The sequence below is a fragment of the Centroberyx affinis genome, unplaced genomic scaffold (genome assembly GCF_046629955.1).
Source record: "Centroberyx affinis isolate AG114_WGS23_722 - 3 ecotype Tasmania unplaced genomic scaffold, CSIRO-AGI_Caff_v1 ptg004545l_1, whole genome shotgun sequence".
NCBI lineage: Eukaryota > Metazoa > Chordata > Actinopteri > Beryciformes > Berycidae > Centroberyx > Centroberyx affinis.
In genome coordinates this window covers 172,528-234,179 of record NW_027282178.1, presented here as the reverse complement: position 1 = coordinate 234,179, position 61,652 = coordinate 172,528, and the positions used below count along the sequence as shown (strand labels likewise).

The following is a 61,652-nucleotide window of genomic DNA, read 5'->3' as shown; positions in this document are numbered from 1 at the left end:
AACATGTCATGGTGATCTACTTCTGTAAGAGTGCAAGATGCCCACAGTTTACACAGTTACACACAAAATGTAGTTGTGGAGGAATAGGAAGCAGAGCTTTTGTGTTACCCACCCTTGTGGAGTAAGTGGAGTAAAGGTGGCTGCAACAAGACCAGTCAGCTTTTTACCAACAGCAGGAGCCATGACTAAGAGAGAGAGAGAGAAAGAGAGAGTGAGAGAGAGAGGGAGAGAGAGAGAGAGAGAGAGAGACAAAATCAGATGAGATGTTGTAGCTCAGTGGGAACTTTTAACTTCAGTTGGATTGCCATTTCTGCTTCAATAAAAAGTTTCAATTTGTATTCTGCACTTGTACAATATATCACTATATTATTACAATTAAAGAAACATGACTTCTCTATGGAAAAATACACTTCAATCTTATATATAAACATACAATAAAGTATTTATCTACAGTATGAGCCTAATGTAGGCTAGTATACATTGTATATAAACAATATAGTCAATAAATAATAGCTAAAATAATAATAATCAAATAATAAGCTAAAATAGCTTACCCCAATTTATTAACTTTTTTATTAATATTTTATTTGCGCACATTGAGACACAATCCATGAAAAAACATGTGAAATAGAAAATAAATATAATGAAATCGAAAATAAATATAATGAAATAGAAAATAAATATAATGAAATAGAAAATAAATATAAGTGTGCAGGTGGGGTGAGAAACCCACTCAAGGCTTACTGAGACCTCGCCGAAACAACAAGATTATACACTATAATAAAGCTTATATAGGCTATAACATCAACACAGCAAACGATAAACAATGAACCAGAGCAGGAGAGAGGCTATCAAGAGACAAAAGGCTACATTGAGCGTAAATTCATCTGCATTTCATCAGTATTTCATTGTAAAAGGGTGAAACACAAACAAAGTCTAGGCTTCTGTACCTGCAAGAGCTTGTCCCTTCTCCAAGTTGCGGTAGTCAAGTAGTTTGTGATAGGAAGTCGCCTGCTGAAACCTGACTTATTGTGTACTACCAGGGATTTGTTGATGAACTTATCATGTGAGACCATTCCAGTGTCAAGTGACAAAGCAAAGCAGCATGGGAAATGGAGTGAATACTGAAAAAGGGAAGATAAACGTGGGTTTCCTAAACGTTTGATGGAATTAGGAAATATTCATCTCATAGAGCATATAAACTGATGGGGTGCGATTCCGATTTCCTTGTATCTTACTCGGAGATTTAAATGTAGTTATTCTTATGATAAACATAACGTAAATGCTGCCTTAACATGCTGTTGTAAAAATCGTAATTATGCAAGACCCAACAAAGTGGTAAATACACTTTGAAGCCATACTGGCTTCCCAACCACTACTGATGGTAAAACTGCTGCATTCAAGGGTTACATGCTATTGTTTGGCATTCTACGCCAATATATTGCATTGTTGTATCTTGTTTTGTAATTAAATAAAACAACAGACGTCTGTCTGACTGGCTGACGAAAGGGAACTGTCCAAAAAAGGTTTCCCTACTACATATTTTATTATTAAGTAAAACAACATCCACTTAGTTTTGTTACAGAGTCCATTTCCGTGTTAGCGCTTGAGATTTGTATTTAGGACTTTAGACAGTTTACGAGCAGCACTTGAAGGCATCTTGAGATGGGCAGGGTAAGGGGCGGGACCTCAGCAGACGTCCAGGAAGCGGATGTTGTTGACTCTTTATTCCTAACAGCATCCGCTTGAAGGCTAGCTAGGGGAAGTAGCAGCATACCTTGAGGCTCCAGATCAAGTCAGACCAGATGGGGGGCGAAATTATCCACTTCACAATCTGAAAGACGAGGCAGTCTGGCCGAGGTGCGCTGGTCAATAATGGAAGCGGTTATTTTCGGTTTGTTTTGTTTTCAGGCTGTTTACATTGTAACCGGTTCAGTTGGCTAGCACGGCTGGCTAACTGGCTAAATCCTAACAAGTGCTTTCCTGCCTGACTGGCTGGCTGGCGAAAGAGAACTGTCAAAAGGAGGAAATATTTACATCTGAAAAAGATTTCCCAACCACATATCTACGTGATACCAGGGAATCTGATATGAGCAAGAGCAAGACGTCTTTGTAGGGCTGCTGATTGAATTGGCTTTGTTGACTGTGTGGAGTAGGTAAACGATTTGAGGAAGGGGGATATAGCTAAGTTAGATTTACAGATAAGCCGGGAAGACTTACTCTAGTCGGCGGTACCTGCTTTGGTTTCTAGTGAGTGTGTGTGGAATATTCAAACGGCTAGAAGTAACTTGATGAAGACTCGGATATGAAAATATGTGGAAGCTGGCATCATTATCATCTTTAGATCCCTGGATTCTCCTAAGTTAAGTGTTTGTGGCCTTGCTTTGAGATATTCATTTTTGATAATGTGCATGCCAACGTGTCACACGTCTCCATGAAAGTAGGTCCGGGTGACAGCTTGGAAAGTAAACAGTGACAAGTGTGACAGATCAACCCGCTCCCAGCAACCTGCAGCGACTTTGCACTACAACGCATGCGTGCTCCGTGGTTCATATGCCGGGGTACATCATAGATCTGGTGTATTACTTGAAATAACAGCATTCCTGCAAACTACTGAACAGGAGTTTTGGCCGTAGATACACACTTATGCCATGTCCAGTCGCTCTCTCACTCACAAATCCAACAATCCCTTGGATGTACTGTGTGATTTTGTTTTTTCTGAGAGTCATAGATGAAGTCTAAGTGGCCAGAACTAAGCTAGACACTGCAATTCAGGCAGTGGAGACAGGATTGATTCATGATGTTGTTATTTGTAAACATTGAAGATTAACCAACACCTCTTGGCCGAAGCCAAAAATATCTTTTAACATGATCTCAGAGGTAGAAACACCTATGAGATAGTGTAGGCTTGTGTTTCTTAGTGTTGGCTGTTTGGTGAGTGTAGTGGTAATGACTAGACGTATGCTCCTTGACTGACTTGAGAGCCAAATTGTATATGTGTGTCACGATCTTGCCCACCTACCACAATGCCGCCTGTGTTGTTGTTATCGCTGCTGCTTGGAGCGTTATGCAGCCTGGGGCAGGCTATGTCCCGGGAGGAGAGGCACAGGTTGAGGTGAGTTGAGGAAAATGTTCAGCACCCTTTGAGTATAATGTGAGACAAAAAAAGATGTGACACATGCTGACTTGTTTCTGTGCTCTACCCCTCCCGAAGGAACCAAGTGGTTGAGATGTTTGACCATGCTTATCAGAATTATATGGTAAGTCCTCTTCCCTTGGAAATGTTTTGATACGCACATCCAAGTTTCTAAGTGGTGCTGTACAAAAAATGTTCAAACAAATTTCAAAGTAGTTCTGCACACAGTAATATGATCCACCAAAAGTGACTTCTGTGCAAACAAACAACGTTTCAACCTGAATTGGTCTTTGTCAGCTTGTCGATTACTACCACAGTGCCGTTTTAAATAGTATTCCTCCTCTCCCTTCATAGAAACAGGGATTTCTAGTTGAAGGAATTTAATAAATAAGCCTTTGTGCTGCCACCTTGATAACTGAATTAGTTTCAGGAACATTGAGCAGCTTTTAGGTCACTAGGCCTGTTTTTGAAATGCCCTTTTGTATCCCTGCCCATAGTGTTAGCGCAGAAGTGAGAATATCTGTATGAAATGAAGCTGTGACATTTTTGTTGCTGTGCATTGAGATAATGGATTTCCAAACAATAATTTCACTTTTTTTGTGATGTTTGGGTGTGTGTTTTTAATCTCAGTCGCTAATTCAGCAAAAAATGGTAATGAGCACTGCTTGCTTTTCTAAATGTCCCCAGTGGCTTTTTTTCAGCTTCTTTCATGTTGGCTTAACTGATGTCATGCACCCCTGGGGTGAGCGGAGTCTAAACAGACTGAGCTGGCCTCTTAGGGCACAGAGAAAAATGAAGGTCAAAGCTGCATTGTGTAAAAAGTTTGGTGTGTGTTGTTGCCCAGGACCATGCGTACCCAGCTGACGAGCTGATGCCTCTGACATGCAGAGGAAGGGTGCGAGGGCTCGAACCCAGTCGGGGTGACGTGGACGATGCATTGGGCAAGTGAGTAGCAAACTGCTTTCCTCCCTTTAAGTCAGTGTGTAGGGACGGGACAACGATGGCACGGGTCAAAACCACAGCAGCCTTCTCCTCGTATGCTGCGGAGGTGGAACTCAGAGGCAAAGATGCACTCACACATGATGATTAGCTGACATTATGTTGAATCATTTTGACACATTTTCCTCAAGGGGCGGTGAGAGGCTTGGTAAACAGTGATTGATTGATTATCTCCCCATGTGCTAGGTTCTCTCTGACCCTCATAGACACTCTGGATACTCTTGTGGTGAGTAACTGTTTTTTTTTTGGGGTTTTTTACCTCTACTGTCTACATTTATTGAGGCTGCATTTATGTTTATTTAGGTGAACTTTGTATAGTAGTAGAATGGAACACACACATCCAGTGAAAACTTGATATGAGTGCATGGCAGAGGTCGATTAAAATTGGAGGAATGTGGTATGCACACTGTTTAGGAAAATGGTGCCATGAAAAATTTAATGCGTAACATTGACATTTTGACTCTGTGGGCCCTCATTAGAATGTAGAAAAAAATGTCAATGTTATGAATAAAATATTCTTGAGAGCATTAATTAAATAATTCAGTATTTCTGGGAGAATTTTTATAAACAGTATGCGGCAGGTTTTATTCTCCATTTAAATACTGTAAAGATCTATAATTCAGTCACTCTTGCTTACTCCCAGCTTTTGAACAAGACGACAGAGTTTGAGGCTGCAGTGAGGAGAGTCCTGTCAGATGTCAGGCTGGACAACGACATTGTGGTGTCTGTCTTTGAAACCAACATCCGTGTCTTGGGGTGAGCTTGGACTGGATTATCAACAGACAATGATGGTTATGAAAGAAAACCTGCAACAGTAATCTTACAAACTTTATGGAATCTCTTCTTTCTGACAGTGAACAAATAGAGCATCTTGTCATTAATATCCGTTAGTTTTGAATTCAACCAAGTAAAAAAGTTAGTGAGTCAGTGGATTCTGCTACAGTTTGATTTTAACATGTAGCTGTTGAATGTGTGTGTGTGTGTGTGTGTGTGTGTGTGTTCAGAGGTCTGCTGGGAGGGCACTCCATGGCTGTGATGCTGAAGGAGGGGGGGCATCACATGCTGTGGTACCAGGACGAGCTCCTGCATATGGCCAAAGATCTGGGCCTCCGACTGCTGCCTGCCTTCAACACCAGCAGTGGCCTGCCTTACCCCAGGGTGAGACAAAAATACACACACACAAACAAACACGCATAAACACATACAGTAGATTGAACCTCTTAATGTCAGAAATCAACCTACATGCACTGTAGTCCATGTAATGTGGGGATGTTGAGCTTGTGTCTCGTTTGTGGGAGTTAATTGTCCTATATTATTCAGTTTTCATGATTTTGTTTTCAAATTTACTAGGGCGCAGCATAAGAAAAAAGTTCTTTGTGACGTTTTGCAGTATAGATTAGTTAAAAAGGTTATTTATTGAATGAATTTGAACACTAAGCCCTCACAGGCAGACCAATCACAATACTGGACCTGGATTGACAGACAATAGCGGCTGCTCTAATTGAAATGAGGATAACTGTCTGGGTTTTAGCCATTGATTAGTGAGGGGAGCCAGTGAAGATCAGGTGCAGTTGTGAAAAAGGATGGAAGGCTGGATTTTTGAAAATGCAATAACTTTAAATCTAACCACTCGAACAAAATCCAATTTTAACAATACCTACATGAAACATCTGTGATCATAAATGTATATAAAAAGAGAGAAATATTTATTCTTATAATAGAACCCCTTTAAGTTAAGTCTGAAGACAGTCACATACATGGTGTACAGTCAGGCAAAGATGTGCACAGACAAACATAACAGACGTGCACACAGTCATGCACAGAAACACACATTAACACTGGCTACCTTTGCACACACTTGCAGGGTTGAAAGATGACGGGCTGACATGCACATTTGCTGAAAGGATGCTCACAGCAAGGGGACAAATGAACGACATCCCTATCAGATCATGACTGCATAATTCCATTTTCTGCTTCAGCGCTCCGCTCGCAGCTGTCACAGCTTTTAGACGCAGACTTTTTTGCGGTTGACTAGTTTCCATGCCCAGTCTGCTGCAAACCAAATGTGACTCTAAAAACAGATTTTTAATTTTGTTATTATTCTGCTCAACAGGTGAACTTGAAATATGGTGTCAGGGGTCCTGAGACGAGAACAGGCACAGAAACGGACACTTGTACGGCTTGTGCAGGCACCATCATTCTGGAGTTTGCTGCCTTAAGTCGCTTCACTGGGGACCCTGTGTTTGAGGTAACACATCGTCATCAGATAATCAGAGCCTACCATGCATATAGTAACACGGTAGTTAAATATAGTGGACCACTTTTAAAACATGTTGAAAACTTACCTGCATCTAAGAAGCCAACACATCATCACCAGTCACGCTCCTATCCACTACTGAAATGTACTTTTTCAGATCTGTATTCAGATCTTAATTTATAAGTTATGTTATAAATGTTAAGTTAATAATAAGAGATTAAAAAAGGCATAATAAGAGGTCAGTACTCCTGTATGGGCATGGCTTTGCTTGGAAAATGTCCAAGTAGGATACACTCTTATATCATGCTCATTGATGACCATCAAACACAATTTATGTTTTGATTGGTGCACCCAAACTAAACTTCCATTTTATGTTTCGCTGGTCTGCTTGGATGTTTGCTATGCCGACCCTTAACATATTTAGCTATCACCACTGTGAAACAGCTGTTAATTAGTAAGAACTCATTACTTTGTAATGTGATCGGCTATCAAAACAGACAGGGAGCAGCATAACACAGCTACAGCCCACAAGTGCCTCACCTTTCTCTGCGTATCTATAATTCAGGTTACACTTTGTCACTGGATCATTTTTGAGATTGGGTTACAAAGACTTGATGTTATGAAACCACATTGTTGTGTATCCATACATGACCTAAAATGTCTGTCATGCATCTGCTGTGGCTGTATTGAATGAAATGAAATGAGTGTGTGTCCTTTTCCTCTTACTTCCTCCTCACTCCTCACTCTTTACACCACTTATGTGCATAATATTGTGGCTGGACTGCGTCTAGCATATTTAAATATTTAAATATGCAGTGCAAACCTGATCACCTTAAAATCAGGCCTGTAAGGTTCAATAGCAATGTGAGCAATATCCAAGTCCTGTGCATCCAGACCCACCACTGATTTTGTTTTAAGTTTGTGCCAGTCGTCTATACTCTCCTAGAATATTTCCCTAGTTGTCTGTACACAATCAGCATAGTTGGTAATATCAGGGCTTGTTTTCCAACCTTCAGAAGAAGCCATTTGCTGGCACTAATTTTATGTATGAAAAACAACTTCCACAGACTTGGAAATTGCTCGAGCTAGATAATCCATCACAGTAAACATGAAGCCTTAATTTGGTTTTGTTAAAGTTTCTTTATCATTATTTCATTGTGCCTGAGTTTTCATGTGTTTTCATATCTGTGTGCGCATTTTGTAACACCCTGCTTACTGTCAATCACCTGACACCCACAGGAAGAAATGGAAGTCTCCGCCAGAAAATATTCATTCAGGGCGTCTTTGTTAGTTGTGACAGCAGTTAGTACTGTCAAGCTAGGTTTGACACGTTTCCTTTTAAAAACGAGGAAATGTAAAAAAAAATTCATTACATATGGCGTGCATTGCAAAATGATTGGAGAAATATATACCTGACACAGACAGAAGTAAATGGGCTCTAACTCTAAATGACACTGCCATTCTCCTTTTAAGCTCTTTGATCAACTTACCTCTTGTGTGACAAGAAGATTGTTCTCAATTTCTGCTCTATGCCTCCAGTATCATATCATATTTTGTTCTAGTGGATGTGAAGCTGTAGCATCCTGTGCTTCTAGAGGAATAGTGAAGAAGTTTAATTTTTCCTTATGAGATAATATGAGAGCCGAGGACTGGTTTATTTCTTGGCAGCAGCAGACTGCAGTAGCCGTCCCCTGGTAGATTGATTACTCTGTCTCCCTGTACGTATTGGTCAGAAGATTGATTTTTTTTTTTGATCGATGATGCACCCTCCCACACATCAACAGGCCCACGCCCGGAGAGCCTTGGACTTCCTGTGGGAGAAGAGACAGAGGAATAGCAATCTGGTGGGGACCACCATCAACATCCACTCTGGAGAGTGGGTCCGCAGGGGTGAGAGAGGGGAGGAGGGGGAGGAGGAGATGAAGGGGTGAGAGAGGGGAGGATGAGGAGGAGATGAAGGGGTGAGAGAGAGGATGAGAAGGACATAAATGGGTGAGAGAGGGGAGGAGGAAGGGATAAAGGGGTAAGAGAGGGGAGGAGGAGGAGATGAAGGGGTGAGAGAGGGGAGGATGAGGAGGAGATGAAGGGGTGAGAGAGGGGAGGAGGAGATGAAGGGGTGAGAGAGGGGAGGAGGAGGGGATGAAGGGTGAGAGAGGGGAGGAGAAGGAGATGAAGGGGTGAGAGGGGAGGATGAGATGAAGGGGGTGAGAGAGGGGAGGAGGAAGGGGTGAGAGATGGGAGGAGGAGGAGGAGATGAAGGGGTGAGAGAGGGGAGGAGGAGGGGATGAAGGATGAGAGAGGGGAGGAGAAGGAGATGAAGGGGTGAGAGATGGGAGGAGGAGGAGAGGGGGTGAGAGGGGAGGAGAAGGACATGAATGGGTGAGAGAGGGGAGGAGGAGGAGATGAAGGGGCGAGAGAGGGGAGGAGGGAGTGAAAGAGGAAAAGGGTGGATGAAAGGGTGAGATAAGGAAATAGAAGGGGATGTAGGGGTGTGACAGGAGATGGAGGGATGAGGAGACGAGGACACGGGGAAGTGGAGGGAGAGAGTTTTGTGTGGGTGAGAGAGGATGTGGGAGCAGAGCGGGTAGATGGGCAAAAATAGAACATCTGTCTGACATCTTATTTCTGTTGTCGTCAAAGGTGTTGTGTTTGTGTTTCTCCAGACAGTGGAGTGGGAGCAGGAATTGACTCATACTATGAATACCTGCTAAAGGCCTACATACTCCTGGGAGATGACCTGTTTCTGCAGCGCTTCAATATTGTGAGATAATACACACACACACACACACACACACACACACACACACACACACACACACACACACACACACACATATATACTGTTTGGGACTCACACACACACCCACTCATACAGGGTAACTAGATCCCTCTCTGTCTGCATAATAGGATTCTGTCACAATGGCTTCTCCCACATAGGACAGGGTTATACTATTAAATTTGTGTATTCCTGGATTCAGTTTAACCCTTCTGTCTTACAGTGTGGCATTTAGTGTTGATATTATAGGTTTTGATGTCTACTCGAGTATAAACTTTGTCCTCGACCTGTTTTTAATTCCTCAAGTTCTCCCTGGTCTCTTTGAGTAATAATAATAATAACTTTATTTGTATAGCACTTATATGCCTACCGAGTATGCCTATAATATCCTCTGTCCATCTGCTCTATTTATCCCAACTAGCACCATAAGCCTATTATATCCTCAATTCATCCACTTTCTGTGCCCCACCTAGCACTATGCATCTATAATGAAGTACATTAGCCAGCCTCCTCTGCTGCTAGATGTCCACATCCACAAACCTCTGCTTCCCGCTCGCACCTGGATGGACTCTCTGCTGGCCTTCTTCCCTGGACTACAGGTCAGACTTGCACATCCCACACTTATGTATCAACCGAAAGATAGTCACTTTGCGTGGATGATTTTACTCTTCATGGTACTCGTCATGTTAACGGAGGCATTTACTCTGTCTGTAGCCTCTTGCGGCAGTTCTGTAACTTTGTTCATTCCATACGTCCCAGGTGTTGAAGGGAGATATCCGTCCTGCCATTGAGACCCACGAGATGTTGTACCAAGTTACCAAGAAACACAACTTCCTCCCTGAGGTAATCTGTCTCTCTCTGTCTCTCTGTCTTCTCCCATCTGTCTTCATCTGCCCTAAGCTGTAACGGTGCCACAATGAATGACTTGCATCATTGAAAAATGTGGACACTCAAATTACTCCATATGGCTTGTGTTGGCAACAAAAACCATTGTGGAAATTAGTTATCTTGCACTTCTGGACTACATTTTAGCTTTGTCTCTCTGTTCTAACTATATACCGCTTGGGATGGTGTGCTGACCCCCTCCGTCTCTCTCCATCCATCCGCAGGCCTTCACTACTGATTTCAGGGTACACTGGGCCCAGCATCCCCTGAGGCCTGAGTTTGCAGAGAGCACCTATTTCCTCTACAAGGTAATTTATCAGGGATATATGACATAATGCAGAGGTTCTCAGCCTTTTCGGAGCCACGGTACAGAGGGAAACATCTATTATCATGAGCTTGTTTGGTTAAATGTTTATTTCATTAATGTTAGCTTGCTGTTTGACCTCAGTTTTATTGACATTTGAGCAAATTCTCCAGGTACATCTGAGCTCCACCGCCTCAATGTTGGCAATTATTAAGCAGCAGCAGTCATACAGATGACTAATTAGCATTCTCTATTAACATTTCAATTCAATTTCAATTTAGCTTTTGGCATGCTGGCATACTGTTAACATTGAGTAACGGACCTTGGGTCTCATATATATTTATCTACAGTATATATGCCCTCTGTTATGACCACAGCACTGTCCTCTCTTTCTCCCAGGCCACAGGCGACCCTTACTACCTGGAGGCAGGCCGCACAGTTCTGGACAACCTCAATCGCTTCGCCCGTGTTCCCTGCGGCTTCGCTGCCATGAAGGACGTACGCACTGGGAGCCACGAGGACCGGTGAGAATACAGGGGCTCAGAGCATTTGCAGGACGATACAGCTCAAAGACTTCTGAAGTGCAACTGTAGACATCATTCAGAAATGTTTTACACACAGTCGGATAACCATAACTACAGCAAACGCAATATAATCATACATAGTGGTGAATCAAATTGTTATAGTGTAGGAAAGGTTTAATGCTACTTAATGATCACTGGATAAAAAACAGATAGATAGTCTTGCTGGCACTGTAGTGCACATAGTGCCTGACTGTTAAATAAATCAAAAGTTTTAATGTAGTGTCGTATTTTTTGGCCCGGTGCCCTATTAAACCTCTTCTCTCTTCTCAGAATGGACTCATTCTTCCTGGCTGAGATGTTTAAATACTTGTTCCTGCTGTTTGCGGATGCTGAGGACCTCCCCTTTGATGTGGAGGACTACATCTTCACCACAGAGGCACACCTGCTGCCCCTGTCTCTCTCCATGGCCCCTAACTCTTCAGCTGCCGCTGCAAATATGACGGTAGTCAGTGTGATACCATTATAGCTAGATTTAAAAAAGTGATGAAAGCTTTTACACAATCCAGTTACTAATACGTTTCACTTTCTCATGATGCTTCAGACAGAGGAAGAGCTGGACGACTCTAACTTTGATTGGACCTGTCCTAACACCCGCCTCTTGTTTCCTGACCCCGCCTTCCCTCGGAACCTGCGAGAACCGATCCGTAGCGCTGTGGACAAGAGTTGCCCCCGTCCTGCTCCTTACCGGTATGTATAGAGATGGTACCTGTGGTTATATGCTGACACAAAAGAAGGGTTTCCATTTTTTATTTATTTAGCATTTCTCAACAGCATTTACCTGCTGTTGTCCCTTACTTTTCACCTCTCTTTCTCATATGTGTCCTTCCTCTTTCTCACCATCCTCCTTCTCTCCCTCCATCCCTCCAGTGAACCCGGTATGGGTCGTCCTCCCCTGAGGGCTCAGGACTTCATGGCAAACAACCCTGAACATCTGGAGCTGCTGAGGAGGATGGGAGTCAGCCTCATCCACCTGAAGGATGGCAGGGTGCAGCTGGTGCAGCATGCTACGCAGGTAAACAACTTAGCAACACGGGTAAACAACCATATGTTCTCATAAAGGGCTCACAATCACAAAAGTACACAAAATGCCAAGCCAAAATAATTAAATTTCTTCAGAATATACTTCTCTCCAACTTTTTCCTTCTATTCTAATTGCAGTGTTCTTTCTATTCTGATTGTGTGATTGCTGAGTCAGCAATCACAGGTATAATCTTCTTGCTCTTTATCCGCCTGTTTTTTGGCACCGATCTACTCCTTCATACTTTAAGCTAGAAACTCTATTCAAACTTGAAGATGTTCAGCTTGTTTAGGACATGGTTGCTTGTATTCAACTTTTTGATATCCTTTATACTTTTTAAACTATTCTACTTTTTTCCACTTACAATCGGAGTCAATGGACAGAATGTTCAAACTCAGCACTTTTTGAACTTTAACTACTTGTTCATACTTTCAGCTAGAAACGTAATTCAAACTTCAAACTGTTCAGCTTGTTTAGGACATTACTTGTATTCAACATTTTTTTATATCTTTTATACTTTTTGAGCTATTCAACTTTTTAGTACCTGTTTTTACAATGCAAGTCTATGGGAGGACTGTTCAAACCATGCCCCGTTTGAACTCTAACTACTCTTTCATACTTTAAGCTAGAAACTCCATTAAAACTTTAAACGGGTCACCACTGTTAGTACTTGAGAAATTGTAGTTTAGGTTTTATACTTTTTTCAACCTTTATAATGGGATCCTAACATTACATACACATATTATACTTTGCTTCAGCCGTTTCAGTTTGAACAGACGATCCACAGTCATGTTCAAAAACACGCACACACAGACACACAGACACACATACAGCTGCTGGTACATATATCGTACCAGTACGTGTACCAGTATGTGCCACTGCCAGTACGTGCATTGTCTGCCACACACACACACACACACACACTACACCTCGGTACACACACACACACAGCCACTGGTACATACAGTATATAGGACCAGTATCAGCACCAGTATGTAGATGCAGTCAGTTGATGTTACCTATCCCTGTTTTACCAAGAGAGTGAGACAGTAACTGAAGAACAGGGAGAGAGTGAAGCAGATGAGACAGAGACAACAAGTGGAGACAGACAGAAATATGTGACATAGATACAGCCATAGGATAAGAAAGAGGGAAAGAGGAGAGTGATAGACCAGTCACAGACAGCCAACAGAAAGGGTGAGCTGTACCCACACTAAACTGCACCTGCGCCACAGTTTGCACTCTCAGCAATCACACACATTTTCTCCAGAAAATGCACCTTTCTAGTTTTTAAATTTAATTCTCTCTCTGTTCCTCTCCTCTCCCCTCTCTGGCACACCCACACCCAGGCGGTGAGTGCGGTAGCTGCAGAGGATGGCATGCGTTTCATGCAGGAGATGATGGAGCTGTCCAGCCAGCAGCAAAAAGAGCAGCTCCCTCCCAGAGCCATCCAGCTCGTCTCACACCCCTTCTTTGGCAGAGTGGTGCTGACTGCTGGCCCAGCACAGTTTGGCACAGACCTCTCCAAAAGTACCACAGGGGTGAGTGGATTTTATAGTGACAAGTGCCAATTTCCAAATGGGCACCTAACTGTCTGCATGTTTGTTTTTCCTCAGAGAGTCACTGACTTTATCTTTCTCTGTTTTTTAAGAGAGCACAAACTCTCCTAGAATATTTTCCTAAGCCAAACAGAAGGATGGATGAGTGTTGGTAAAGCACAGGAGGCCGAGTCCTGATGGGATTTGACCCTCAGCCTGTAGAAGAACATGAGGGATTAGACAGCAGAACTACTCAGCACATGATAGGGGATTTTAACCCGTGTTCCTTCATTCAGAATTCATCTCTTCCCTCTCTTTCTCCTGTGTGCAGGTACGAGGCTTTGTGACTGTGGCTGAGCCCTATAGTGGCTGTACTGAGCTGGCCAATGCTGAGTATGTCCAGGGCCGCATCGCCCTGCTCCAGAGGGGTCAGTGCATGTTTGCGGAGAAGGCCCGACACATCCAGAAGGCTGGCGCCATCGGAGGCATTGTCATCGGTGAGCACAAGCAATTAATGACACAAGACGCAGGATATCAACTCAGTGACTAGATTAGGGCTCAATAAATGGATTACCTTCAAGACGGCCAGCTGTACAGCTTCCTGCACATTGCATGATGACTGAATAAATACAGTTTAACTTCTATAAACTGATTATAATTGAATAACTGTAAGACCGTCTACCACTCTGCTAACCTCAACTCCTTCTCTTGCCTGCCCATCATGCTCCGCTGTCCTCCCCCCTTTCTCTCCCTCCTCCCAGACGACAACGAAGGCAGCAGCAGCGACACGGCTCCCCTGTTTCAGATGGCCGGTGACGGCCGCAACACGGATGACGTCACCTTGCCTCTCCTCTTCCTGTTCCACAAGGAGGGCAACATCCTGCTGGAGGCACTGAAGGAGTACAGGGAGGTGGAGGTGCTGCTGAGCGACAAAGCCAGGGACAGAGGTGGGACTGCAGTCATTTGCGACATACCGCCATGTGCTTTCCTAACCTGTCAAACTCTCCTCTTTGTTTCCCTTATCTCTCTTGGGAAAATCTTATTAACATACTCATATCACCCACTGACTGAGCCTCAGTTTGTGCTTGACTTAAAGTAAAGATGAAGTGTAGGGATTCAGGCAATATTTGAAGGCTGGGTGATGGTGACTCATTCCAGTGGGTCCTCATCTCAGCCACCTACCAGCTATAGTTTTACTGATGGAGGGTGGAGGTAAGCACCCTTACCAGCACTCTATTCCCTTTTCCTCTTTTTCCTCATCTCCCGAGTCCCTCTGTTCCCTGTGGTGGGCTGTAACAGTGCCTTTCCTCTCCTCTCTCCTCTCTCTCTCTCGGTTTCTCTCCTTTTTTTCCATACCTCTCTCCCCTTTGGATGAGCAGCAGCCATATTCAAAGGTAAACCTCTCCCTGGCAGCCTGATTGAGAGCAGTAAGTATTCTCTTCTTCTCCTTCTCTCTGCCTGGTTCACACTCTTTTTTTTCACCCCCCTTCCCTTGCCTTTCTCCATTTTCCTCCTTACAGTAATACCCCATATCTCTCTGTCCCTCTCTCTCTCTCACTCTGCCCTCTAACCACAGGATTGTGTGTTTGATAGAGAAGCTTAGTGCAGTCGCAGTATAATGTCATCTGTTATTCGCCCCCTCAGAGCTTAGGAGCATGACAGCTCTTTATCGTTTTTTTTACACTGGAGCAAAGCAATAGATGCACATAGAAAGGCAAGGCAAAGTGGGACAAACAGTCTTGCAAGGTTAGACCCCACGCATAGATTCCCACCCAAACCATGTATATGCTATGTAGATGCTCACTGAACAAAAACTAAATGTCTAATTTGTATTTTAGCACATTTGTCTGTCTTTGCTTCAATAGAGACGTGCGTTTGTGCGTTAGCTGTACTCTACAACTAATAATGGTGTGATAATGTATTGATCCCGTAAGGAAATTCTGGTTTTGCTTGCACCCCTCCAGGCAGTTCAGAGCACAGGGTCAGCTACATGAACGCACCCTGGAGCTGGTAGGAATTCAGTATCTTGTTCAAGGACACTTCAGCAGGCCCGATGCTTACCGGCACAGACGCTGGACCCCAGGTCCTGTGGTTGAGGAACAGTCTCTCTGACCACAAGGCCACCCTTAGGACAAAATATCTGGATAGCCTGTGCATATCTGTAACTGAATTATACTCACCTGAAAGCCTGGGTGGATTCCTGTGTAGGATTAAAATAATCAAGAACTCCTTTCCACATTTACAGTCTGCATCTGTGCTGAATAAAATGCAATGTCTCCTAATCAGACCAGTGAAAATTTCACAGTGCAACTTCTTACTGGATCAGTTTTTCTCAGTTCAGTTCAGTTCAGTCTGGTTGTGCAGTTATGTGAGAAGGGCTTCATCCTGTGGGAAACATGACTCACCGTCAGCATCATGCTGTTAAAGCTGACAGCCTCTTGATGAAAACTGCTCTATTTTTGACTGAGAATGACTACCAGGAGGCATTTTGTATAGATTACTGACTGAGGAGGAGGAAAGCGGTGTGTGTGCGTGTGTGTGTGCGTGTGTGTGTGTGTGTGTGTGTGTGTGTCCTGCACATGTTCATCTAGAGAGCAGTTGAAACTCACCCCCCTCCTTTTCTCCTCAGGTGTGGACGCACAAGAAGAGGAGGAGGGCTGCTCAACTGAGAGGACTACTCCCACCTCCTCGACACCTATTGACCAATCACAAATGAGCACAGTGGAGTTGGACGAATCAGCTTCTGAGGAGGTTAAACCTTCAGAGGAGGAAGTTAGTCCTCCAGACGAAGAAGTTAGTACTCCAGACGAAGTTAGTCCATCAGAACAAGAAGAAGTTAGCCCTCCAGAGGCAGAGCCCAAAACAGAGAGAGACTCTGAGAAGAGGGAGGAGCCTGAGGGCGACTCGGACTTGAACAGCCAATCAGTGGACGAATTGCTAGCTGATTGGCGGGAGGACTTGGAGGCGTTCCAGCAGATGGAGAAGGATGAGCTCTGACAGCCGTCCGACACGCCACGCTGTGTGATGCCTCTGTCCCCCCGTGACTGTGGTGCGATCCCACTGTGGGATTCATCTGGAGGGAGCGCGTCTTCAGATGGCACCGCCTGTAATCAAATAAAGCTGAACTGAAAGGACACTTGTATGAGTGGGGAGGAGTCTTTTTCTGAGCAGGTGGGTTAATGACTGTATTTCCTCTCTTGTCCTCCACGGATGGCATTAAGTGCCAAGGCAGCCCACATATCTTCGGACCATAAGGGAGTCCTCCTAGCCTGGGAGATGTTTGATGCTTGAGAGACCAGGGTTCTCACCTCACTTTCTCACAGTTTCTGTTTGCCTGTCATAACATACTACGGACCAGACTATATGTAACAACGTGTCTCACTTACTTTCCAATCGGGTCTTGTTTAATTTTCACGCTGTCTTCCTCTCTATGCATTTTCTGACTTCTTGTACTTAAAGGGGAACTCACCTTGAATGCTGGTTGAACAACTACTCTCTGATTGATTAATTCATTGACTGGTTGATTTTATTTAAATGTGATGAGATGATTATATGTCATGCAACGTTTACTGTTTTTCTTTTGTTGGGCCTAATCATGTGTACAATATGATGTTACCTTACTGTGAGTCAAGGACTGCGTTGATTGGTGGGTTTGGTGACATGGAATAATCTCCAGGATCTTATCATGGCTTGTGGCAGGCAGAGTCTGCACCAAAACTATTCTCTCTGGAAGATTTATGAAGTCATGTATTAATGTAAATATGTATTTGTCGAGATATATTGACTGAAATAATATAGCGCTGCTTTGCTCAGGTTCTGGTCAGTCTGATTGATCAGATCACCCCACTATCACCAACCTCTGGACCACATGGGGTTGAGTGGACCCACCCTCCCCGTGTTGGTCATACCACCGCAGGCCGCCACGGGGGGGCGCTGTTTGATCTGTCATGCTGGAGCTGCTGATTGATTGGAAGGTAAAACTAAGCAGAAATAAGCCAATAAGTTAACACGATGAAATTTAATAAAAATTGATAAGGAAATCGAGCTGACTTTTCTCTCTTTTTGAGTAATTTATGTTATTTAAGCACTGAAGGTTTAGATCTTTCTGTAAAGAGAAAATGGAAATAAGGAGAACTGAAAAGGTTTCTGAATTTTGGCCCAGCGTAAGTTTACTTTAGTAGGATGACAGAATGGCAGAATTAGCCATGGTCCGTTTCTTTAACAGTTAAGTGGGGTCACTTTATTCGACTGTAAAACTAAAGCGTTTCTGCCCCTTTATGAGAGTGTAAAGAGTGCACTAATTGGATGATGGCTCAGTCAGCCCATGTCTTGGTGGGTTTAATGGTATAGAGCAATCGGCAATGTAGCCAAACACATTGCCTGTTAGAGAAACACAGAATAGTTAAATGGATGGTGAATGTTTGATTTAAAAATATAAATTATTTTTAAATCAAACAGACCACATGCATGTTTTTTGTTGCATCCAAGTGTAAACCCACCTGAACTCAATTCACCCACCTTTTGAGTCTGAGAAATGTATGAGTAGTAGTAAGCAGTGTCAAACTAATCAAAGTTATACTGAAGATTTTATTTTTTAAGAAAGGAAAACAACGTTTTTCTGACAATATTTGTGGGTGCTTGACCTCAGGATAACCGCCCACATGAGCTCATAGTTTACCCACATTTTTATACACCACTACATCACTGGTAATAATAACAGAGAATGGTCGTGCACTTTTCCTGCTGGACCCAAAATAACACAGAACAACATTAGTCCAGTGGTGATTGGTGAGGCACTCCTCCTCAGCAAGATGGCTGCATTGCTGCGCGGAATAGTGGCATCCTGGTGAAATGACGCAAGCCACAGTTTACGCTCAGTTTAGTGGCTCCGAGCTCTCCAGTCTCCATAGCGCAGATCCCGCCCGACAGACAGCCGGAAGACCGGCTATTCTCCAGTGGACCGAGCGGAACCGGTTCATCAAAGTAAGTACGAATGTGTATTACTTGTTAACCGTCTCCCAGAGGTGTCGTCTGCACCAGTGAAAACCACATGTGCTCGCGTATAATTTCTTTCTTTCCTAGCGCTCTCTCTTTTGTTGTTGTTTCCTGAGTGTGTACCGTGATTACCCGGCGCTTTCCTTCCTGCATCTTGGGCTTCGCTTTAGTCGATGTTTTGTGTTGGTGGTGTTCGCTGCATTATGGCAGCGTGTCTTAACATTTAGGCGAAAACATGGGAAGATTCAAGTGAGCGATTTCCATTTGTTGTACGTGTGAATGTGCTCGTTTTGGACAGCGCTGGCTCAGTGCATTTCAAATTTTCCACACATCCTGGTTGGCTGTGCCAGCCTGTCCCGCTGTTCCCTCTCTCCTTTCTCTGCCCACTGTAAGGCCGTTTGGTTTGGAGAAAAAACTCACGCAGAGAAGACAGACCTGGGTTGGCAGAGGCTACAGACCGTTAACCTTTGTGGATATTAAAGTATGTATGCACACACGGAGACCGTTTGCGCTCCCTCTGCCCCCAACTCTGCCTTTCCCTGTGGGGAACAAAGCGCCCAGTGTCTCCACGCAGCGCAGCTGGACACAGCTGTTTAGCCGAGCTGCAACTCTCTGCCCTGCACGAGCTCCGGGACAGACCTCCCTCCCCAGGCCCGGTCTGTCATGTTTGACCTGCCTACCCAGGCCCCGTCTGCTGCTTCACTGTCATGTTTGACCTGCCCATACCCAGGCTCTGGTCTGCTGCTTCTTGTTTGCAAATACTCTTAAGTAGCAGTTGGACTGTGCAACTCTCAGCTTCCATGCTATAATGGGAGAAGCCATTGCTTTCTGTTGTCCATCACATATATCACCATTAGTCTCTTTGGCAGTTGGTTAGGAACTGTTGAAGGCTCTGTTGGCTGCATGGTTTCATTTCTCATGGCTGCTGGAGCAGTGTGTGTGTGTGTGGCTCAGAGGGAAGAGAAGAGCACCGCTCTGCATCTGAGAGGATAAAATTAGTAAAGTCACACTGGCCAAACCGAGACATGATATACAGGCTCATTTGCAGCTAGTTGGCTAAAAGTAAGCCAGAGCTAGAATAGGACTGTTACAAATGTATTCTTTTCACTGCCAACGCCAACGCTCTCTAATCAACTGTTCCTGCAGGAGCACAGGCATGCACATGCACACGCACACACACACACACACACACACACACACACACTTCCTGGCTTCATCTACCTAGCCCCTAGTCCTGCTACAGCCCACTTGGTAACAACCGGGCAGACCTAGACTATACACATTACATTTCCAAGTGGATCCAGTAGTTACTGAGTTCCCGATTGCCTGCCCGTCTGCTTTGTGTACGTGTGCCATATGGCTGTCAGCTACTGTAGGTTCCCCCATGTGAACTGCACCAGACCATTACGCCCATTTGGTTTTTGTGCAGCACCCTGGTGTGAAAGTAGGTTGTTTTGCCCAGCATTACAGCCCATAGCATGCTGTCACCAGCAGCTTACATTAGGGTTATATAGGTTAGGATGATGATGACCAGAGATCCTGTGATTGGATGACCATGTTGCAAGTCCCCCTTCCTCCTTTACTCTTGATTTATCTGTCTGGTTTCATCTATCTGCCTCCATCTGCCTTTCTCTCCCTCCCTCCCTCTCTCTCGCCATCACTTGCTCATTGCAGAGAGTGTGTGTGTGTGTGTGTGTGTGTGTGTGTGTGCGTGCATATGATTCGTTCACATATGGCTTTGGTTCCGGCGGCTAGCAGTAGAGACAGCAGCCAGCCCACTGAACTGAAATACAGGAGTCTCTCTCTCTCTCTCTCTCTCTCTCTCTCTCTCTCTCTCTCTCTCTCTCTCTCTCTCTCTCTCTCTCTCTCTCTCTCTCTCTCTCTCTCTCTCTCTCTCTCTCTCTCTCTCTCTCTCTCTCTCTCTCTCTCTCTGCCTGTCCCCCTCTTTCTCGCTCTGCCTCTCTCTCTCCCTCTCCGAGGCAGGGGCATCTATTATTAGTCCTCCTGTCCTCTCTCGCCCATCCTCTCATCCTCTCACTCATCATCATCTGGCCGTCCAGCCGTCCACCCTGTGGCCTCTTCACCTTGGGCTGATTGGGACGATTTTGATGGCAGTTGGGGTGATTGTTTGGCCCGTTTGGGTCATGATGCAACATCTGTGATGTCACCATTTGAGGAGGAGGGTTTCCATGGTTACCAGGATGTCTTCTCTGTGTGTGTGTGTGTGTGTGTGGGAGGGAGTTCCCATGACTGTGTTGCATACGGTGTGCGTGTGTGTGGTGGTCTCTCGGAGGCAGTGCTGAGCGGTGTCAGGTGTCAGATGAGGCAGTCTATATTGCAGTGCAGAAAGCACAAGGCCAGCACAACTCGATCCCTCTAGCTTCTGTTTGTCTTTCAGTTTGACTGATTTGCTTGCTGGCTGGTTGGTGTGTCTATCTGACTGAATTATCAAAGCTCAAGCGCTGTTATATTGTAACAAGGAACCAGAAGACTGCATCTGTGTCATTATCATCTGTATTGTTATTTCTGGCGTGTGCATATTTGTTTTTATCTGTCCATCTAAATCGCAAAGCCGCAGCACTGCAGCCGACATGCAGAACAGTGGTGATGAGCTGTTTGTGCCGATGGTCTGTCTTCTGTCTGTTCTCCTTTTGAGTCAGCAGCGTTTGGACTTGTAGCCTGCAGTCTGTATCCATGCATTAGTGTGCTTGTGTCTGTCACATGGAGCAGTGCCTGTCTGTGTCTCTGACTGTGTTTACATTGTAGTTTGTGATCCAGTTGAGTCCAGTTGGGATGGGGTGTGAGCACAGGGTCCAGGACTGTGGGCAAAAGCCTGCATTTTTGCTTCCTCTCTGTCCTATTCTCAGTCAGAAGTGCAGTGTGAATCTCTGCACAGTGTATTCCCATCAGACAGAATGTATTGGTTTCTCATCTCCACTGTAGATAACATCCACAGTACTCTGATAGGATCTCTGCAGGCCTGCTCCTTGATAACAACACTTCACTGTTGATTGAGATTGATGTGAGAAAAGAATGGGGCATTCAAGCTTTCATTAGAGCCCATACTTTTGATATTAAGATAAGTGATGATGGGATTAAAATAACTTAAAATGATATACCTACTACATTCTTGAGTGAGGTATGTTTGAAAATGTTTCGATACCAAGTACTGGGTCCGATCAGTGATGTAGTTAAATAAATAAAAAAAAGTAAATAAAAAAGATGAATAAACTATGAAAACATCTCTTATAAACCTCCCTTATGCTTACATCAGTATGATACCACTTAATATGATTTCTACCATGAATTTACATAATGGAGATTTATACCAGTCAAAAAAGATGGGAAAACTATTCTGCAAATGAAAAGGTAACCAGGGATGGTTAACCTGGTTCCCATACTTCAGATTTGATACCAGGTTCCATTTATCAATACCTTGTGGTGAATGAAAGTACATTGAATTATGTGATAGAGTAAATTATTTTATGTGTAGCGGCTGTTCGGGCCAGTTGCTTTTCTAAATGGAATCAGATGGTGCTCAATTGACTTTGTCAATGAAAATGCATTAATTCAGTCCACTAGAAAACTTGAGATGCCACTGTAAGAATCAAACATTTGGAAGCATTTTGATACCTCAACATTGATACGACTAGCAAAAATCAGTATGGTACTGATGGGTATTGTTTGTAGACATGCAGACCTGCAACTGTCTGTGGTCACTATGCCTCATAAGCCGAGGTGAGGTGCCATTAGTCTCTTGAGCATTTGATTAGGAACTATTGAAGGCTCTATCGACTGAATGGTTTCATTACTCATACTGGAACAGTGTGTGTGCCCCTGTGCAGGATAATGGACAGAGAAAAGCACTGCTTTGCATCTGAAAGAATAATACTTGGAAAATCACACCAGCCATGTTGAGACATGAAACACAGGCTCATTTGCAGCTAGTTGGTTAAGGGCTAAAACAGGCATATATTTCAAATGTATTCTTTTCACTGGCAACACGGACACTCTCTATTCAGCTGTTCCTGCAGGATCACAGGCTCATTAGCGAAAACACACACACAGACACACATAGGAAACTGCTTTGCCAATTATCCTGCAGCATACTCGCCAATTACACATAGATTGATATTTATTTTCTTCAGCACTGGTAATTTCTAATGAATATTCATGGTGGTATTCTTTTATTAAGCCACATGTGGGTTGATTTGTTAGCAATTCAGATGGATTTGGATGAGAAGACATAAACAGGTTTGACCTTGTGTAGCTGCCGTGTTGGAGTAGGTCTAGCCTGCCGGCCACGTGTAACTGTCTGTTAGGAAACGTGATGAATGAGCAGTCACACACACACACACACACGCACGCACACACACACACACTGCAAAGATAGCACAAACATTAACCATGCCATACACACCTTTTGTAGGTCCAGCACCAGCAATCAGCAGCACTCCCTCCACTGTGAAAGAGTGGCAGCCAGGGCAGGGAAGTAACTTCTGTTTTCTACAAACCACAGCGGCTGGTAAGTCCCAAAATATACCTGTTAATTACATTTTAAGAATAGAATAGGATCTCCAATCCGTAGTTTGGTTGGGTGCCTGCCAAAGTGGTTTGTAGGATAGATAAACGTAACGCACACATCCAAAATTTACCACTACTGACTGATAACTGGTGTTAACGACCCACCCTGGTTACCTGATGCATGTATAAGCCAAGGCTTGGTTCTTATTGTAAGACAGCTCAGGGTCTGAGTGAGTTGTGTGTGTGTGTTTCATGTCAGCCCAGGAGGAAGTCCTGATATCGCTAAGGGATTTCAGGAGTTACTTTTCCACTCTGTTGGCCCTGCTCTTCACCCACCTATCACCTCAGGCTCTGACCTGCTGTCACGATTGGAAAGAGCAGAATAGAATGGAATTGGAAAGAATAACATGGGCATGGGTGCTTGCCTTTGCTCTTTCAGGGAATCGGTCTCGCACTGGAGGACCCAGCGGTACAAATGCGAGCCATTAACCAGACACAGACCTTAGAAGAGACATTTTATCCTCTAGGCTAGCCTATATTACGGCTGGAACAATCCATTTTAGTACAAGTTTGTTTCCACCTGACCCAAGATGCTGCCCAAGACCGCTCTGTAAGAACATTAGGCTTGATGTCAATTAGACTACTCTACTGATCTATGGGGTTAGGTGACTAATAGTGATCTGAAATGTACTTGCTCACCTCTCTCTCTCTCTCCCTCTCTCTCTCTCTCTCTCTCTCTCTCTCTCTCTCTCTCTCTCTGTCCCTCTCATTCCCCCTCTCTCTCTCCCTCTCGCTCTCTGTCTCTGTCTCTCTCTCTCTCCATAAGCCACAGTAGTGAGAGGAAATGGTGAGAGCCATGCAGACGTCTCAGTTTCAACTCAACTGGTTTTATGGGCCTGAAGTAAAAACATAGGCCTCTTGCCAAAGTATATGTATGCAACAACTTGTTGAGAACTCATTGCTTTACCAGCACATGCCACAGCTATGTGCTATCTCTTTATGTGTGTATGTGTCTCTCATTGTCAGTCACAAGGCCGGGCCGCGGTTTCACCAAACAGAACAGAGGAGCTCTTATATCTCCCTCCTCCCTCCCTCCCCCCTCTCTCTCCTCCTTTTCCCCCATCCCTCCCTCCCTGACCACTTCTCACCCTCATTACAATAGTGAGAAAGAGGAAAGAGGCGCTGCTCACACGACAGCAGACGGCGAGAGAGAATGGAGACATACACTTGAAGCAATACCACACCACTCAGGAGAAACCTTTACTGGCTGAGTGTCTACCAGGCAATGTGTGTGTATATGTGTGTGTGTGTATGTGTGTTGGCACGGCTTCCCAGGCTTGTCAGACTGATGGAGTGCTTAAACTGGGACAAGAGGAGAGGTGCAGCATTTGCTCCCTGGCTAGAGTAAATATTATGGCGCGTTGGCCCAGGCGTCGTACTGAACCTCTGCCCTGTCACAGACAGAGGCAGAGACACACACAACACAGTGCAGCACACAGTCGTGCTTCTCCACCAGCGGAGTCGTGACTCGCGAAGCAAGCTCAGGCGCACCTTTTTAGATTTTGTGCTCTTAGAAAGTAGATGTCAAACAAAATTATTACATTCATTTCATAAGGTTAGACATCTGGGAATCAAAGTCTTTTTGTTGCTGCTGTTGCGCTTATTGCAAGTTTCTCTGAATAAGAATGTTGGCAAAATGTCTCAAATGTAAACAGAAAAAAAGAACAAATTGCACATTTATGAACACACATATTTTCAGTTAAATACTTGTTTACTCAGCAGCACATTCTATTTGCCACCTCTCCTCATATATCCAGCACTACTTGACCTCATGGGACACTTGTGACGAGTCAGTGGATTTGGCCAAACTGTGCCACAGAACCAAGAGAACCGCTAGCATGTACTAGGGCTGGGCAATATGGATAAAATCAAATATCACAATATTTTTGACCAAATACCTCGATATCGATATTGCGACAATATTGTAGGGATGACTATTGGTGCTTTCACAAAATATTTCCGCAATGAGATTTTTGATAAATAATCATCAGTAATGTGGATATAATGACTAAGTGGGTAAAGGCAAATAATAGAACAGCTAGAACAGTCTGGTAAGTTCAGAAAATTACATCACTTTACTGTAATGCAGCCTTTAAAACCAGGAAAAGGCAACACTTATGCCATATCACGATATTACAATATCCAAAATCTAAGACGATATCTAGTCTCATATCACGATATCGATATATTTCCCAGCCCTAGCATGTACAGCAATGCACCGACTAGTCCAGTCCAGCTTGGCTTAATACAGAGCAGTCCAGTCCAGCAGAGCATTGCTCAGCACTCAGTAGCACAGCATAGTGAGGCAGAGTGTGACGCTCTGATCTGTGGTCCTCCGTCACAGGCTGGGGCACTGTCAGTGGCCCCAGAGATCTGCCCCGGAGCTTCCAGTCTCCCCGTGGCTTTGGACCGGGGCTAAAGTCATCACTTCCCTTCCCATGCCTTCAGTCTCTTTTCTTACCAGAAAGCCACCTTGCTAATTACACCCAGACACTCCCAGTAGGTTTGTGAAGGGAAGTAATCAAGGGAACATAGAAGGAAATACATACAGAAAATAACACCCCTAGCTTCTTCCCAACCTGCCCCCTAGTACTTCTCATGCTCTCTCTCTTTCGTTCAGCCAGTTTTTCAGGCTCTGTGGTCGCTCACGCTGCCTCTGGCACAGCTCTATGTTTGAGAAACCTTCACACTGCACACTGCTCAGCCTGTGTGTGTGTGTGTGTATGTGTGTGATGCGCGCGTGTGTGTGTTATGTATTTACGCAAGCAAACGCCCTGTGTGTGCGTGTACACTCACATCTCCCCCCACAGTCCTTTTGAGTTCCTCCTTTGACAAACTGACTTGTAAAGGAGGCTTATTCACACAACTGAGAGTAGGTCATGCCTCCAGGTATGCAGGCATAGGCAAGCCTGTGTGTTTCCCAAATTATGCTCATTATAAGGGCTTGGTTATTTGCCGCGTGTTAAGAATGCCTTTGGGCCTCAATGCGCTTTAAATAAAAGTTGGGGGCCTTTTGTGTTGCCTAGGCCTTTATTATGTTTGTGTTTGTGTGTGTGTGAGGAGGGAGAATTAAGTTGACATACTCAAGATTGCTCGAGGGGTGAAATGTCGCCTCTTGACAGATGGCTCTCTTCGCCAAACCCGGTTTTTAGGTTCAAGTTGAAATGACGCAAGACCTGCTGGCTGACATCATGGCTTTATTTATATCTCTAAATTAGGCTACTACTTTGCTTCGGCGAATATGCCCAGGATGAATGTTAAGCATCTGGAGCCGATTGCGTGGATCTTTTAGGATGGTTGTGTGCCAGTCAGTTGTAGAACTCTTATCCCCTTCAGACATCGGATGTTTATGAGATCATGTTCGCTCAGCTGTGTGTGTGTGTGTGTGTGTGTGTGTGTGTGTGTGTGTGTGTTTGTGTGTGTGTGTGTGTGTGTGTGGGGGGGGGGGGGTATATATGAGAGAGGGGAAGAGAGATGGAGGAAGTGAGATGGTTGGTGTCAGGGTCTTAGCTGACTTGCGAGAGTAAGCTTGTCCCATTGACACACTTCCACATCTGCTGCAGTAGGCTAACATAGAGCAGCATTGTCCAGCTGCCCTGTGGGTTGACCGAACACTGTGCAACGCCCCACTGTGGTCCTGGATGGCTCAGTGGGCTTGGTACTGACACTCCGGTTTGTGGGTTTGATTCCTACTGGGGTCATCCATGCTAAAAGTGTATGCACTCACGATGCTGTAAAGTGCTTTGCACGAAAAGGTCCAGTAAGCGCCACATTGCCACATTTGCAACAATACCTAATACTCTTTTGCCGCATAAGCCTTTGTGTTTTAGTGTAATCCAGCAGGGTTCCTCCCACAGGCCTTGAAACTCCTTGAAAGTTTGTGCAATTGAGAAAACTAAAATAAGGCCGTAAAGTACTTGAAAATGAACGGAGGGCCTTGAAAGTACTTGATCTTTGATTAAAATGTAGCACCCAAATTCATCAGTATGCCTCAGGTCTCTGTATCTCTCTCCGACCTCGGATCAGTACATACTGAGGAAAACCCTGTGATGGATATTTTCACTGCAGCAGTTGTAAAATGAATGATTTCACAGTGATTTCTTGAGTAAAAACTGAGGCCTCTGTGATGCCTGATTTTGTCCAACATCTTGTCTTACCCCAGAAACATGCCAATTTTGAGTCAGTTACATTATTCTAGGCATACGTTCAGCTTCATTGTTGTCTATTTGGCTTTATTATAGTCAGCCTACTATTTAGACTGTAGCCAATACTGTATGTATAACCAAAGTAGTAGCTGCTTGGCTTACAGTTTCACACAGCCTAGCATTATCCCTGCGCGCAACAATAGTTCTGTGACTGCTAGGCCTATTTTTAGCCTGCTCCTACTCACAATTTGATGTTTCAACACACACAAATCAAAGCCTTTCAAACAGATGCTGCCCACGCAGTGAAGACCCTTTGAAAGTTTAAATCCATCAAGGCCACTCAGATTCTCAATACAGTTCCTTCAACGATTTCAGAAGGGAGTCTCTGTGCTCGGCTAATCCAATATTCACTTCAGTTCTACACTATTAGCTCAGAGTTAAGAGAGCCTGTACCGCTCTCTCTCTCTGTCTCCTCTATCTCATTACCTGCTTGTCTTTTTCTCTCTCTTTCTGTCTCTCTTGCTCTCTGTCTCTGTCGCTTTCTCAGTGCTGCACTTTGCTGTGATTCCCTGACAGGTAACATGCACCCCTCAGGCAGGGTTTCTGGGTACACACCAGCCACTGCCTCGTCCTAGTTGTTGCAGGATCCTCATTTAAACAACACTGTTGAGAGTGTTGAGAGACAGGCTATGCTGGATAAGATATTTTTCTCTCTGTCTGTCTATGAAACTTGCCTCTAGTGTATTTTTGCAAAGACGTGCCTATGACTGGATTACCATCTTCCTTCTGTGCGTGTACATGTGATGTGTGTGTGTGTGTGTGTGTCAGCCGTAATTGAGTTGTTCCAGAGTGGTAGTACTATACTAGTAAGTGGCGTCCCAGACTGCCTGGAACTGGCTGATAAGCTGCTCTCTGGACCAGGCCTCACGTTCAGGCCACAGGTGACACCACACACACAACCACACACACATATATATACACACACCGCTGGCAGGAGCTTAGAAGGCAGCTGGCTGAAACATCCCAATCTTCTGTGTGTTAGTGTGTGTATGTGTGTGTGTCTTGATCTTCTCTGTCTCTCTCTCCAGGTACAATCCCCTCTCACGCCATACACCTTTGAGAAAGTCATGTGTAAGCTCTGCTCAGCCTCCAGAGATTAATGTTATTTAACCTGGGAAGTTGAGAAAGAGATTCATGCACAAATTTGCTCGTTCCATACACTCACACACACACACATAGAGCTGCAACGATTAATCGATTAGTTGTCAACTATTAAATTAATCGCCAGCTATTTTGATAATCGATTAATCGGTTTGAGTAATTTTTTAAGAAAAATAGGTCAAAATGATCTGATTCCAGCTTCTTAAATGTGAATATTTTCTGGTTTCTTTACTCCTCTATGACAGTAAACTGAATATCTTTGGGTTGTGGACAAAACAAGACATTTGAGGATGTCAGCTTGGGCTTTGGGAAACACTGACATCGACATTTTTCACCATTTTCTGACATTTTATAGACCAAACAACTAATCGATTAATCGAGAAAATAATCGACAATGAAAATAATCGTTAGTTGCAGCCCTACACACACACACCACACATTGACAGCAGCATTAACTACACAAAAAGACTACATTCTGTCACACAATCACACAGCAAGTCATACAATGCCCATGTATGCACACACACACACACACACACACAGAGCAGCCACTCCCTCCGCCCTGTACACCTGGTGCTTTGTGTTGTGTCCAGAGAGGTGGAGGCTGGTCTGCAGTAGCCTCGACACAGGAGTAAACACTGGCCTCCTGTCAACTTCAAACGCTCCGAGGATCATTGAAGGAGGGAGGAGAGGAGGAGGAGGGGGCGGGGGAGGAGGGAGGGATAGCGGCGGTCTTTTGAAGCTCGACACATTTCTCTCTGTACTTCTCTTTCTCTCTGGCCTCTCTTTATCCCAGCCATTCTCTGTCCCCCTTCTCCCCTATCCCCTTCTTCTTTTTTCCTTCTCAAACCACCTACCTCCTCCCTGGCTCGCTTTGTCTTTTCTGTCTCTTTCGTGTTTCTGCCTCTCCAATCTCTCCCGCCTCCTCGCCTTCCCTACCACGGCTTTTCTCTGCCAAACCCCCTCCGCTCTCTTCATCTGCCAGTCTTCTTCTCACTTCTTTACTGGCACTGCAGATTTTCATTTTGGTGATGGCTAATCATTGAGCCAGGCTGCTTCTGCACGTGTATTTGTGTGTGTGTGTGTGTATGTGTGCAGGTTTTTGTGACTGGCAGTTATTTGGGCTCTGTCACTGACAGCATATGGTGTGTGTGAGTGACACTGAGACTATCTATAGTGTAATGTGTCTGACAGCGTGAGGCCTTCCATGACAGCGCGTGTGATTGACTGACAGTGACGCTCCACTGTGACAGAGACATCAACAGCTCTGTGTCAGCTGGCCTGCTGGGTGGGAGTCGTTACTTTCCTCTCGTCTGAATGATAATGAAGTGATACTTTTTCGTTCGCTGATGGGAAATTCACTTTTCGCTTTGCCCCCGAGATCAGAGCTCAGGGTCGGGTGCAGAGCAACGCCCCCGCTGCTGGTAGGAGTTCAGTTACTTGCTCAAGGACACTTCAGCAGGCCGGATGCTCGCCGACACGGGGGCTGAACCCGGGTCGTCTGGTCTGTTTGACCACTGGGCCACTCTGCTGCCCCTGCTCTCCACACACAGTGGCAGTGGAAATGTTTAGACTGAACAAAAGCGCTCATGGGTTAAAGTAGTAATGCGCAATTGTGTAGATGTTAATGTAAAAAATACTAATGCTAAACATAAACAGACCCGGGATAGTTAATGTATAGCAGTGTTACGATGTAGCAGTGGATTACTGATTAACTTAGAGGAACTGGAACGAAACAAACTTTGTCATAGCGACATTTTCATATTTTAAATGTCCGCTTTGCTCCTCTCTATCACTGACTGATATATATTATGGTAGTGATTCAAACTGCACGCAGTTCATGAAAGCTTTTGCATTTGCTGTTCAAAACACCTGATGTCAGATAGGTCTCTCTGGAGAAAATTATTCTGCTGCACAGCAAGTGATGTGTTTTATGCTTCCTGCAGTAGGAACTGCAGTTTGTTTGGAATAAATAGAAGAAGAAATGCCACAACTGCCGGTGATAGCCGTCATAGCTGAACAAAGAAGAGACCAATACCTACAGAAACTCAACCTTCATCAACAGAAAATCCAAGGATAACTGGATTTCTGTGCAGAAACACCACAGCAATGACTGATTTAGCACCTTGATGTCGCCAAAATACAACAAAAACACTGGTGTTTTGCGAATTGGCACTTCAAAGCAAAAGAACATGCTTAAAATAAATAGGTTCTGTGTGTGTGTATAAAAAGTCTCCTCTCTTTCCTCTCTCTTTCCTCTCTCTCTCTCTCTCTCTCTCTCTCTCTCTCTCTCTCTCTCTCTCCTCTCTCTCTCTCTCTCTCTCTCTCTCTCTCTCTCTCTCTCTCTCTCTCTCTCTCTCTCTCTCCCTCCCTCCCCCAGGTGAGAGTGCGATGAGGAGAGGTTTCAGAGTGTGAGGCCATGGGCTGCACCTCGGCCAAGCAGGTGTCGGCCGTGCCCAACGATGAGGAGGGACGCGGCAAGGCCTACAGCAACGGAGACCTCTTCACCGGTCAGTTGCCGTGCCCACACACACACACACACACACAGACAGGTCAATAAAAGCTTCACAGCTCCATTTCACTCCGTTAATTGCTCAGTGTAGACCCATTGCCCTGTCTACCCTCGCCATATATTTTCTTCACTGAAGGGCATAATCCTCTGGCAGAGTGTTAAGTTCTCCATTCCAGACATTTACTATCAACACCGCAGTTTTATAGGACTCATCTGTGTTGACACTGCATCTGTGAGCCGGGAAACATCAGTAACCTATTAGTGAGACTGGAGTGACTGTCGTGTCGTGCAGCATAGCTCGGCACTAGCTCAGGTGTTGCGTGTCTTCAAGGCCCTTAATGTTTTAGTGCTTGGAACTGGAGAGAGAGCGAGAGGAAAGGAAAGTCGAGGTGAAGTGAGACGGAGAGGTAGACGGAAAGAGAAAGTGAGGCATGTAGTTGAGAACGTGAATCTAGTTAAGAGCATCAATTATAGCTGGCTGGCTGGCTGGCCGGCTGGCTGGGATAGAAATGAAAGTGAGAGCTGGAGAGGGAGAGAGTGGATGAGGGATTAACGGCGATTAAGAATTAGGAGCAACACTCTGGTATAACCACACGCGGGCGGATGGACGTGGCAGATGACGATCCACAGGAGGTCCACTTACTCCCTTCTCTCTCTCTCTCTTTCTCTCTCTCTCTCTCCCATCATCCCTCTCTCCCTCTGATCCTCTGTCTCTCTCTTCTTCTGTGTCTCACCCTCTTCTCTTGCATGACCTCTCTGTGACTTGCAGCGTGCTACTACTCTTTCCCTCCCTCTTATTGTGCCTTGTATTTTCTATCCTGCCTGTTCCCCTCATCCTCCACCCCTCCCTCTAATCTCTCTGCTCCCCAGTCTTATTTCCCCCCTCCTCTCTTTTTTTTTTTTTCAAGGAACAACAGAACGAGGCAGGAGACGAGAGGGAGGGAGGAGGGGAATGTGTTCCTTGAGAGAGGAAGGGAAGAGAATGACGTGTGTTGAGGCTGCTGCTCTTCTCTTTTTTTCTCCCCTCCTCTCTGTTCAATTAGATCTCCTCTTCCCTTCCCCTGCTCAAGGCCTCGTTTTCCTTCCCTTCCTCCCTCCTTCCCTGCCTCCCTCTCTCTATTTTGGATTCCCCCCCCCCCCCCCCTTCCGGTCCTCCTCTCCCAGTGTTGCTTCTCTGCAGCTCTTTTCCTCTCCTCTCTGGCACAACATTAGGTCATGGCCTTGTGTCCTTTCACCTCCCCTCTTTCCTCCCCCTCCTCCCATCTATCCCTCGCTCTCTCTGTCCGTCAGTGTGCTTGAAGGGAATGCAGAGTGGCGGGTGGCTGGGCCAGACTAGTGTGTGTGTGTTTGTGTGTGTGTGTGTGTGTGTGTGTGTGCGGAGGAGGAGGAGGACAGAAGAATCCGTTGACCTGGACTGTGTGGATTAGACTTATCACAGGCCCCTGATATAACATCTCCCTCCTTCGTCCCCCTTTTCCTTCCTTTTCCTCTCTCTTCATCCACCCTTTCCCCTCTTTCCTCTCTTTCCTCTCCGTTTCCAGCTTTCTAAGTAAAGCCTCTCCAGCTTCTTCTCAGTTGTCGTAGCATACAGTCATTCTTTCCCGCTTAACTCACCACCTCGGTCTAACTGGCTGGCTTCACCCGGTGTACTTTTTGCGACCGAGCAGGAAAAGATCGGTGTGTTGTGGTCAGTCGGCCCGCCTACGCACAGATGTGCCCCCAATAGATTGTGTTCCAGTCAATGTGTGTCACTGTGCTTGTAACCGTGTTTGTGTACATGAATGCTTTTGTGTGTTTTGTATCAGTGTATTTGGTCAGAGAGCGAGCCCTCCTCTCCCACACACTGATCTGCCTCCAACAGATTGTGTGCCAATCAGTCTGTGTGTGTGTGTGTGTGTGTGTGTGTGTGTGTGTGTGTCCCAGATATTCTGGCTGCCTGCTCTGTCAGACTCCAACCACTCACCCTTTTCCCCCTTCTCTCTCGCTCTCACACAATAACCGGAAAGGCTGAGCTCCATTACACAAACACTGAAGGCTGGAGAGAGAAAATAGCAACACTCTCCACAACATCATGTTATTGATGTGTGCAATAATCACAGTTGGAGTGTGCGGAGACTGTGTATGTGTTATGTATATGTGTTTGGGTGCGTGGTGCTCTGACACATATACACAATACAGTGCCATGTCAATTTCACTGTTTATTTTAGCCGTCTGCTGAATGAACGTCAGCTGGAGGAGCCCGGTTCAAACCTGGGTTCACACTGGATCTGATGTTACTATTCCATATTTAGAGTGAGCGTCTGTGTAGAAACCTCACATAGATGTAGACAAAATAGGGTTGGGAGGGAGCAGGTGTGGTGTTCTGATTATCAAGTGTCCACCTCTTATTGCAGACTCTACTGTATGTGAACTGGGTGTTGTTGAAGATGATTTTCATTTTTTGTTTCATTCTACGTTATATGAGGACCCAAGAGAAAATGCAAAACAGGAAGCCTGAGTTGTTCTGGTTAGGAGATGATGTTAAGTTGGAATGGTTTTTCAGAGAGGAAGTTTTTAGTGTGCCCAAAACACTTCTGGATTCATGGAAACTGTTTATTTGAATGTATGACTTTGATTTATAAGTTTAGATTATTATTTGTTTCTGGTTCTTGTTTGTTTGGAGGAACTCAACGTCTTTGTGTCTTGTTCTGGGCACCATGTGGTGCACGACAAATTAATAAAAATCTATCTATCTATGTAGATATTTCACTGAATTTGGCCCAGGACAGACTGCTCAACAATAAGTTCTGTTTATTATTAAGTTTATTATTATTATTAAAGTTTATTATTCTGTCCCTATTATTCTGTCCCTGGACCAACCTCTTTACAACCGCTCCTAACACTGAACAGACCTAGATCATCTACACTACACCGACACTACCATGACTTTGAACCTGGACCTAGTCCACACAAGGGTTTGACCATTATGGGTTTTTTAAGGCCGATACCAATAATGTTCTACTGAAGCTGCCCATAACTGCATTTTGTGCCCATTTTCAGTATCTTTAATTTTGACAATTTTCATGCCAAAAAATGACAAGGATTCCTTGTTTCCCCTAAATATTTAGGCTATTCCTCTCAAGGTGGAAAAGCCTCCTAAACAACATGTTACCCTAAAACTCTCTATTGAAATCCCTACTGATGAATTTGCTGGGAGGAACTCATCATCCACTTCCATCATATCGGCAGTGGATTGTCATTACAGGCTGATAATTCTACATTACTGGCTAATATCGGCCTGATATATCGGCAGTCTGGTCCACACCATCAGGCCCAATAGTTCACCACTGATCTCAGCAACATCAGGCTGACCCTGCGTGGGACGTGGAGGCTGGAAGTTGCTCTGCGTGTGTACACAATGTATCATGTAATCCCATGAGGCCTGGGTCAGGAATGTGATGGTGCAGAGAAAGGCTATCATTGTGCGAATGTTAGGTTTATAGGTCAGTGGCAACAGAAAACGTTACATTCTCAGTGAATATGACTCCTCCTATTAATAATAATAAGGCTCTTCATTGTAGCACATAGTTCTAGATTAGTGGTTCCCAAAGTGTGGTCTGAGGGGGTCGCAGGGGGTCACCAGCAATGTGGAACGGTTTAATTTCATTATCATTTCATTTGCTAGAAGTCTGCAGCAGTGAAAGACCAACTGATGATAATGATTGATGATTGATTTTTATTGCAGTGTCATACATCAAATCTAGTGCCCAGCCCACTTTGGCTTATAGGACACTGTTTACATGAAACAGAACAGAGAAAACAAGTTCTTATATCACAAACAGACAAGATTAAAATTAAAATGATAAGTAATTCAGATATACATTATGTAGTAGACGTCCAACTAAGATGGACTTGACAAAAAGAAGCACTATTTCACTTAAACATGTACTAGACTTTTCCATCTATTCCATGCTTCATATAAGAAATAAGCAAACCCAAATATCTTAGATCTGAACATAAATTACCACCTGCCTTCATCACTGAACCAAAACACTTCTGGATTCATTTGAAGGATTTGCCTGAATAGAGTGTGCCTCAGGTCGTCACACAAAGGGCAGTAAAACACAAAGTGGAATTCGTTCTCGACCTTGTCCAGGTTACATAATAAGCATTTCCTCTCCTCTTCTGGAAATCTAGTAAAACGGCCTCGGCCTGTTTCAAGTGCCAGGGGGAAAGTACCAGACCGTAGCTGGGCACAGACTGACCTTTGGCCCCGAGTTAGATTAAGGGTCTAAGTGTTTTGCACTCTACAGATGTATAAGAATGTCTTTTCTCATTGTCCTGTTCACTCTTTCCACAATTATCTCCCCACCACCATTAGGCCAGACATTTATTTCTGTTCAGGGTAATAATAAAATATAAATATAAACATATAAGCATCTTTTCTGAATGGTGTCTCTTGTCTAATGCACATATAACTGACCCCCAGTTATATGTAGAAGTTTGTTCTAGACCTAGTAAACTTGTGGTTAGATATGTGACGTAGCTCATGATTTAGCGCCTTATCGTCTTTGTAGCCCTTGACATTGTAAATTAGTTGGCGTGTGTGTATGTGTGTGTGTGTGTGTGAGAGAGAGAGAGAGAGAGACTGCATGTGCAAGTGTAAATGTCATGGCCAGGCCGGTGAAGGCTTGGAGCCAGAGTGGCTAAGAGGGAGGACACACAGCAGGAAGGACAGAGTGACATAGCCACAGGACAGGCAGGCCAGCTAGAGCTGTGAGAGCAGACACACACACGTACGCACACACACAGACACACACATACACACACACACAAGCCCAAAGACGGACATTAAAATGACTCACACACACATAAACACCACATACTTGCATAAAATGACAAATGTGCTGATTCAAACACACACCAGTATCTGAAATAGAAATGGATGTGCGCGCGCGCACACACACACACACACACACACACACACACACACACACACACACACACACACACACACACACACACACACACACACACACACACACACACACACACACGTACGTACGTACGTACGTACGTACGTACACACACGCACAGAGGAACTGTCGGCACCTTCAGGTCGGCACAGAGCTCCAGTCTCTAATCAGAGATGAGGAAGATGTCCACATCACAAAATCACTGCTTCTCAAAATAGTTCTCCCCTTTCATCTTCCTCTCTCTCCAGCTCCCGCTCCCTCTCCCTCTCCCAAAGCTAGCCAAGCACTGGTGTGACGAAACACCCCTGTCATTTCTTGTGATGATGACTGTCTCACACATAGTCACACACACACACACACACACACACACACACACACACACACACACACACTGCATGGCCAGTCTTGTCTAGATTGAAGCAAAGTCTTTGATGTGATGAGTCTTGATTGGTGTAAGCTTGGGTCACTTTGATCTATCTATTTCCATCACATTAAGTTTGGTGAATAAACTGAAATAGGAACAGAGCGTATTGTCAATCTTCAACCAGTTCAACTTATGAGCTGCAGCTCACTCAAATGACACAATTACATTTTCCCAATTCCTGCTTAAAACTGTCCATTTGGATTTATTTACATAGCCAGCAGCAGCAGCTGTATTTACTCCTTCCTACTCATTTGTGTCCACTTCAAGGTACAGAATACATAGTTTGAAATTTATGTGGATTGCTCCTTTAGTATGTAGCAGAGAGGAGGAAATGGCTCTTAATACAGTTTCCTCTTACAGCACCCTATGCACTTCATGTTTACAAAGCAGAGCTTAGTTTGGTGAGCCTGCGGAGTGTTAAAAAGGTGTGTGTGTGTGTGTGTGCGTGTTCAGACAGGAGCTGTTTTGCTCCGGCTTGTTTACATTCCTGAGACAAGCAACCGAAAAGTAGACAGCATTTGTTTCTCTCCTCTCCTCCTCCTCTTAATATCCTCCAGGCCTCTCATTGTCTCTTTGTCTCTCTGTCTCTCTCTCTCTCTCTCTCTCTCTCTCTCTCTCTCTCTCTCTCTCTCTCTCTCTCTCTCTCTCTCTCTCTCTCTCTCTCTCTCTCTCTCTCTCTCTCTCTCTCTCTCTCTCTCTCTCTCTCTCTCTCTCTCTCTCTCTGTCTCTTTGTGTGAGGACAGAGTTCACTGGGGCTGAAAACATTCCAAATCAACGGTGTTTGTCTGACGGATGATGATGAAGCCCGTGTTTTGCGCTCTAGAGTGACGCACATAGACACTGGAGAAACACAGGCAGACACACACACACATAAACACACACACTGACACTCAAACACACAGGTGATCCAGGTGTCAGACTGGATTGCGAGGCTCCCTCCTGGAATGCCTGAGCAGAGCAGAGGGATGGAGTGAGAGTGACAGAGCGAGAGAAGGAGGAGTGAAGCCGTCAGCTGGGTACAAGGCGATGCAGACGGAGAGTCAGACAGACACATGGAAACACAGACGGATACACAGGCAGACAGACAGACTGCATAACACAGGTGCCCTTTCCCTCTTCCTCTCCCTCCCTCTCTCCCAATACAAAGTGTGCAACAGATAAGGCGGAGGTGGGTGTTTGTCCGCGGCTCCACGTTTGTGTGTGTATCAGCGTCTCGGCCGGTTTATCAGTAAAATGTCAAGCAACCAGGTAGTCAGCAGAAATGCCTAGGTGCCTGTATTGTTCTGCTCAAGGTTTGGGTGGGGTGCAATCTTACTTAAAGGTGCTGTATGATTACCATAAACAAATGAGTCATGAGTCATGGCAGTGGTGTTGTTAGCACTAGTGTTTCTCAAACCACATGATTTCCCATGAATCCCATTGCTTCCTGTTTCTCTCTGTGTGCGTGTGTGTGTGTGTTTGTTTTGAAAAGCAAGAAGAAGGAAATAACCTAATAGTCCTCAAGTGTTGTGATTTCTGGGCTTTCGGATTATATCTGGATCCAGTTTTTTGGATCCCGTTTGCCAATTGTTCTGTTCTTAAAATGAGTGAAATAATGTCAGTAGAAATGACAAGTTATTACATGTTTTAACATGTTATTGAATTTTTTAAAACTATTTCGCTAATAACCATGAGGTGGATAGTGTGTTATCCTCCTTATGATCTATGTTATCCTTGTTTCACAAAGCCATGAACTGCTGGAATGCTAAGCTAAGTATGGCTGCCATTATTTAATTTTTTCATTACAGCTTCAAAACCCATCAGAATCCACATAAACAAACATAATAGAGGAAGCAGAAATAGTCAATATTAGTGTTGGACGTAGTTAAAGGCAATCAGTTTCACCCCTTTTCATGTTAGACAGAAAGGGGGGCGGGATCCATAATCCTTTATTTGGGGCCGAAAAATGATGTCACGCTTGAGAGGGCAACAGCAGCCCTTGATAACAGCGGATATGCATTCCGACGAGTAAGCTAACATGAAGTTGAAACTATGTGCTGGAAGAACAGCGTCTCACTTGCTGTTTTGTGACTTAACGCAATCTCCCTTTTTGCCATAAAGCAGTGCAGCGAATTTCCCACAGAATCCGACCCGGTGGCACACAATGTTGGTAGGCTGGTATAGAGACTGCCAGTCTTCTCAGTGATGGTCTCGTTTGTTTACAGTAATTATACTAATGTCTCAGTTAATGTGGTAATGATTTATTGATGTTAAAATGTTACACATGAATCCTTTAAGCTGGCTCGGTGTTTGTGATTATATCGTCGTACGGCACTATGTGGTGGTGCAGTCTTGTGGAAGTGCTGCCACTCGCATTTCCACAGAGCTCGTCTTTTCTGCCTAAGCGGTCTGTGTAGCCTAGAAGCTGTTCAACTGATCTTTAATCCCCTCCAGCTTGCTCCTTCTTATCTATTCCCTCTCCTTTTTTACCCGTTTCTCTTCTTTCTCCTCTCTCTCTTCACGTACAGCATTACACATGTATTCCCTCTTGCTCTCTCAGTCTCTCTTTTCGCTTCCTGTCTCCCTTTAGATGAGTAGCTATAGCCAAAAGGGAGCGAAGATGAGTGTCTTGGTCTTCCTACCTATGCTTCAGCTGTCATGTGCCCTTTCTAACACACTGTATCAGAATTTAGTTATTTGATTAACTTGGTCCGGCTAATTGGAATCAATGAGTAGTGATTGGAAATTTGTATATGATACAGTGAATGTACGTACAGTGAAGCCAATACGACATAGTTAAATTAGTTTAGCCTTTCAGATCATATTGACTAGGATGGACGGAGGAGACCTGGTCAGTGTTTCTTCTGGCAGAGGCCTGATAAATACAGGCAGTTGTTTATTGCCCCCTGCCTCTCCTTCCCTCCTTTAATCATCATGCCTCTCTCTCTGCAACCCTCTCTCTGCTCAGACGAATACAAGATGAAGGGAGTGGAGGAGGTGAAGTACATGAGAGGAGAAGAGGACCGGGTGAATGCACGCAACCAGGAGAACCTGGTGAGAGACACGCACACACACACACACACACACACACACACACACACACACACACAACCATCCACTGACAGCCCATCAACAACGCACGAAGGCAGACCTCTCCCTGACAGTTCATCAGCTCAAGCAAACAGACGAATGTTTGTGCCAAACGCATACGTCCACACCTCCTCCATCCCCTCCAACCAGCACATACACATTCTCTCTCACACACACAAATACACACACACACAGACACACACACACACACTGGTGCCTCACAAGCAGGTAGAGACAACATGTTGGTGTGTTTGGAATGTGGGGGCCACTCGCTCAGTCTGTTTAACCCTCTCTGCTCCAATAACAATATAAAACAATGAATTTTTCTGCATAAACATGCCTCATGTTTGATATACTGTCATTTATGAAGTAATTTGGTGATAATAACTTCACAAATAACTTCTAGACTATCAAATCCCTCTTGACGAAAATTATTTAAATACTTTATGGGTTCAGCAGTTCAAATTTAACCTCACCAAAGTCCAAAATATAAGGCTTGCATCCATTTATATCCTGAACAACGTATTTAATTGTAATTGAATCCCAAAATAAGGTGGTGTGAAGTAGGAGCCAGGTTGCGTGTCCAGTAAAGCAGGTCAGTCTCCCCGGCCTCCTGGACTCTCACACCCCGGCCAACAGGCCTGGATCCTGGCCAGCGCAGGCCAGGCTCTCCCTCCGCTCTGCCTGGCCAGACCAGCAGTGAGAAGCATCCTGGTTCTTAATATGGATCTAGACCAGGGCAGCGCAGCCCACAGCCGCTAGACGTGGTCAAACCAGTATTTGTTTCTCACCACTTGTCATTATTGTAGGTGTTTCCTTTCAGAGAGGAATTCACTGAATATACAGGAGCCGGCTGAAAGAGTAAAGATTGATGGCAGGGTGTGAAAGGTGCAGGTTAGTGTATTTTCGGTTGATTTACCAACCAGAATTAGAATCGCAGCAACATTTCAGTCTCACAGGAACCTCCACATGAAGCTTGGAAAAACGTGGGCTGGAAATTATGCAAGGTGACCGTCCACTCTGTTTGAATAACCCATTGTACCTGGCCTGCATCCATTCCCCATGTCCTGAGTCTGAGACTGTTGTGGAGTGCCAGAGAGGGGAGAGGAGTTGATTTGGTGTTGCAGGTCTGAAGTGATGTATGCTTTCAGCGGTGTGACTGTTTGCTGATATGAGTTGTTTGTTTTTCACCCGTTTTTATCAGCTGGTAATGAGAGCTAATGGTGTGTGTGTGTGTGTGTGTGTGTGTGTGTGTGTGTGTGTGTCTTTCAGGAGAAGAGTAGTGTGCAGTACAGGGGCAAACAGCACAAAGAGGTCGCTGGAGCAAACGTCAACAAGACTAAGTAAGTGGCCAGCAGCAGTCTGTATATATCTGTAAATACAGACTGGATATGTATGCACATTTTTTATATGATCAGATGGGCTTTTTCAACTCTAATAACGTTCACACTTTCCTCACAAATATTGTTAATAAATTATTCATTCATAACTGTCTCTTAAGATGCAACGTGAAATCAGTATGTTAATATTATAATGTACCAAGTAAGTTATATTTGTATATTTTGCTTCTGGCTTTTGTAATGCTGCCTTTTGGCCTACTGCATACTGTGTGTGTGTGTGTGTGTGTGTGTGCGCGCATGTCTTGTGATGAGTCTGTGTAGATTACCATATAGGTTGCTGGTGGCTGTAGAGTATTTAGTCTTCGGATTAGAGACAGTGTTAATACTCTACTATAAAATAATTATTTAAATTCCTCCACAGCTTCTCAACCCAAGGTTTTCTCACACTGTAGTGAGGATTGCGTGTGTGTGTGTGTGTGTGTGTGCTGGTGCTGTGTGGGGGGTGTAATGGAAAATTCTCATGATGTATTTGTTGCCTCCCTTCTTCTCCTCCCCTCCAACCTCCAACTTCCTCTCCCCCTCGATCTTGCTCCATTTCAATTTCTCCTCTCTCTCTCTCTCTCTCTCTCTCTCTCTCTCTCTCTCTCTCTCTCTCTCTCTCTCTCTCTCTCTCTCTCTCTCTCTCCCTCCCCCCTCCCCCCTCTCCCTGTCTCCCTCTCAGTATTCACACGTCAGAGAGCCAGCAGGAATTTTTCAGGATGCTGGATGAGAAGATTGAGAAGGTGAGGGGGGCTTATGTGTGTGTGTGTGTGTGTGTGTGTGTGTGTGTGTGTGTGTGTGAGTGCGCGCGCTCCTGGTAGTGGGGGTGTGTGTGCATGAGGGCAGGGAGTGGGTCTCTGAGCATTTAAAGAAACAGCTGGGTCTTAACATTTAAAGACACAGGCTGTACAACAACACCATTACTCCACATTGACATTCCTGTGCCTAAAACCTTAAATTATGCGTACTATGCATGTGTGTGGGGGAGGAATAGGTTATCACTGCAATGATGAACAATTACCACTTTTAGTCAACTACCTGAATTATACCCATCCAGTGGCTTTAGTCCCTGACAATAGGTTAGGTAGTAGGGTGAAATAACAGTGAATAGTGGTTGGATTTGGCTTCAGAAGCTGCATCCTGTTTTTATCTCTCCTTCATTCCTCCTTTAAAACAAATCTTATGTCAGTGTTTTTTCATTGTGCAACTGAGGCAGCCTTTTTTGAAAAGAGAGAGAGATAGAGACGGGACTGAATACAGTGTGTTTAAAGGAAGCAGAACGTTGGACAGACTCTGGGGATGATATACACAACAGGAAGTAGTTGAGTTAGCTCCGTATCTTGATGGAGGAAACAAAACGATGTGGCTGCCCTCAATATTTTTTCTCCATCGGTAGCTGCAAATAGATCGGTGTTTGTTTAAACCTGATTGGAGTGCCAGGTGGGTGGGGTTTTGCCACGTCAGGACAATTCAGTTAGTGCCGTGTAAGTTGTCACTAAGCATGCTTAATTGACTTCGGTGCCAAACTAGGTTAAGGCAAACCATGAAATGCATTTGCAAATGCTATTTAATCTAGGTCTGATGTTATCTTGCCTCTCTCTTATCCCTCTCTTCAATCACTGTACTTTCTTTTTCTTTCATCTGTGGTGTGTGCGTGTGCATGTGTGTGTGTGTGTGTGCATGCACGCAGGGGCGGGACTACTGTTCGGAGGAGGAGGAGGAAGATGGGACATAGCACAGACGCCCCCAGTACTGACCTCCACAGAGAGCCTCACAGTGTGTGTGTGCGTGTGTATGTGTGCGTGCGTGCATGTGTGAGTGTGTGAGAGAGAGGGAAAGAGAGAGAGAGAGAGACAGACAGCTGAACCAGTGTTTGACCGACGGGGCGTTTGTTTGTATGTGACACTGTACGTGTTAGTATGAGCATGTGTGTTTTTTTGAACATATGACAAAGAAAGTATTTTGAACGCAAGTGAAAGAGTGTAAAAAGTGAGAGAGAGAGAGAGAGAGTGAGAGAGAAAGAATGACATAAAGAACACTATCCTCAGAGACTACGGCCCTCCTCTCTTAGCGCCGCGCCCCTTCAGGCCCCCCGAGCGGACAGATGGCGGCGGAGGAGCGATGGAGGGACGGACAGACGAGGGGAGGGAGAGATAGAGCGACAAGGAGGACGTGATGACGGGCGGACGGATATCGTGACAAGCGGAGACAAACAGACTATTTGCCGCAGTCGGGCCGGAGGATCTGCTCTCCCTGCGTAGGACGACGGCAGCCCTCCATCCCTCCATCTATCCCTCCCTGTCTGTCCCTCTGTCCCGCTGTGCTGTGGTTCCCCATGGTCCAGCCCCCGAGTAGCTAACCCCCGTCAAGACTACAGCGAGCCGGTTGGAAAAAAGGAACTCCCACATACGGAAGCCCAGTAAGGACACACGTGGATGTTTTGGTATGGTCCCGGTTGGCGTATGGAGGACTGAGAGACGCATAAGCGGGAGAAGTAAGGGAGCTTTTGGGGAGGAAAAGATGGCCAAGGAAGACGAGGTTGGTGAGGTTGCAGTTTATGTAACCGAGCCAGAATCCACACCGAACTTTGCCCTTCCTGCAGCTAAGCTAGGCCGGCCTGGGCCATGAGGGACTGAGGGGAAGAGGGGTTGGGTGGGGCGGGGTGAGGGAGGGAAGGTGGGAAAGAAAGAGGAAAAATACCTGATATTTTAATAAGAGAAAGAATAGGGAGCGAGCGGGTGATTTAGAAGCTCTGAACTCCTCCTGCCTTCTGAAGTCAAGGACCTTTTTATTTTTTATTCTGTTCCACAGCCACTAGTTCAGATATTTTCCCATTTTTTCAATGTTGTTTCTTCAGTTTCTTTATATGTTGCCCTCCCTCCTAGTCTATCATCACCACCATCATCATCATCATCACCATCATCATCACGCCCTGCAGACTAAAGCTGCATAAATCAGAGTATCTGTGTCTCAACCCAGTCCATCCTCTCCAGTATGCCCCGACACAGCGGACCTACCTGTCAAGAGGCAACACACACACACACACACACACACACACACACACACACACACACACACACACAACACATACATGCAGTCATGTACATAACACACAATCTCATTCAAACACACATGTACATATAAACAGACACGAATACACATGCACACATTATCGTATCCCTTTCATTTCACCAGCAGACTGTTCTGTATATCAATAAGAGGTGTTCTGTGTTGGAAGCAGCTCTGTATTTCTGCTCTGTTGCAGCGTTCATGACCCCTTCTTCTGTATTATGAGCTCAGCTTCTCTTCAGCTCAGCAGTATTGAAGCTTACTGGCATAGAGTGAAGTCACCCTCTCTTTCTGCACGCACATACACACACACACACACACACACACACACACATACACACACACTCGGGCACACAAGCAGCGAGCTGGGCTGAGTTTAAAGGGGTAGAGGTATGGTTGCCGTGGAGACACAGACCTGATCACATTTCTGTTGTCAACATTACTGGATACTTCCTGTCTATTATTTTGAATTTTTTTTTTTTGTTTTTCTATTAAAAATAAAAACAAAGAAGCTCTTTATGCGTGTGGCATCTTTGTGTAATCGTGCATGGTTGTTAATGCGTGCGTGTGTGTGTGTGCGTGTGTGTGTGTATGGTGTTCTAATAGCTGAGTAATGGAGAGTGCTGTCATGCTGGCAGTGGACTGAGGAGTGTGAAGTCAGTCTATTTTCCTGTGGTCATGCTGCCTGAGGCCATGGAGCCCAGACGGATACACTCAGGGAAAACCAAGACTGCATTATGCCACCTGGTGGTTCAACATCATCCCTGCACTCTAGTTTCCACTATTTCCTTGTTATCAAACGGGCATTTCACCCCTAATTGAGCACATAATTGAACATTTTGTCCTGGTGTAACTGGTTCTTGATGAAAGATTTGCACCAGGGATCAGTAGGTGTTCAGTCGTGATACATTGTTGTTGATTTGACTTCCTGAATAGTAGAGTCCCATTCACTGTAAGTGTGTTATACCAAACTATATTTTACTTGCAGTATCCTTCTGTAGGGATTTAGGCCATATTATTTTTTCATTTTCATCATTTCACAACTGTAATAAACTACATCTGGAAGACAAGTGTCTCCCAGATGATATCAAACAAATCCAAACTCATCAAATCCGTAACTTTAGAACCAAAGTAAGTTGTGCAAGACTTGCTTGCAGCTTCAGGAAAGGCCTTTGTGTGGATTTATGTGAACAATGAATCAGCTTTGTTTTTATGGCCCTTTAACTGTTGCAGTACAAGGGCAGAGAAACCCATGATAAGAGACGATATCAAAATGATATCAGACATAGAGGCAAAACTCATTATCGTATAATATTGAAGGTTGCTAGCTGTATAGAAATAATAGGGACATTTTTTTAAGAAGCTAATCTGCTGTCTTTATATTAAGTAATGACTAACGGGCAACATTTCTTTTTCACAAATGGATTTATGACGTTTTAGAATAAAAACCCTGAGTGCTGAATCAATATCTGTTCCCCTGAAAGTTCTTGAAGGCCAGGCCTAATGTGCACCATGTGGGGATGCCATAATGCTTAGAGTTAGTGTCAATGGTTAAGCTGATTACCATGTTATGAAAGGAACATTCAGCAGCAGAGCTGCTTCTTTAAAAGCTGTACCACTCTGTCTGTCTGTCTGTCTGTCTCTCTCTCTCTCTCTCTCTCTCTCACTCACACACACACAAACTCCTTTACCTCGCACGCACTCACTCACAAGGGCACATAAGGTTACAATCAGCAGCCACTGTGCACATCAGCAGAGTGAAAGGGTCCCTGTGGGCCAGTACTCACAGCAAGGCTCTCCCACACAGAGAAATGTGTGTTGGAGAGAGACAAAGATGGAGGTGGGCGAGGTGGAACGAGAAATTAAGATGGGGAGTTGGAGAGCGAGAATGTGGGAGGGAGTGAGCAGAGGGAGAGACGGATGTTGCCCGTTAACCTCAGACAGGAATATGGGCAAGACAATGTTCTTTCCACCATGACGTAAGTACTAATAAAGAGCCCACTCCTCCCTGCTGTGTATGTGTGTGTTAATGTGTTGGTGTGAGCGAGTGAAAGAGAGGCCAAAGTGTGAGAGTCCTCATTAGGGTACAGCATGTTCTTGGCTCCTAGTGGACTGTACCTAAAGTCTTCAGCCCCCCAGATAACAGAAGGGATCCAATACCAAACCTCAAGGCGTAGCTTTGGGACAAACATGGTGATTCGAGCTACGTGTGTGTGTGTGTGAGAGAGAGGGAAAAACTACATCACACATGCAATTTTTGTGCATAGAGATGCAAGAGGAAGTGTTTGTGTGTGAATGTGCAGAAAGTGAGAGAGGAAACTGCACACACATGTCATTTTACAAATGTGAGAGCTTGTGTGTGTCTCTGTGTGTGTGTGTGTGTGTGTGTACGCGCAGGCATTGCCCACGTATGAGTCAACTGAGAGAGGCGATGGGATGGATCCCTGCCTGGATGCCCAGCAGGGCTTTGCTCTGCGTCTTAACTCCATCCAGCAGCTCCTGGCTGCTTCATCCCCACTCTTGAGTAATCTGACTACTTCTAGTAGCTCTAAACACATTCATTTAGCAATGTGCCAGCACCAGCCTCTCCTCCATGCCTCTCTCTCTCTCTCTCCACCTCAGCACAGAGACATTTACATTTATCTTCTATCAATACTCCTACTTTACTCCTGTGTCTCTTGAGTCAGTCCAGGAGCAACCAGCTGCTTCCCCCCCCCCCCCCCCCCCTTCTCTCTCCCTACCTCCTTTCCCACCTCATCCATTTGTATGTAAAGCCTCTCCATGCAGATCCATATACTGGATTACCTTGGCAGGGATGCCACTCACATGAAAGAGGCCAAGGCTTTAGGAAGGTAGTATTAGATGCATTTGCATTCATGCCACACACCCACAAGAAGTGACCTACTTAAAGCATCATATTTTCTCCGTCAACAATAAGGGACCATCTAGATGCATCTACTTAATGGCAGAAGCACATTTTGATTGTTTTGATAATCCCCATGGCTATATTTAGAATAGCATATGTGGCTTAACTTGAAACGGAGGGAAAGGATAGTGAATCCTCTGCATCACTGAAGTGACCAACAGCGTGGGAAGGACTGGGTGAGATGGTTTCAGTGAGATGGATAGCCAGAGAGCCTGACTGCTTAATGGTTCTGCACTCATATAGTATTTTACTGCAGTCTGCCAAATTCCCAGTAAGCTGAGCAAGCAGTCGTAGCCTGGAGCAAGGCTGGTGACTCGGCCTCAGTAGATTACAGCAGTGTGGCTGTGTAATAGAGAGAGGAGTCTGTTAGTGACAGACAGCATACATGTGTCTGGGACACTTTCAACACTCTCTACACTCTGACCCCACTGAGTGGCTCTCTCACACCATCTGGACCTAAGATCCCCCAGTGTGTGTATGTGTGTGTGTGTGTGTGAGAGAGAGAGAGAGAGAGAGTCAGACAGACAGACAGACAGAGAGAAAGAGAGACAGAGAGAGATGTCATAGAGGATAAAACAAGAGCACCATCTGCTGGTTCGGGTTTTCCCTGTGACACTGACACTCACGCACACACACACACACACACACTCAGAAAGACCTCTGGTGCTGCATCATTTGCCCCTGCAGCGTTATCTAGCACTATCTATTAGAGCCCTACATCACTTTGACAGATAGACAGAGAGGCAGGAGGTCCTAAACCATCCACACACACGCACACACTCACACACACGCACACACACACACACATACACATACACACATACACACACACACGCACCCACTTATATAAATCAGCTCATTGTAATTGCAGCCACAGTGCAGACCTTTCCTCTCCTGAAACCACTCACTACTGCTGAGCTGCAGAGACTGAGCATCACCACTGACTGTGCTGCTGACTACAACTACAGTTTAATGTGCCATAGCTCTGTCTAATGTGGTCGGCTAGTACTGCTGTACTGTTGTTTATGATGCTTCCAATATGTATTACTTTATGATAGAAAGTGCTATGAGCTCATCTGCACCCAGTTCTTTTTAAAAAGAACCTGTTGCAGAAGTGCCTCTATCCTTTATTTATGTAGATTTTTCATAACTCCTTACACAGACGATATGTGATGCATATATTTATACTGCATTTTCCTGTATGACTTATTCATCTATTTACTGAACTGTAGGATTTACCCTACTATTTAAGGCTACGCTCTCTCTATGACCACAGTTTAAAAAGTCAAAAGCTTGGCAGCTCTTGCAACATACATTTATCCCAAACATAACTGAAAAAATGATATAGTTCTGGTCTAGCTGCCGTCCACAGTTCTTCATCTGAGTAAGTTATAGAAAGACAAATGGCTGCATGTCAAATGTGTGACCACAATTACAAAGCAGATGTTTCGGTATGACAGAAGAGGGAGAGCACGAGCCATTTGAATAATGGAAATATATTGTGAACTGACCTGGGCTGATACTGGGTCAACAGGCCAAGTTGAAAGTAAATATCAGAATAAGTTCAATTCTCTTCAGTTAAGAATGCTATTGATGTGGTTTTTCCTTTCATTTCACAGTGAAACCTAAAAAGTTGGGGACCAATTTGGCCGGAGTTTGGTCCTGATGTCAGGAAGGCAGAATAGTAGTCAGGACGTTTCTGGTTTTCTGGCCTAAGTCCTAAGAGCTTGAGCAAGTCATTGAATCTTAAACTTCTCCAGAGACTCTGTACTGCTGGTGATCTTAAACCTGTCCTTATTTTTAGATTTTAAATGACATCTTTTTGTGTTATTGGCCAATAAAGTACCTTCCACATATTCATGCAGGATTGAAAATCTGGTTTCCTATGTTGAAAACTAAACTTCAATCTATGAGAAAGCGGACCTCAACCTCCTCAACCAAAGGTGTTATTGAGTTTCTGCTTTCTCTGGGGAGTCTGGGTTTGATTATCTCTCCTTTCAATGGAGCTTCAATTGGGAAAGCATGGGGCGAGGGTCGGGTCAGAGGGGGGCTCCCTTCCTGTTTTCCTCACCTGGCTCCACTGTGTTTTGGAAAGCACTAGAGGGAGCTAAGGGATAACTAGGGCAGATTGAAGTCAGTACTTTCTCTCCCTCTCTCTCTCTCCCTCTCTCTCTCATGCACAGGGACTAAGAACATCCGACAACAGAGGGCATGGCAAAGTACACTCATTACCTCAACGAAGAGAGAAAACATTACCAGGTGGCAGAGATCCTAGCTAAAATAAACAGAGCTGAGCCGAGACAGGGACAGAAGTAAGCTGGCTTTGGCTGTCTGTCTGTATGTCTCTCTATGTTGCAACTGCACTATAATTAAAAAAAAAAAAAAAAGGTTACTTGAGGGTTACTGTAATCACATGGTTCTATCATAATATCATAATAGTGTGTAGAACGTGGAAAGCATCTTTTGAAAAGGAGGTATGCACTTGGATTGGTTCCTGTAGCCTCTAGCACTAATAGTGGTTTTCCAGTGAACCTCTAAGGTTCTTGGATGGCTGGTGGAGGATCTGTGTTTTGGTGCCTTGCTGGTTAGGTGTTTGTGTTTTGGTGCCATGCTGGGTAGGCACATGTTTTTCTGTGCCGTGCTAGTTAGATGTTTGTGTTTTGGTGCCATGCTGGTTCAGTGTGTGTTTTTTGGTAGCTGGCGGGCTTCGACGTCGGTCTGTGCGAAGCTGAAAGCTGATGTCAGAGTTGGTGACTTCATGGTGTTTCAGCTCTGCAGCATCCAACAGGCTGTCAAGAGCAAAGGCGGGGAAAAATAAAGGAGAAACACAGAGGAAGAAAGAGAATAAAGGAAGAGAAAGAGACACGGAGCAATCAACAGGCGTAGTTAGAGCTGCAACTGCAGACAGGCACACCACAGGCCACTAGAAGGCAGTGATTTAAAACATGTTGTGCCTTACATCACACATTTTTCTGTCATAGATGAACAAAGGCCTCATTCATTTACCATCCAGTATATCAGAGTTGATATATTAGCAGCTGATGTCATCTTGATTGTTTGATTGTTTATTTCTTGGTGAGATGAGATGTGAGGTGATGTGTTTTTATGAGCCCATTAGATTTTTTGTTTATCGTAACTGCACAATCTGACTTTTTTTTTCTTTTTTCTCTTCTAATTAACAGTCTGTTTTTTTTCTTCTATGGATGGTATTCTCGGTCGGTCGCTCTGTTCACCACTTTATGGGTCACGTGGCCCGCAGGGAGTTAGACTGCGGAATTCTCAAGCGGGAGACCCGAGTTCGATTCCCGGCAGCGACGCTTCCACAAAATTCAACGTCGCGGGGCTGTTAGACTTTTAGTCTTGCTTTCATAGACTCCCTGGTGTGTTTTACCATTCCATAGCTATAGGCTAGAGAGAGAGCGAGAGAGAGAGAGAGAGAGAGAGAGAGAGAGAGAGAGAGAGATTTCCATATAGCTCCAAGGCTCCAAACCAGCAGCAGCAGCAGGAGTGAAGGAGGGGTAAAAGAGGTAGTAAACCCCTCCACCCTCTCCCCCTCTCCTACCTTCCTCTCTCCCCCTCCCACCGCGGCGCACCCAATCTCTCGCTGAGTCTCCGGAGCTCGGTTCCAGGTCGGGATAACGGCGTAATCTGGGAACGATGCCGGCGGTCGGGGCCGTGGGTCTGCTGTGGGCGCTGATGGTCGCCCTGGTGCCCGGCGGCGTGTCGGAGCTGCTGACTCTGGTGCAGGATCCGGTGAAGCCCGAGTCTTCCCTGCTGAAACCAAAGGTTATGATCGCCATTCTGGCTCGCAACGCGGCGCACAGCCTGCCACACTACCTGGGCTGCATCGACAGGCTGGAGTACCCGAAGGAGCGCATAGCCATCTGGTGAGAGAGAGTGAGAGGTGCAGCCAGGGATGTAGCGGAGGGTAAACCCACCTAAAGTCAGGTTACCCACTTGTGGGATAGAGTTTACCCAACTTTTTAGGCTGGCGTGAATCTTCAGCCTATATGGCAAATACATTATAGTAGCCTAAGTCGTATCAAACTCATATATGAGTATATATTTAATGCAAAACCGTGTAGATTAATGCATTTCTTAAGGCATAGGCTAATTGAGTTTGTCCATATTCGTGCTTGTTTGCCTAATGATGATGACCGACTTGGTTTCATGGTTTACCCTCCTTTTTGTTTACCTCTACATCACTGCGCAATTTAACTTCTCTACTTTACTTTTCTAGAAAAGGCATTGACTCACACTATAAATGGTCCATAAGACATGACACTACATTCACCCGCAGGCTTGCTGTGGACGGTCTGCAGTGGAGCGTGTTGTAAAGAAAAGCAGCGTGCGTCCGCGTTAATTACACGTTAATAACGGATTGTCAGTGTCAGCGCGGAGACCTGTTGCTGTGTTTTACGAGGCACTTACCTCGCGTGTCTGCCGGGATGCAAATTGCACAGTGCGGGTAAAGATGAAAGAGCTTCTGAACATGTTAATGACGGGTCCCTCTTTCTGATTCAGCACAAACCTGCGGAAACGGGGCTTTAAAAACAGCAGGGCGGGCAGGTAAAGGGCTGGCGTGGCGGGGAGACTAACCCCGGTTATGGTCCTATATAGTCTGTTTGGTCTTATATGAGCAGATTAAGATAATATGCTGTAATCAAAGAGGGAGCCTGCAGGTGAAGGGATGAAAGGAGACATTGAGTTGGTCTGACAGCGGGACAGGGGGTGGGTGAGCTGTGGGAAGTCATGCGTGAAGTCAAAGTGTGTGTGTGTGTGTGTGTGTGTGAGTGGTGTTTGTGGTGTTTGTGAGGGCAGATATGGGTAAGATAGAAAATCAAAAGGAAACAGACAGATTTCAGATTATAGTCAGGATGCCTATCAGGGACAGACAATGAGTGCAGATTTAACCATCATGCAGACATGTAGAGAATGTAACAGGGGGTCTTCATGTGCCTTTACAGTCACACACACACACACACACACACACACACACACACACACACACACACACACACACACTGTGCTGGTGGATGTTTGCAATACTTTTACCCTCAGTGTCCCAGCGGCTGTTGTGTCTTCGATGGCATTCTTTTGTTTTGTTTCCCTCCCTTCCTTTGCTGAAAGCCTTACTTCTGTTTGCAGAGGGACTGTCTGTTTCTAATTCAGAGACCCTCGCCCAAACACACACACACACACACACACACACCACAGAAACTCTGCAGAGAGGGGCCCGCCTTCTCTCCAGAGCAAAGTGCCAAATGACTGAGCTAACATGCTTATGTGAGTGGTTTAACTAACAAAGGAAGGGGCCCATCAGTTTCGTGTGGCATCTCTCCACCCAGCAGCCAGTAGCGCTGCTGTGCAGACAGGAAGGCCCGAGTAAAAAATCGCAGCGTATCTTTGAGGTCTAAGGCTTCTAGGTTCTGCTTTTGTTTAGAGATCAGTCCGATCTGTCACAGACTTTCTAACTCACTCACCCTCTGTTTGTTTTAACAGGTAAGTCTCACTGACATAGAAATTTGTCACAAGACAATAAGGCCGCACACAGACACACACACACACACACACACACACACACAGGCATTAGGCACTGCGGCCAAGTCATCCGCCTCTAAAACTCTGTGGCCAGGAGTCTTTTAATCACACAATTAGTTTTTATTTCACCAGCCATATGTTTCCACCACTGTGTACTCTGTGGCCTTTTTCACTACACACTCATCAACTGTCATAAAGTATACAGATATTTCTAAGTCTGTTCCCATGGGAAGTTATTACGCAATACGTTTTAAATCCAATAAGGTCATTAGCAAACACAATATTGACATGAGCTGTATTATTTAGCACAGGGAGGCTTAAAATGGTTCAAACTGCCATTAAATAATCAGATGAAAATAAGAACAAGTGACCAGTGAGTGTGTATTTTCCCCTCTCACACACATAACAGACAGAAAGGATATACAGTATCTCCATCTCTTGATACAGCATTATAGCAGAGAGAAATAATGATGTTTACCGTGTAGAGTATGAAGTGCTACTTTGCTTATGTGAGGAAAGTAAATTTATATCAAAAGGGTGTCACTGGAAATGGGTAAGAATTAAAAAAAAATCTTTAGTGGCTTTAAAATTGTGACTTTTCTAAACAGAAGGAGCTTTATTGGCTTTTTGTGGTTTCACTGCTTTTAACTGTGCCACATTTGTTTCTGTTTTTTAGAAAATAATGACATGTTTTACTCAACCCAACTCATGCAGCTCAGTGTCCCCTCTGTGTTTCTCCACATGTAGCTTCTCTTTATGTTATAATCAACATTATTGCTGCACAAACATGTAAACCTAACCACATAATAAATGCCACATTGTAATTCGACTCTCACTGGAAGCGTGGATTCATGTTATTTGCATTCTTACACCAGAATGCTTTAGAAAATACTAATTATTGATCTTAATGAGAATAGGACTAGTATAGTTTAGAAAGTAAACTGTATCTAAATTGGGGCAGATTGATTTAAGGCAGGGGAAGTATAAAGAAAAACGTAGAAACTCATAATACATATAGGGTCTGGCTCTGTATTTCCAGCTTTGTGTGTGTGGACACAATGTTCCACACAATAGTTCCTCCCTTGAGCTCCAGAACTGAGCAACGCACTGAGTTTTTTTTTCCCCCTTCATTTCTCCATTTCTCACTTCAAAGAAGCAATCCAGTGGAGAGAGAGAAAAGAGGCGCAGAGAACAAAACTGAATGTAGATGATTAAATAAAATACGGGTATGGATAGAAGAGGGAGAGACGTGGGTGTGCTTCCCTTTATTGTGTGCACCAGCTGCAGGACCCTTGCTCACCTTTCCCCACCAGCTTGCCCTCCCACCGGACCAGGGGACATGTTGTTCTTTGGTGCTTTGTTGCCTGTGTGTGTGTTTGTTTGTATGTATATGTATGTGCATATGAGTATATACAGTGCATGTACGTATGTGTATGAGACACAGGGAGACAGAGAAAGAGTGTAACATGATAACAAAAGAGACAGAAAGAGAGCTAATGGGGATAAATAGATGAAGGACATTGTATAGTACTATGTCTTGTCAGTGACATTATTACAAGGATGACACTGATGAAGAATTTTATGAGATTTCTTACGCTTAATTTGTAATTGCATTTTGCCGTTTTATATCATTTTATATCAGATTTGTTCCTCCAAATAGAATTGTATAGCAACTTACCTAGAGTGGAGTAAGTGTAGTTGGGACTCTCTACTGATGTAAACTATCTACTTGAATGGAAGATTTTGTTGTTAAAAGTTGCTTCCATTCCAGTTCATTCTTATTCCTCCTTAAGCTAAGCTTCCATTGGCTGTTGTCAGGATTGCTGTCCGATTTCAGTCTTGGCGAGTCTTGAACCGTTTCACACTACACAAGCCCGGCCAGGCTCTGAAAAATTTGACGAAATCAAACACGTTTGAAAAATTCTTCTTGGGCTCCGACTGGCCTGCAGTCGTTGGCAGGGCCAAAGTCTTTGGTCTTAAGCCGGTTCACACTACAGGTTAATCTGCGCTGACCGTCAGGCTTGAGTACACCCCCCCTCCCCCAGCCCCGACTCACCCCAACAGTTGGGATGGTCCCGTCGGGCTCAGAATCTGCATTAAAATCATTTAGTGTGACCTAGCCTTTAGAAGTTTTCAGTAGCCTGAGAGGCAAATGGGCAGAGGACTGTGAGAGGAGTGGGAGAGAGGTGAGAAAGACTCTCACACTGCTGTTAAAGAATGAAAGAATGCAGGGAATTAGAGAAAGAGGGGGATGGCGGGGCAGAGAGAAGGTGGTCAACACTCTTGGGAAATTACCCAGGGGGCATTGAGCAGGTTAGCAAATTCACATTCCGACAGTGCCTTGACTGCGTCCACCCTCCTCTTTCCCTTCGTTCTGTCCATCCCTTTGCCTCTTCTCCCACAGGACAGCAATGAATTATAAGACATTGCAAGACAACACATGTGCATTATTTATTGGTATGATACTGGACAATGGCAGTTCAAGGGAACCTGGATCCAAGCCAAGTAACGGCCATTCTCAGTGTGACTGAGCTCTGCAGTAGGTCCCAATAGGTTATGAGTCAGGGATTACATTTGAATCTGTAAGGGAAAATGTTATGCTCACAGAAGCAGCAGGAGGTGAATCTGCTATTCAGCTGAGAGGAATGTGTGGCAGATATCATCACAGGCTGGGGATGATATGTGAGATTTACAGCTCTCATGTGCAAAAGCCTCATTGCAATGTATCAGAACGCGCTGTCAAACCACCTTCACTACACTGACTCCTGAGACCAAGAGTCCAGCTGACTGTCACCTTGTCTTTCTATTTCCCCTTGGCTTGTTTTTTTTTTCAGTTTTAACATAAAGAGTTACAAAGGCGACCAGAGAGGGTGACAGGAACGGAAGGCTTAGGTTCATCTTTGAGGCAGAATTCAGTGGCTTTTATCTTGTGCCAGTTGACTGTTGAGTTTTGCAGAGTGCCTACGGGAGTTATTGTCCTTAGCGAAGAGCTTCAAAGGAAATTGTCGGGGGCATCAAAAGCAGTATATGTTTGTGCTCATATCGGTGGCACAAGTCAGACAAAACTCTCCCGAAGTTCAGGTCAGGCTCCCAGGAGTTTGTGCTCCGGGCTGCATGTTGCTGGCTGCCTGCTGCTCGTTGCCTGCTGGCTATGTTCATATGGCAAAGTGCTTTCCCAGGTGTTGGGCTGGGGGTCATGATGATTTGCGGTCTTGTCAGAGCGAGGCTGAACCATGAAGAGAATGTCGGAGCTCTGACATCATCGGCCTACCCTGGAGAACTGTCCGTTTTATAATGTCATGTTGTTTATTTCGACTCATCTGTCATCTAACCACTTACTCCATATTTAGGACTGGTATTATTGTACTTTACACTCCAAGACAATGCATGTATGGTTGATTTTGCTAGTTTTTTAACACTTTATCTCATTGCCTTTTATCGACATGACGACATGATACTGTGATGAGTAACATCGCGCACCTATAAAGCCACCGGAAAACTCTGAACAACCATAACTATCATTTTCCAGTTTCCTCGATGAGAGATGGATCATATAAAACCCAGTGAAGGCCTCAGGTATGATACGACTCTATCAACATGAAAGAATGTTCCATAGTTGCCAGCTGCATACATAAGGCCTCGATGAGAGGAGTGCCATATATAGTTCCTGTCAGAAGTTGGATAAAGTTTTATGTAATTGTACCCTGCATCTATAGCATGCATGTCACAAGGAGCTTGAGATGAGATTATTAGGTATCCTGTACTATATATCCAGCTCCATTCAAGCGTTTGATTGATGTTTGCCCCATGTGACATGACATAACATGACTTAAACTGTATACCATTTTGAACTTTTTTTGACAAGTGCACCAAGTTATGCAGCAATAACTGAAGCATGACAAATTGGACATGAATGCTGAGGAAAAGTCATTCTGACTGTATGATCTCTACTGACTTTAGTGTTATGGTTTGACCAATGTTGGTGAAGTCAGTGTTTTTGGCTTTGGTTTTTGGAGCTTATCTATTCCTTATCTCTATTCCATCTGATTGATAGACTAGAATAGAATCAAATAGAAAAGGTTATCCATCTTGCTGTGCTGGAGAGGATAGTAGGCCCTCAGGTTCCTCCATGCGCAGGTGTGTTACCCCAGGCCCCATTCCACCGTGCGATCACATTAAAGTACCTTGGATTTCAGTTCAGGTTACGAACGATGTGTGTCTGGTTTTGTCACGCAGAGAGTTTGGCCATTTTAGAAGAGCAGTTTATCCAACTGGAAGGAATAAATTATGATGGTGGGATAGGTTTTTGTGTGTAATTTGGTGCCGACACCGTGGGCATTTGGGAATGATTAATAGCATGTGCTTTTGGTGTGTGTCAATATGTATTAGATCACAGTGTTGGCATTGTGTACATACATGAGTGTGTTTGATTATCCTCAATGATCTGGCCTAGTAACAGACTCTGGGAGCCTTGTGTGTGTGTGTGTGTGTGTGTGTGTGTATATGTGTGTATGCATGTGCATGCATTTGTGCGTGCTCGCGAGTGTGTGTGTGTGTGTCTTCTCATATATGCCTGTGTGTGCCTGCGTGTGTGTGTGTAAGTGTTTGTGCATGTATGTGCCTGTTTGCATAATGGGTATGTGTGTTTGACTGCATGTCCACACACAGTGGGAGTGTGTTTTTGTTCTGTGCCGCTGGCTGTGTCCCTGCATCTCCCCCTGTTTTCCATTCACTTCCCAATTATCCCATAAACCGAAAGCGAGCCAGAACTTCCATGTGTTGGGTAAAAGGCCACAATCATCTTCGAGCTCACAATCAGTATCACCTGAGGATCCGATCCCTGTGAAACCTTGAAGGTCCTTAAACATTAGCTCTGGGACGTGACATAAACTCCAGAAATGCAGAGTGACATTTGCCAGATAAGCAGCTCATAATGACACAGAGCCACTGGCACGCTGGAAGTTTTTGGACTGGAATGAAGCTAGTTGACTGTTAAGATGTAACTTAATCTGCAGCTGATGTTGTCTGCACCACATAAGGCATGGAGCCAGTTGGGACAGTTACCCACATCTTCACCCTTTTGGAACATTTGACGGAAAAGTTGCCATAAACTCCAGATGTGTTGTGTGTCACAGTCACATATTTGAGTATACTGCTCAAACACCCCCTGAATATGTATGGAAATCAAGAGATTTCACACATATTTAATGAAGTGTTATTGTTAGAATTTACTATGTGGCCCAGTGTCCATTTTCCAAACCTAATGGCTTTAGAGCCCAAGCTTTTCCAGTCCTTAGTTCAATCTCAACCAGCAATCTCTACACAAAGTGGAGATGGTTGGAGGAGATGCAGCTGCCTACAGGCACGTACCTGCCAACAGTCCCATCCTCTGCATCCTGCTGCCAGAAGGTATGCATGGGAAAGTTAGTTTAAGTTTCTGCGACCCCAACATGTCTATTCAATCAAGTCCAATAAACAAAGAGAATCGACTTTCCAATCCCTCAGCCTTTTTCAAGGTCTCTCTCTGTCTATCCCAGGGTGGAAGCTATTGTTCCTGAACTTGGCTCTGGACTGTGAATTGTTCTTGCTTCGATGCCCCATGTGTTCCAGCATACTTTAGGGCCACAGGCCAACTGTATTGTCAGAGCTTGGCAGCACAACAGTGATAGAGCTGGCTAACGCTGAAACACACTGGCATCTCGGTATGAGCACTCTCATCTGGAAAGAGTGAAGGTTTGGATATGGAATGAGATTTAGTGAGGCAGACTTATTTTAGAGGTTTAAAGAAAAAGAGAGAGAAGGAGAGAGAGAGAGAGAGAGAGAGAGAGAGGGAGGGAGCGACAGGTCCGGCTGTTTGTCAGTCAGGTAGTGTTTTTGTGGACAGCGAAGTATTCAGCAGAAAGACTTGCTCATATTCTCACAGAGGAAATATAATTTTAGCACCATCCATCCGCCTGTCCATCTGTCTGTGTGTGTCATCATTTTCATGGCTTAACCACTGAGACAGACGGCACCTCTGTCCATGTTCTCCCTTCCTCTCTCTCTCTCTCTCTCTCTCTCTTTCTCTCTCTCTGTCTGTCTGTCTCCCATCATCCTCCCATCCCTCCCTCACTCCTTCCATCTGGTTCTTCTGAGTTTTCTCTCCCCTTTTCTCTCTCTGTCCCCTTTCCTCTCTTCTTGTCCTCTTTCATAACCAGGTTGGCAATGACTGTGTTTTAAATGATGTATTGCTGTCGGATTAATTCTAGGCCTGCATGACTTGTGTTGAATGTTTACTTGGACTAAATAGTTGCTTGTGTCTACAAGAGGGACTAAGTATTATATACATTTTTAACATTGTTTAAATAATTTCTCTGCGTGAATGACTGTGTTTCATGCTTGTTACACATTGTGGAAATGCAGTGTAAAGTGGGGCTTGAGGCTGCATTTGGACAACACAATGAATAGATGGATGAATAGATGGATGGATGGATGGATGATATTGTAGGAATGTGTATGATTGACAATGCATTTAATGAAAATAAGATGAATTATTTTAGGTAGGAAATGTGCAGATAAGTCAGAGGGCAAGGATTATGTGAACTGAAGTGAAGTTTTTTACTATTAAGATGTAACTAAATCCTTACTTGATGTTGTTTAGGTCTGGGTAGTAGGGTTACTAAGGTGAATATTGAATATTACACACCAGTGCGAGTCCACTGGCCTTGGCTACTCAGCTTTTGTTGACCGTGAGAGTCATGAGGAATTTCAGTCAGGAGGTCCCGTCCCGCCCAGCCCTCCTCCTCCCTCTCTCCCTCCTCCTCTTTTTGCTCCTTATTCCCTCCATCTCTCTACCCATCTACCCCCCTCCTCCCTCTCCTCTGCCCTGCAAGGCCATCAAGAGGCCTGCAGCCACGTCAGCCTCCGCAGAAGAAACTATACTGCAGAGTCAACACACCGGCACACACACACACACACACACACACACACTCTGGCATAGTTATTATGCAGTAAAGGCTCCTATGCTCAGTTCTGAAAGAGGCATTCTTGCTTTTTAATTACATGCAGCACCCGGTCATTATTGGCAGTGATATTAGATAGTTTATTGAATCAACAGTCAGCTGACACTGGCCTGTTGGGGCCTTTCAGACCTGTGTTTATCTAAAGGGCCAGTCTCAGAGACAAGCCTCTGTGTTTAGGGCCAGATGTCAGCCTTCAGTTGATCTCCTTCACAAACACACTCACTGTTATCCGACACACTCCTCTGGAATGGATAGCCACGCCAGGTGGGAGGGAGAGGCAGGGAGAGGCGTGTGGATGCAATCTGTCCCAGTATAGGTGAGAGAGATGCAGATGGTCCCGCTTTTTACTGCATGCTTGCTGCACTGCCGGCGCAAAGTAGCTCCACTTTTGTCTCAGCCATCAGAAGAAGAAGGAATGGTCTGGCAGTCAGTTATCTCAGAGCTACTAGAGTTTTGTCTTGCAATATACCATTTGATCTTCTCTATAATGATGATAATAATATTCTGCCTACGGTGGCTGCTGCAGCACTGATTCAGGACAGGTGTCAGATAGTGAACTTACTAGTGAAAAGGAAGGATGGGGAGCTATGGAGCAATTGAGAGAGGCAGTGGTGGGATGTGTAGGTGACGGCTGGGGAGGCATGTGTTGTCCAGATGCTGACCATAAAGCAAGAGAAAGCAGAGGGAGCCTAACCCCAGCCCTCCAGGCAGCAGAATAATGAGGCTGCAGCTTACTGTAAACTTCAAAAGAGCAATGAGAGGACGCAGTGCGAGGCATGAGAGAGAAGGGATGGGAGAGAAGGGATGGGATGGGGAGGGGGATGTAACATAGAACAATAGGTTTTGGGGATCTCAATCCCTAAGAGCCCACATTATTGCGGTTGCTTAACTCCCTGCTATGTGCGGCGCCATATACGAACATTGTGTTTCCATACGCATATTGACATTCCACGGAATTTGATGTCTGCAGGCCCTTTTGAATATCTTCTTATAGCTTCCTTGGCCAGATGGACACAATATTTCTATTCTGTTGGTTCCCATGCACTGAGAGATATCACACAGCTGAAGTATTTGAAAGGAATTACAAGAGCTCTTTGACCTGGCACTGAGCTTGCAGTACAGTGAAGTTCAGCTACATAGTGCCAGTGGCTGGTCCTGCGTAGAAGTAGAGGAAATTGAAGAGAGCAAGCAGATAGCTACTTCCTGAAGGAGGATGAACGTGCCTGAAATGAAATGAGACGGAGGGGAGAACATCTGATGGAAATTACGGAGACCACAAAAACCAGGTAGTTACTTCGGAAGGCAAAGGTGAATTTACTCCGGGCCATTTTCTTGTCTGTGCTTTGCCTGAACAGGCATGTGTAGGAGACCTATAAACACACTCTTTCTCTCTCTCTCTCTCTCTCTCTCTCTCTCTCTCTCTCTCTCTCTCTCTCTCTCACACACACACGCACGCACACACACTGCGTGCATATGCAGCCTTCATGTATATACATCACTCAGCTGCACATATCCAGAAATCATAAGGCACACTGAGATGTAACCTCCGTAATGGAAAATCACACAGAGTGCTGAGTGCTGCTTTAGGGCTCAGCGGGGCTGGGTGGGTGGAGGGGCGGGCTGGTGGGCTGGGTTGTGGAAAACAAGAACCAGTAAGCAACTTTAATTCAAAAGACGTTTTAATATCATCCCGGGTAGATGATATTAAATGGATTTTTGCTTTTATCACTCTGCAGAGGCTGAGGTATACGTCTACTAATTATTAAGCTCAGCCAGCTAGTTACTCCCAGTTCCAGTTCTGCATATTTATTGAAAGAATTGTTTCCACGTTCCTTTTTGCAACCATACTCAACACATGCAAATGTCAGATGCACTCTATATGTGGAAGTTTGCTTTTCCTTTGTAGATAACCTTCAGTCTTTATTGTCCGGTTTCATGGACACAGGAAGTTTATCCCTCACCTAAAAAGATCCCGTAAACACAAATCCAAAACGGCTCCAAGATGCTATGAGTCAGATTTATGTTCCTTCAGGATTTGTGAGCAGATGTGAAAACATCATTAGCATTTTAGTGTGATATGTGTAAAACAAACCCAACCTGCTCCTCTCACGGTTTGGCGGGGTTTTAATTAGCTCTGTGAGGAATTCGCCAAATGAGCTGTTGACTCTTTATGGAAGAGAATGTTCTGGAAGGATTTTTACCAGTTATGTTTATCGATAGAATAAAATGACGTAAACACAAATCCCCCATTCTCTCCCCTCTCTTTCCTTCTCCCCACCATTCCTTTCTCATACTATTTTTCTGTCTCTCGCACATACAGATACACATAAACATTAATGTACCCACATACCTTGTATTGTTCTTTACTCTTCTTCCCAGAAGTTCCCACAGATC

The 61,652-nt window shown here is 44.8% G+C and overlaps 3 protein-coding genes across 7 annotated transcripts in view; all 3 read left to right on the top strand.

Moving 5' to 3' along the window:
- The first annotated feature begins 1,757 nt into the window (after positions 1 to 1,757).
- Positions 1,758 to 17,530, top strand: edem3 (ER degradation enhancer, mannosidase alpha-like 3). 2 transcript variants are annotated; one of them, XM_071544363.1, is made up of 20 exons: positions 1,758 to 3,115; positions 3,215 to 3,260; positions 3,981 to 4,081; positions 4,322 to 4,361; positions 4,779 to 4,891; positions 5,140 to 5,293; positions 6,249 to 6,383; positions 8,177 to 8,282; positions 9,056 to 9,153; positions 9,642 to 9,767; positions 9,928 to 10,011; positions 10,278 to 10,361; positions 10,757 to 10,881; positions 11,212 to 11,386; positions 11,483 to 11,628; positions 11,809 to 11,953; positions 13,309 to 13,500; positions 13,829 to 13,994; positions 14,259 to 14,444; positions 16,127 to 17,530. In XM_071544363.1, exons 1-20 carry the CDS (start codon positions 3,027 to 3,029, stop codon positions 16,492 to 16,494), a joined length of 2,679 nt encoding a protein of 892 aa, XP_071400464.1. In that variant the 5' UTR covers positions 1,758 to 3,026; the 3' UTR covers positions 16,495 to 17,530. The 2 variants fall into 2 exon arrangements, with proteins under 2 accessions (XP_071400464.1, XP_071400465.1); XM_071544364.1 differs by lacking the exon at positions 16,127 to 17,530 and adding an exon at positions 14,877 to 15,330.
- Positions 17,531 to 18,348: 818 nt separating this feature from the next.
- LOC139665370 (uncharacterized protein C1orf21 homolog) lies at positions 18,349 to 43,357 on the top strand. 4 transcript variants are annotated; one of them, XM_071544368.1, is made up of 7 exons: positions 18,349 to 18,480; positions 22,922 to 23,017; positions 30,763 to 30,892; positions 39,221 to 39,306; positions 40,615 to 40,685; positions 41,404 to 41,464; positions 42,412 to 43,357. In XM_071544368.1, exons 3-7 carry the CDS (start codon positions 30,802 to 30,804, stop codon positions 42,454 to 42,456), a joined length of 354 nt encoding a protein of 117 aa, XP_071400469.1. In that variant the 5' UTR covers positions 18,349 to 18,480; positions 22,922 to 23,017; positions 30,763 to 30,801; the 3' UTR covers positions 42,457 to 43,357. The 4 variants fall into 4 exon arrangements, with proteins under 4 accessions (XP_071400469.1, XP_071400468.1, XP_071400471.1 ...); XM_071544367.1 differs by lacking the exon at positions 22,922 to 23,017 and having other exon boundaries at positions 18,355 to 18,480; XM_071544370.1 differs by lacking the exons at positions 18,349 to 18,480; positions 22,922 to 23,017 and having other exon boundaries at positions 30,802 to 30,859.
- Positions 43,358 to 50,334: 6,977 nt separating this feature from the next.
- The window catches only part of colgalt2b (collagen beta(1-O)galactosyltransferase 2b), a 24,642-nt gene continuing 13,324 nt past the window's right edge, over positions 50,335 to 61,652 (top strand). Inside the window, exon 1 of the mRNA XM_071544359.1 lies at positions 50,335 to 50,603. Coding sequence (XP_071400460.1) covers positions 50,374 to 50,603 — 230 coding nt within the window. The 5' untranslated portion in view covers positions 50,335 to 50,373. The remainder of the gene's footprint in view (positions 50,604 to 61,652) is intronic.

Excerpts from the sequence above, each read along its gene's own strand:
- edem3 (XM_071544363.1), top strand. The coding sequence starts at position 3,027 with ATGCCGCCTGTGTTGTTGTTATCGCTGCTGCTTGGAGCGTTATGCAGC. Across the intron at positions 5,294-6,248 it reads GTGGCCTGCCTTACCCCAGG|GTGAACTTGAAATATGGTGT; the intron begins GTGAGACAAAAA and ends TCTGCTCAACAG. Across the intron at positions 11,954-13,308 it reads TGGTGCAGCATGCTACGCAG|GCGGTGAGTGCGGTAGCTGC; the intron begins GTAAACAACTTA and ends ACCCACACCCAG.
- LOC139665370 (XM_071544368.1), top strand. The coding sequence starts at position 30,802 with ATGGGCTGCACCTCGGCCAAGCAGGTGTCGGCCGTGCCCAACGATGAG. Across the intron at positions 39,307-40,614 it reads CACGCAACCAGGAGAACCTG|GAGAAGAGTAGTGTGCAGTA; the intron begins GTGAGAGACACG and ends TGTGTCTTTCAG. Across the intron at positions 41,465-42,411 it reads TGGATGAGAAGATTGAGAAG|GGGCGGGACTACTGTTCGGA; the intron begins GTGAGGGGGGCT and ends GCATGCACGCAG.